At 46.9% G+C, this 72089-nt stretch overlaps 1 protein-coding gene across 2 annotated transcripts; it reads left to right on the top strand.

The window, feature by feature from the left end:
* The first annotated feature begins 13073 nt into the window (after positions 1 to 13073).
* thnsl2 (threonine synthase-like 2) lies at positions 13074 to 50837 on the top strand. 2 transcript variants are annotated; one of them, XM_078224062.1, is made up of 10 exons: positions 13074 to 13134; positions 20351 to 20583; positions 33921 to 34115; positions 35620 to 35772; positions 39043 to 39273; positions 41638 to 41786; positions 43116 to 43241; positions 45778 to 45929; positions 47646 to 48997; positions 50189 to 50837. In XM_078224062.1, the coding sequence occupies exons 2-9, from the start codon at positions 20361 to 20363 to the stop codon at positions 47848 to 47850; spliced, it is 1434 nt and encodes a 477-aa protein (XP_078080188.1). In that variant the 5' UTR covers positions 13074 to 13134; positions 20351 to 20360; the 3' UTR covers positions 47851 to 48997; positions 50189 to 50837. The 2 variants fall into 2 exon arrangements, with proteins under 2 accessions (XP_078080188.1, XP_078080198.1); XM_078224072.1 differs by having other exon boundaries at positions 13075 to 13134; positions 47646 to 47903; positions 50567 to 50837.
* The last annotated feature ends 21252 nt before the right edge of the window (positions 50838 to 72089 follow it).

Raw genomic sequence — 72089 nt, 5'->3', positions numbered from 1 at the left:
TTATATAAATGATTTGGATGAGAATATAAGATGCATGGTTAGTAAGTTAGACGGATGACAAAATGGGTGGTGTAGTGGAAAGTGAAGAATGTTATCTGAGACTACAACGGGATTTTGATCAAATGGGCTGATGTATGGCAGATGGAATTTAATTCAGATAAATGTGAGGTATTGCATTTTGCTAAGACAAACCAGGGCAGGACTTACACAGTTAATGGTCGGGGCCTGGGAGTTTTCTCGAATAGAAAGACCTAGGGGTGTAGGTACACAGTTCCTTGAAAGTGGCACAATAGGAAGACAGGGTGGTGAAGAAGGCATTTGGCACACTTGCCTTCATCAGTCAGAGCATTGAGTACAGGAGTTGGGATGTTATGTTACAACTGTATGAGACATTGGTAAGACCACATTTGGAATACTGCTTACAATTCTGGTCACTCAGTGATAGGAAGGATATTATTAAACTGGAAAGGGTGCAAAATAGATTTAGAATCATAGAATCCCTACAGTGCAGAAGGAGGCCATTCAGCCCATCAAGTCTGCACTGACCACAAACCCACCCAGGCCCCATCCCACAACCCCATGCATCCACCCAAGCTAGTCCCCCTGATACTAAGGGACAGTTTAGCATGGCCAATCCACCGAACCCGCACATCTATGGACTGTGGGAGGAAACCAGAGCACCTGGAGGAAACCCACGCAGACACGGGGAGAATGTGTAAACTCCAGACAGACAGTGACCCAAGCCAGGAATAGAACCCGGGTCCCTGGCGCTGTGAGGCAGCAGTGCTGACCACTGTGCCACCATGCCACCCCCCTCAAACTATTTATAAGGATGTTACCAGGACTGGAAGGTTTGAATTATGAGGAGAGGCTGGATAGGCTGGGATTTTCCCCCCTGGAACATAGGAGGATGCGGAGTGACCTTATAGAGGCTTATAAAATCATGAGGGGCATAGATAAGGTGAATAGCCAAGGTCTTTTCCAAGGGTAGGGGAGTCCAAAATCAGAGGGCATAGGTTTAAGGTGAGAGAGGAAAGATTTAAAAGGGACCTGAAAGATGTGGTGGACTACAGTTGCGCCTTTGTCCTGTCTGGACCACCGTTGTGTGTTTGTCATGCCTGGACACATCCCCTGCCGGCTCCTCCCCTTGTCACCGAGTATAAAGGTGGCTGTTTCCTCCCCCTTGTTCAGTTCGGGTCGGTTACCTGTTGGGATATGCTCCTAGTTCTGTAATGAATAAAAGCCTACAGTTGTATTGGCATACAAGTAGTCTTAGAAACATAGAAAAACTACAGCACAAACAGGCCCTTTGGCCCACAAGTTGTGCCGAACACATCCCTACCTTCTAGACCTACCTATAACCCTCTATCCTATTACGCTCCATGTACTCATCCAGGAGTCTCTTAAAAGACCCTATTGAGTTCGCCTCCACCACCACTGGTGGCAGCCGATTCCACTCGCCCACCACCCTCTGTGTGAAAAACTTACCCCTAACATCTCCCCTGTACCTACCCCCCAGCACCTTAAACCTGTGTCCTCTTGTAGCAGACATTTCCACCCTGGGAAAAAGCCTCTGAGAGTCCACCCGATCTATGCCTCTCAACATCTTATATACCATTTGCCTAGTCTTTTGCCTAATTGATAGCGCATCAGGGGCAACCTCTTCACACAGAGGGTGATGCGTGTATGGAATGAGCTGCCAGAGCAGGTGGTAGAAGTGGGCACAATTACAACATTTAAAAGACATTTGGACAGGTACATGGATAGGAAAGGTTTAGAGGGATATGGGCCAAACGCAGGCAAATGGAACTCGTTCAGTTTAGGAAACCTGGTCAGCATGGACAAGTTGGGCCGAAGGGCCTGTGTCGACGGGGGTTTCCTCTCGAAGTTATGTATTTGCTCAAACTTAAGCTAATACAAAACTCAGAATGCAGCGTACTGATTTTTAAGACGTGACTTTATTTAACCAAACGACTGAATGGGAGAATGATGTGAGGAAGCTCTGCACTCAAGGTAAGGAATGTGGGCAGCTGGATATCAGTCTGAAGAAAACACCCCTGTGAAAAATACATTCCCAAAATCATATGGCCCACCTTTCCGGTGGGCATAATCCAAGCATCATTAATACATATCAGTCAATAATCACCCTGTCATTAACTCCAGCCAATAACAATACACATCATGACCTAATGGGATTTTATTTGTTATTAATTACAGACAATACTATCCTCCTGTTGTCTCATAACATGAGACTCTGGACATGAAACGGGAGGACGATTCCCACCGGATTGAACACAGGTGACTCTCGTCCGACCCGGAGAAATTCTTCCTGTCTGCTCGCCACCTGCGTTATCTCTCGGAGTTGTCTGACCCTATTCATAAAGCCAGCATCGGCAGCCATCTTGTTCCCGACCACTGCTGACAGCTTTACTGCTTTCAGTGAACTTATTGTTCCTTCCCTCTCCCACCAGGGCCTGCTGTATTTTGTCACTGACTGAGGTTTCACAAAATGTAACCAGAAGCAAAACTCATCCATCTTGTTAATTCAAAATACATGTTTTAAATGAGAAATATTTATTCATCATACAGATCTGTCGTCTATAGCAACACCCCTGGCTGGCTTACATTCCCATAGTCCAAGAAAGTTAGTATCGTGTAATTGTTCCTAAATCTATGATTGTGTGTTTATTACCCTATTCTAGCCCCCTACATCAATTTCCCACCTCTTGGCCATTGGCCAAGGACCAAATAAGGCCAGTAAATGGATGTATCTAAAGTAACTAATCTTAGTCCTTACTAAGTGTTTTGACTTTCTGATTCTCTTCTTCCTTACCGTCACTGCCGTCACTGATGCTGCACTTCCTGTTGTCTTAACTAATTGGGCACAGCAGCATTTGAACATGTTCACGACTAGTGGCACAGTGGTTAGCACTGCTGCCTCACAGCGCCAGGGACCCGGCTTGGGTCACTGTCTGTGTGGAGTTTGCACGTTCTCCCCGTGTCTGCATGGGTTTCCTCCGGGTGCTCCGGTTTCCTCCCACATTCTGAAAGACGTGCTGGTTAGGTGCATTGACCCAAACAAGCGCCGGAGTGTGGCGACTGGGGGAATTTCACAGTAACTGCATTGCAGTGTTAATGTAAGCCTTACTTGTGACTAATAAATAAACTTATTACCACTATTACTGGAATCACAAAAACGAGTGTGACTCACTGCACGATAGCTAGCCCCAAGGAACCTAACCAGCCTGAGAACCAACCAACCAAGGTAAATGGTTGTGGATGCTTAATCTTCTCCACCTCCTTTCGAATGTGTGAGACCAAATTGGTTATGTTTTCCGAAATGTCAGGTATATAGGTGCAACACTTTGATCCAACCAGAGCACATGTCCCACCCTTAGCTGCTAAGATGAAGTCTAATGCCCTATGATTCTGTAGTGCAACAGTGCACATTGCAATCATCTCACCACTGATTGCAGAGAGGGCCATTGCTGTGTCATTGGCTACCGGTTCCAACATCGAGACAATAGTTCCAATCTCGATTATAACTCTTGAATATACATACGGGGGTACCATTGTACCAAAGAAGTGGCCACGTCCCACTAGAGCTCGTTGCCTTCTCTCAGTGGGGAGGCTGTAAGTATGATGGACATATGGGATCACATACCCAAGGTAACATGCCCCCTTCCATTCCTTCTGTAGCCATGGATACGTGCCATTAAGGGTTGGGTATGTGTGCTCTCCTTCAAAACAATACAGTTCTATCATTGTGAGGTGGACTCGTGCATATTTGGCTGGTTGTATTTACTGTACACTGACACCTGCTTGTGCCCCAGTACCTTCCAGACCCCTTTCTCTTCTTGACTCACAGTATCCCCTTTGGTTTTGAGTCTGCTTCCTGTAAAATAAAGCTAGGTGCTGTACTGGATGTATTAAAAACAGGGGAATGCCTGTTCATGTAACCTGGCGCACCTGTATGAGATCTGTTTTGGTAAAAATCTGCTCTGTCACAGTTTCCCTCTTGGGCCTGTGTGGAAATCCTCTTGTGAGCCTGTACTGCAGCTTCGAAAGGACTGTGAGCTGCCTGAAGTAAATTCCTGACTAGATGTTCATGCTGTATATGTCACCCGCTAGATGTTGCAAATCCCCTTCTTCCCCAAGCTGTCATGTGGAGATGGACCAGGCCAAAGACATATCGGCTGTCTGTGAACACACTTACTCGTTTTCCTTTACCCCTTTCTAAAGCGTAGCTCAAAGCAACTCTGCTACTTGTGCTGAATTACTCCCTGGGATTTGTTCTCCTGCAATCACTGTTCCTTCATCATTCACCACAGCCCATGCCGTGTGGGGTTGGCCATGTGTTTGTGAAAATCCGCTGGGCTATTGTGGAATCCCCATGACAGACGAGTCCAGGTATACGGCTGGTTCCCTACGGTAAATGCAAATTTATACAGATGTTCCTCAGCTACTGGGATTGACCAAAAAGCTATTAGCTATGTCTAACGCAGAAAATATCAGCTGCTTTATACAAATGGTGTTCAAAATGCTTGCCGGATTCACATCAATACAATCGCTCTCGAGTTGCATAACAATTTAAAGAGGTATAGTCTATAGATAACCTATAACTGCCATCAAGCTTCTTTACCGGCCAAATATTTTTTGATTTGATTTATTATTATCACGTGTATTCGTATACAGTGAAAAGTATTGTTTCTTGTGCGCTATACAGACAAAGCATACTGTTCATAGAGAAGGAAAGGAGAGAGTGCAGAATGTAGTGTTACAATCATAGCTAAGGTGTAGAGAAAGATCAACTTAATGCAAGGGAAGCCCATTCGAAAGTCTGACAGCAGCAGGGAAGAAGCTGTTCTTGAGTCGGTTGGTACGTGACCTCAGACTTTTGTATTGTTTTTCCGATGAAAGAAGGTGGAAGAGAGAATGTCCAGGATGCGTGGGGTCCTTAATTACGCTGGCTGCTTTGCCGAGGCTGCGGGAAGTGTAGACAGAGTCAATGGATGGGAGGCTGGTTTGCGTGATGGATCGGGCTACATTCACGACCTTTTGTAGTTCCTTGCGGTCTTGGGCAATAGGTGAATTTGTTTCCGAGGTTGTTTTAATCACTATCCACTGCTTTTCCAGTTCTGCAATAATGTTTTTAACTGCCTCCATTGCTTCCGGTAAATAGGATACTGCCTGTGAGGAGGATGAGTCTGTCCAGGAATTGTTTTTTAAATTTATTTGTGGGACATGGGCGTCGCTGGCTGGCCAGCATTTATTACCCATCCCTAATTGCCTGAGGGCAGTTGAAAGTCAACCACATTGCTGTGGCTCTGGAGTCACATGTGGGCCAGGTAAGGACGGCAGATTTCTTTCCCTAAAGGACATTAGTGAACCAGATGGGTTTTTCTGACAATCGACAATGGTTTCGATGGTCATCAGTATATTCTTAATTCCAGATATTTTTTATTAAATTCAAATTCCACCATCTGCTGTGGCGGGATTTGAACCTGGGTCCCCAGAGCATTAGCTGAGTTTCTGGATTAACTGTCTTGTGACAATACCACTAGGCCATCGCCTCCCCTTTATATTGGAGGAATGTCTAAATAACCACAATCTTGTTTGTGTACAGGGGGTTCACTGCCATCCTCCGCTGCTCCCCCCTCTGAGGAACTCTCTATATCTGCATCATCTTCATCTGACTCTCCTGGGAGTGGGGGATATAACCATTGTTTTAGTGTCCTCCCTACGGGTGTACTTTTGGTTTCTACCTGTGCTGTTTTTCCTGCGGCTATCTGCTTCTCACTAGCCTTTCCCTGGAGGTGATTTCTCATGAGGGATACGAATATAACAGCTGCCATCTCTGCCTTGTTATTTCGTCTGCCCTTTCCACCGTGCCTTCTGTTCTGTGTCAGATGCTGTTGGGTCATAACCCTTCTCAATCATTTTCTTTATTAACTTCCCATGGTCTGTTGCCACCACCTGTATCAAACTGCCCTCTGTTCCCCACTTCAAATCCTTCCCATCAAAATTGCCTGCTGCCATCGTTCAGCCTGTTTGACGAGCGGCTGCCTGTTTTGCTACAAGGGACCATAGGAGGGCGCTCTGACACTCCGACCCTGCAGCACCGCTCTTCTCACCAGAGGAGGGCGCACTAGCTCTCCCTCCACTGCAATACAGGTTTCTCAGTAAGAAGCCTCTCAACACCAGGTTAAAGTCCAACAGGTTTATTTGGTCGCACAAGCCACAAGCTTTCAGAGCACTGCTTCTTCATCAGGTGAGTGGGAGTTCTGTTCACAGACAGGGCATATACAGACACAAACTCAATTTACAAAATAATGGTTGGAATGTGAGTCTTTACAGGTAATCAAGTCTTAAAGGTACAGACAATGTGAGTGGAGAGAGCGTTAAGCACAGGTTAAAGAGATGTGTATTGTCTCCAGACAGGACAGTTGCTGAGATTTTGCAAGCCCAGGCAAGTCATGGGGGTTACAGATAGTGTGACATGAACCCAAGATCCTGGTTGAGGCCGTCTTCATGTGTGCGGAACTTGGCTATCAGTTTCTGCTCAGCGATTCTGCGCTGTCGTGTGTTGTGAAGGCCGCCTTGGAGAACGCTTACCCGAAGATCAGAGGCTGAATGCCTGTGACTGCTGAAGTGTTCTCCAACAGGGAGAGGACACTCCTGCCTGGTGATTGTCGAGTGGTGTTCATTCATCCGTTGTCGTAGCGTCTGCATGGTCTCCCCAATGTACCATGCCTCGGGACATCCTTTCCTGCAGCGTATCAGGTAGACAACGTTGGCCGAGTTGCAAGAGTATGTACCGTGTTCTCACGTGAGATGATGGCATCCGTGTCGATGATCCGGCACGTCTTGCAGAGGTTGTTGTGGCAGGGTTGTGTGGTATCGTGGTCACTGTTCTCCTGAAGGCTGGGTAGTTTGCAGTGGACAATGGTCGGTTTGAGGTTGTGTGGTTGTTTGAAGGCAAGAAGTGGACGTGTGGGTAACCGCACAACCTCAAAAAGACCATTGTCCGCAGCAAACTATCCAGCGTTCAGGAGAACAGTGACTATGACACCAAACAACCCTGCCACAGCAACATCTGTGTCACGGGCATTCAGCCTCTGATCTTCGGGTAAGCATTCTCCAAGGCGGCCTGAGTAGAAACTGATAGCCAAGTTCCGCACACATGAGGACGGCCTCAACTGGGATTTTGGGTTCATGTCACACTATCTGTAACCCCCACGACTTGCCTGGGCTTGCAAAATCTCACCAACTGTCCTGGTTGGAGACAATACACATCTCTTCAATCTGTGCTTAACCCTCTCTCCACTCACATTGTCTGTGCCTTTAAGACTTGATTACCTGTAAAGACTCGCATTCCAACCATTATTTTGTAAATTGAGTTTGTGTCTTTATATGCCCTGTTTGTGAACACAAGTCCTCACTCACCTGATGAAGGAGCAGCGCTCTGAAAGCTTGTGGCTTGTGCTACCAAATAAACCTGTTGGACTTTAACCCTGGTGTTGTGAGACTTCTTACTGTCCAACACCGGCATCTCCACATCATACAGGTTTCTCACCAGAGGAGGGCACTCTGACTCTCCTCTGTCCTCTCCACAGGCATGATGTGGAGATGCCGGCGTTGGACTGGGGTAAGCACAGTAAGAAATCTCACAACACCAGGTTAAAGTCCAACAGGTTTATTTGGTAGCATAATCTTTCGGAGCGCTGCTCCTTCTTCAGGTGAGGAGGAGTTCTGTTCACAAACAGGGCACATACAGACATAAACTCAATTACAAGATAATGGTTGGAATGCGAGTCTTTACAGGTAATCAAGTCTTAAAGGTACAGGCAATGTGAGTGGAGAGAGGGTTAAGCACAGGTTAAAGAGATGTGTATTGTCTCCAGACAGGACACTTAGTGAGATTTTGCAAGCCCAGGCAAGTCGTGGGGGTTACAGATAGTGTGACATGAACCCAAGATCCCAGTTGAAGCCATCCTCATGTGTGCGGAACTTGGCTATCAGTCTCTGCTCAGCGACTCTGCGCTGTCGTGTGTCGTGAAGGCCGCCTTGGAGAACGCTCACCCGAAGATCAGAGGCCGAATGCCCGTGACACAGAGGTTGCTGTGGCAGGGTTGTGTGGTGTCGTGGTCACCATTCTCCAGAAGGCTGGGTAGTTTGCTGCAGACAATGGTCTGTTTGAGGTTGTGCGATTGTTTGACGGCAAGAATTGAGGGTGTGGGGCTGGCCTTGACGAGATGTTCGTCTTCATCGATGACATGTTGAAGGCTCCAGAGAAGATGTCATAGCTTCTCCACTCCGGGGAAGTACTGGACGACGAAGGGTACTCTCTCTGCCGTGTCCTGTGTTTGTCTTCTGAGGAGGTCGGTGCAGTTTTTCGCTGTGGCGAGTCGGAACTGTCAATCGATGAGTCGAGCGCCATATCCTGTTCTTATGAGGGCGCCTTTCAGGGTCTGGAAGTGTCTGTTGTGATCCTCCTCATCTGTGCAGATCCTGTGTATACGGAGGGCTTGTCCGTAAGGCATGGCTTCTTTAACATGTTTAGGGTGGAAGCTGGAGAAGTGGAGCATTGTGAGGTTATCCGTGGGTTTGCGGTACAGTGAAGTGCTGAGGTGACCATCATTGATGGAGATGCGTGTGTCCAAGAATGCAACCGATTCCGTAGAGTAGCCCATGGGATGGAACTTGTTGACATCATCATATAGTTATTTCAGTGATTGTTCACCATGAGTCCAAAGGAAGAAAATGTCATCGATGTATCTAGTGTATAGCATCGATTGAAGGTCCTGTGCGGTGAAGAGGTCTTGTTCAAACCTGTGCATGAAGATGTTGGCATATTGAGGTGTGAATTTGGTCCCCATGGCTGTTCCATGTGTCTGGATGAGGAACTGGTTGTTGAAGGTGAAGACGTTGTGGTCCAGGATGAAGCGGATGAGATGTAAAATTGCATCTGGAGATTGGCAGTTGTCGGCGTTGAGTACTGAGGCAGTTGCCGTCGTCGTGGGGGATGCTGGTGTAGAGTGCCGAGACATCCATTGTGACAAGGAGTGCTCCTGGCTCAACTGCTCCATGTGTGCTGAGTTTCTGTAGGAAGTCCGTAGTGTCGTGACAGAAGCTGGGGGTTCTTTGTATGATGGGTTTCAGGATGCCCTCAATGTAGCCGGAGAGGTTCTCACATAGGGTCCCATTGCCCGATACGATGGGACGGCCGGGTGTGTTGGCCTTGTGTATCTTTGGGAGGCAGTAGAGATCTCCAAAGCGTGGAGTACATTGGATGAGAGCACGGAGGGTGCTCTGAACGTCCGGATCAAAGGTCTTGATCCATAGGCTGCCAGACCTCGCAGCCTGTTTAACTGTAAACTCTATCCCTCTCTCTCTCACTCTCTCTCTCGCTCTCTCTCCACATTAACCCCTTGAGTCCCGCTCTAAGCCCACCCAAACTCTCACTACTCTCTTGCCCCCCCAATTTGGGAAACTCTTGCTTTCTTCCTTATTTTTCAACACCGCTTAGCACAACCTCACCCTTGTGCCAACTTTTTGAGTCTCGTCACCTGCCAGTGCGGCTCTCTCTCTTTTTTGTGCCTCGTCACCTAATGGCGCTGCCTCCGGCGGGGTGGGGGTGGGGGGCTCTCTGACTCTGCTCCTAGACTTTTTCACCCCCGGTCCTCTGTATTAATCGCCTCAAACTCCTCACGTCTTCACCAACCCTTCAGTTAACCCTTCAGTAACACTGTGCCCCACAATCCCTCGCAGTGATTCAGGTAAGTCAACTTACTGTTCTGACAGTCTGACAGGGGCTCCACTAACTAATTGGGGTGGTCAATATAAAAACAAAACATACTCACCCCCACTTAGGAGTCTTGTCCTGCCGCCTGAAGCCAGTGACATCACCCTGCTCGCAGCGCCAAATTGTAGACGGAGGTTTCCTCTTGAGGCTATGTACTTGGTCAAACTTAAGCTAACATGAAGACTCAAAATGCAGTGTATTAATTTTTAAGACGTGACTTTATTTAACCAAACAATCGAATGGGAGAATGATATGAGGAAGCTCTGCACTCAAGGTATAGAATGCGGGCAGCCGGATATCAGTCTGAAAAACAATGCCCCTGTGAAGGCAATTATACATTTACCAAATCGTATGGTCCACCTTTCCGGTAGATATGATCCAATAATCATTGGTACAAATCATTAATAATAATCATCCTGTCATTAACTCCAGCCAATAACAATACACATCATGTCCTAATGGGATTTTATTTGTTATTAATTACAGACAATACCATCCTCCTGTTGTCTCATAACATGAGATGCTGGACATGAAACGGGAGGACGATTCTCACCGGATTGAACCCAGGTGACTCTTGTCCGACCCTGAGAAATTCTTCCTGTCTGCTCGCCACCTGCGTTTTCTCTCGGAGTTGTCTGACCCTATTCATAAAGCCAGCATCGGCAGCCATCTTGTTCCCGACCACTGCTGACAGCTTTACTGCTTTCAGTGAACCTATTGTTCCTTCCCTCACTCTGTATTTTGTCACTGACTGAAGTTTCACAAAATGTAACCAAAAGCAAAACACATCCAGCTTGTAAATACAAAATACATGTTTTCAATGAGAAATATTTATTAATCATACAGAGCTGTCTTCCATGGCAACAGCCCTGGCTGGCTTAGGTTCCCATAGTCCAAGATCATTCATTCGAAAGTTAGTATCTTGTTAGTGTTCTTAAATCTATGGTTGTGTGTTTTATTAACCTATTCTAACCCCCTACCTCCATCTGTTTCTGTGCTGTATATAGAAGCATAGAAACTAGAAGCGGGAGTAGGCCATTCGGCCCTTCGAGCCTGCTCTGCCATTCATTTTGATCATGGCTGATCATCCAGTTCAGTATCCTGATCCCCCCTTTCCTCCCATATCCCTTGATCCCTTTAGCCCCAAGAGCTATATCTAATTTCTTCTTGAAATCAGACAATGTTTTGGACTCAACTACATTCTGTGATAATAAATTCCACACAATCACCACCCTCTATGTAAAGAAATCACCTCAGTTCTAAAAGGTTTACCCCTTATCCTTAAACTATGACCCCTAGTTCTGGACTCCCCCACCATTGGGAACATTCTTTCTGAATCTACCCTGTCTAACCCTGTTAGAATTTTATAAATTTCTGTGAGATCCTCTCTCACTCTTCTAAACTCCAGTGAATATAATCCTAACTGACTTAGTCTCTTCTCATGTGACAGACCGGCCATCCGGAATCAGCCTGGTAAACCTTCGCTGTACTCCCTCTATAGCAAGGACATCCTTCCTCAGATAAGGACACCAAAACTGCACACAGACGTGGCCTCACCAAAGCCCTATACAATTGTAGCAAAACATCCCTATCCCGATACTCAAATCCTCTCGCTATGAAGGCCAACATACCATTTGCCTTCTTTACTGCCTGCTGTACCTGCACGCTTACTTTCAGCAACTGATGCACGAGGACTCCAAGGTCTCACTGAGTATCCACCTCTCTCAATTTGTGAAAATCTAAATAAACAACATCCACTGGTTCTCTTCAGTCAACTCTACTAGTTACACCCTGAAAGAATTCCAATGGATTCATCAGGCATGATTTCCCTTATGTAAATCCATGCTGACTTTGTCTGATTATACCACTGCCTTTCAAATGCCGAGTTATGACATCATTGATAATGGACTCTAGCAACTTCCCAGTACCGTTTAGGCTCACTGGTCTATAGTTTCCTGTTCTCTCTCTACCTCCCTTTTTGAATAGCGGGCTTACATTAGAACATAGAACATAGAACAGTACAGCACAGAACAGGCCCTTCGGCCCACGATGTTGTGCCGAGCTTTATCTGAAAGCTTTAGCTACCCTCCAATCTGTAGGAACCAGTCCAGAGTCCAAAGAGTTTTGGAAAATAACCACCAATGGATCCAGTGTTTCCAGAGCCACTTCCTCCACTCTCTATGACTCTATGACAAATGACGCTCTGCAACTGGCTGCCCTGTGATCTGAGTTTGTTGCAGGATCTGGTTTACAGTGGCAGGTTCGACCTGCTCTAAATATAGAGCGAAGGATTCAGGCAGTTTGTTCTGCTGTGATTGGCCAAACCTCCATCCTTTCTCCAAAATAAGAGACCTAAATTCATAAGATATAGGGAATCAAATCTGTCAGCCTTACCCGGGTTCAGATCCCACTTAAATGTATTCAGTTACATAGTTGATTAGTTCACTAAGTTTATAAGGTACAGGAGCAGAAGTAGGCCATTCGGCCCACTGAGTCTGCTCTGCCATTCGATCATGGCTGATATGCTCCTCATCCCCATTTTCCTGCCTTCTCCCCATAACCCTTCAACCCATTCCCAATTAAAAATCTGTCTAACTCCTCCTTAAATTTACTCATTGTGCCAGCATCCACCGCACATTGGGGTAGCGAATTCCACAGATTTACAACCCTTTGGGAGAAGTAGTTTCTCTTCAACTCTGTTTTAAATTTGTTAACCCTTATCCTAAGACTATGACCTCTCGTCCTAGAATGCCCCACAAGAGGAAGCATCCGCTCTACGTCCACTTTGTCCATACCTTTTATCATCTTGTATACCTCAATTTGATCTCCCAAATGATAAACCTGCACCAAATCCCTTTCAACGAATTCGCCTTCAGCCCAACGACCTAATGCAGGCGGCAGTGGAAAATGTGCGTGGTTGTTGCTGAAGGGCACAGCCAAGGTTTGGGAGAGTTGCATCGCAACCTTACCGAGTGTGATTCGAGTGTGATCCGGTTTCCTCCCACAGTCCAAAGATGCGCGGGTTAGGTTGATTGGCCATGCTAAAAATTGCCCTTAGTGTCCTGAGATGTGTAGGTTAGAGGGATTAGTGGGTAAATATGTAGGGATACGGGGGTAGGGCCTGGGTGGGATTGTGGTCGGTGCAGACTCGATGGGCTGAATGGCCTCTTTCTGTACTGTAGGGTTTCTATGATTCTATGAGTGAGGCTTTCCTGTGTAGAGGGTGCTGTGTGGGGAGTTTAAAGTGTCAATACAGCTCAGTGCTCTTGCTTCCAGCTGTCACTATAAGCAGTGCAGGACGAAGTCTGCAGAGTGCCAGTCTGCTGAAAGTAAGTATAGAAGGAGTTATAAAGGAAAGGTTAAAGCCAGCGGTCAAACAAGGGGAGTGAATTGAGAGCTCGGCTGGGGATCGCCAGCCCTTCCATTATTATCACTCAAGCGGAACAATCTGTGCGTGTTACAGGGTCAGTCTGGCCAGTACCAAATGTCTGTGCTGCCTGTGTGACACATTCATGTATTTATACAGGGCTGTCAGTCCTGGAGGTGACATTGACAGCAAGCTGCCACTGTCATCGCGATGGCCTGACGTCCGTACTTTGCTGAGGGTGGGCACTGACCCTCACTGAAAGCTATCTATCATTGGAAAGTTGACACACGGCTGTCCGGGGGGTGTCAGCGCTGAGACTGAAAGTCAGGGGTGGAGTTCACCCACTTCTCTCACACTGGTAACCTGAGCCTCCAACCGGGCAGATTTAACATTATTCCGGACTTTGGAACAAACTTGTGGAGGGGGTGGATAGGGGCCATAATGATAAGCTAGTTGCGAATAATTCTGAAAGGAATTCAGGATGAAATTATTTACGGTAGAGAGTGGTTAACATGTGGAATTTGCTGCTGAATGTATTAGTTAAGGTGAAATGCATTGATTCATTAAACTGAAATTAGTTAAACGCTTGAGACAGAAAAGAATAGAAGGATAAACTGATAGGGTGAGAAACATAGAAACTAGAAGCAGGAGTAGGCCATTCAGCCCTTTGAGCCTGCTCCTACATTCATTTTGTTTAAGTTTACTTTATTACTGTCGCAGGTAGGCTTATGTTAATACTGCAATGAAGTTACTGTGAACACTCTGGCGCCTGTTCGGGTACACTGAGGGAGAATTTAGCATGGCCAATGCACCTAACCCGCACATCTTTCAGATTGTGTGAGGAAACCGGAGCACCCGGAGGAAACCCACGCAGACAAGGGGAGAATGTGCAGACTCCGCACAGACAGTGACCCAGGCCGGGAATCGAACCCGAGTTCCTGGCGCTGTGAGGCAGCAGTGCTAACCACTGTGCCGTGATCATGGCTGATCATCAAATTTAATACTCAATGAATGGTAGGACACTGGGAAGTTCTGTGGAACAAAGGGACCTTGGCATCTTTGTCTACAGATCTCTGAAGGCGGAAGGGCATGTTGGTAGGATGGTGAAAAAGGCATGTGGGACACTTGTCTTTATCAATCGAGGCATAGATTACAAAAGCAGGGAAGGCTTGGTGGAGTTGTATAGAACTTTGGTGAGGCCACAGCTAGAGTACTGTGTGCAGTTCTAGTCGCCACATTATCGGAAGGATATGATTGCACTGGAGGGAGTGCAGAGGAGATTCACCAGGGGGGCATAGGTACAAGGTGAGGGGCAGGAGGTATAGGGGGGATGTGAGGAAAAGCCGTTTTACCCAGAGGGTGTTGATGGTCTGGAATGCGCGTCCTGGGAGGATGATAGAAGCGGGATGCCTCACATCCTTTGAAAAGTATCTGGATGAGTACTTGGCAGGTCACAACATTCGGGCTATGGGCCAAGTGCTGGCAGATGGGATTAGGTGAGAGTTCAGGTGTTTCTAATGTGTCGGTCCGGACTCGACGGGCTGAAGGACCTCTTCTGCGTTATATGGTTCTATGATTCTATGAATATCCGGATCCCCACTTACCCCCACATCCCTTGATCCCTTTAGCCCCAAGAGTGATATTGAATTCCTTGTTGAAATCGCATATTGCTTTGGCCTCAACTACTTTCTGTGGTAGTGAATTCCACAGATTCACCACTCAAAGAGAGCGGGCATTGAATCGATAAGACGAATGGTCTTCTGCAACAGAGCGCAAAGAGGAGGGAAAAGAAGAGAATTACATTCCTTTCCTTTCTCATCAACCTCCTTTCTAGCGGTACAGGAGCAGTGTCATTACATAGAAATATAGAAACTAGAAGCAGGAGTAGGCCATTCGGCCCTTCGAGCCCGCACCGCCATTCATTCTGATCATGGCCAGTCATTGAATTCAATATCCTGATCCTCCCTTCCCCCCGTATCCCTTGATCCCTTTAGCCCCAACAGCTATATCTAATTTCTTCTTGAAATCACACAATGTTTTGGCCTCAACTACAATCTGTGGTAGTGAATTCCACACATTCACCACTCTCTGGGTGAAGAAATTTCCCCTCACCTCAGTTCTAAAAGGTTTGAAAGGAATGGAAAATGGAAATGAAATGGAAATGAAAGGAAACAAAGGAATGAAAGGAATGAGCCCGGCCAGGTGGTCGATGTTTCAGTAGGGGAGCAGTTAGGGAACAGTGACCACAATTCAGTAAGCTTTAAGGTACTGATGGATAAAGATAAGTGTAGTCCTCAAGTTAAGGTGCTAAATTTGGGGAAGGCTAATTACAACAATATTAGGCAGGAACTGAAGAATGTAGATTGGGGGCAGATGTTTGAGGGCAAATCAACATCTGGCATGTGGGAGGCTTTCAAGTGTAAGTTGATAGGGATTCAGGACCAGCACATTCCTGCAAGGGTGAAGGATAAGTATGGCAAGTTTTGGGAACCTTGGATAACGAGAGATATTGTGAGCTTAGTTAAAGAGAAAAAGGAAGCATTTGTCAAAGCTAGGAGGCTGGGAATACACAAAGCAAGTGTGGAATACAAAGAAAGTAGAAAGAAACTTAAGCAAGGAGTAAAGAGGGCTAAAAGAGGTCATGAAAAACCATTGGCCAGCAGGATTAAGGAAAACGCCAAGGCTTTTTATACATATATAAAGAGCAAGAGGGTAGCCAGGGAGAGGGTTGGTCCACTCAAGGACAGGGGAGGGAATCTATACGTGGAGTCAGAGGAAATGGTGGGGTATTACATGAGTACTTTTCATCAGTATTCACCAAAGAGAAGGACTTGGTGGATAATGAGTCTGGAAAAGGGTGTGTAGATAGTTTGAGTCAAGTTGAGATCAAAAAGGAGGAGGTATTGGGGTTCTTGAGAAACATTAAGATAGCCAAGTCCCCAGGGCCTGATGGAATATACCCCAAAATACTGAGAGAGGCAAGGGAGGAAATTGCTGGGGCCTTGAGAGAAATCTTTGTATCCTCACTGGCTACAGGGGAGGTCCCAGAGGATTGGAGAATAGCCAATGTTGTTCCTTTGTTTAAGAAGGGTAGCAAGGATCACCCAGGTAATCACAAGCCGGTGAGCCTTACATCAGTGGTAGGGAAATTATTGGAGAGGATTCTTTGAGACAGGATTTATTCCCACTTGGAAATAAGAGGACCGATTAGTGAGAGGCAACATGGTTTTGTGAAGCGGAAGTCATGTCTCACTAACTTGATCGGGTTTTTCGAGGAAATTATGAATATGATTGATGAGGGTAGGACAGTGGATGTTGTCTACATGGACTTCAGTAAGGTCTTTGACAAGACCCTCATGGCAGACTGGTGCAGAAGGTGAAGTTGCATAGGATCAGAGGTGAGCTGGCAAGGTGGATACAGAAGACAGAGGGTAGCAGTGGAAGGGTGTGTTTCTGAATGGAGGGCTGTGACAAGTGATGTTCCTCAGGGATCAGTGCTGGGACCTTTGCTGTTTGTAATATATATAAATGATTTGGAGGAAAATGTAACTGGTTTGATTAGTAAGTTTGCGGATGACACAAAGGTTGGTGGATTTGCGGATAGCGATGAGGACTGTCAGAGGATACAGCAGGATATAGATCGGTTGGAGACTTGGGCAGAGAGGTGGCAGATGGAGTTTAATCCAGACAAATATGAGGTAATGCATTTTGGAAGGTCTAATACAGATAGGAAATATACAGTAAATGGCAGATCCCCTAAGAATATTGATAGGCAGAGGGCTATGGGTGTACAGGTATAAAAGTCACTGAAAGTGGCAATGCAGGTGGAGAAAATAGTCAAGATGGCATATAGCATGCTTGCCTTCATCGGCTGGGGCATTGAGTTTAAAAATTGATCAAGTCATGTTGCAGCTTTATAGAACCTTAGTTAGGCCGCACTTGGAATATAGTGTTCAATTCTGGTTGCTACCACTACCTTTCCACATCCTTCTGGTTACACTACCAGAAGGATGTGGAGGCTTTGGAGAGGGTACAGAAAAGATTTACCAGGATGTTGACTGATATGGAGGGCATTAGCTATGAGGAGAGGTTGGAGAAACTTGGTTTGTTCTCGCTGGAATGACGGAGGTTGAGGGGCGACCTGATTGAAGTCTGCAAGATTATGAGGGACATAGACAGAATGGATAATCAAAAGCTTTTTCCCAAGGTGGAAGAGTCAATTACTAGGGGACATAGGTTTAAAGTGCAAGGGGCAAGGTTTGAAGGAGATGTACGAGGCAAGTTTTTTACACAGAGGGTGCCTGGAACTCACTGCTGGGGGAAGTAGTGGAAGCAGATACGATAGTGACTTTTAAGGGGCGTCTTGACAAATACATGAAGGGGATGGGAGTAGAGGGAAATGGTCCCCAGAAGGGTAGAGGGTTTTAGTTAAGTTGGGCAGCATCGTCAGGGCAGGCTTGGAGGGCCGAAGGGCCTGTTCCTGTGCTGTAATTTTCTTTGTGCTTTGTTCTTTGTTCACTCCCTATTCTACGACCCCTAGTTCTGGACTCCTCCATCATCGGGAACATTCTAACCTGTCTAACCCTGTTAGAATTTTATAAGTTTCTATGAGATCTCCTCTCACTCTTATAAACTCCAATGAATACAATCCCAACCGACTTAGTGTCTCCTCATATGACAGACCTGCCATCCCAGGAATCAGTCTGGTAAATCTTTGCTGTACTCCCTCTATAGCAAGGACATCCTTCCTCAGATAAGGACACCAAAACTGCACACAACGAAGTGCACACAATACTCCAGGGGCGGAATTTTCCTGTCCCGCCCACCACGTGAATCGTTGCGGGAGGGGGCGTGGGGCGGGGGGGGGGGGGGGGGCGGGGGACACCATGCAAAGGTCCACTGATCTCGGGCAGGATTTTCTGGTCTTGGGGTGAGCATGGCCGTAAAATCCAACCCCAAGTGTAAGAGGAAGCTTTTGTAAAGGATAAACCTAACCTGCACATCGTTGGGATGTGGGAGGAAACCGGAGCACCCGGAGGAAACCCACGCAGACACGGGGAGAACGTGCAAACTCCACACAGACAGTGACCGAGGCCGGAATTGAACCCGGGTCCCTGGCGCTGTGAGGCAGCAGTGCTAACCACTGTGCCACTGTGCCGCCCTAAAACCAGCCTCACTAATGTCCTTTAGGGAAGGAAATCTGCCGTCCTTACCTTGTCTGGCCAACATGTGACTCCAGATCTATAGCAATGTGGTTGACTCTTCAATATCCTCTAAAATGGAGGGCAGTTAGGGAGGGACAATAAATGCTGGTCAGGGATGCCCACATCCCCATGAATGAGTTGTTTTTTAAAAGTGACGGACTGGGGATCACAATGGCAGCAACCGTAGTGAAGTTGGAAAGAGTTACCATGGGAGGTTACGTGGAGTCCCGGTATTTGCCACAGTACCACTCAATGCTACACATTTGAGGGCCAGAGAATAGGAACAGTAGTGGCAATATTATTGGACTAATGATCCAGAGATCACGATGAATGCCCCAGAGACATGAGTTCAAATCCCACCACAGCAGATGCAATCTTAAATCAATGAAGAAATCTGGAATTAAAAGCAATTCTTGGTAATGATAAGAATGAGGTCATCCAGAAAACCCATCCGGTTCACTCCTGTCCTTCAAGACATCTCTTTGGGGAAGGAATTCTGCCATCTTACCCAGTCTGGCCACTCTAGGCCACCAATGGGGTTGATTCTTAACTTTTATTTTCATTCATTCATTCATGGGACATGGGCATCGCTGGCTGGCCAGCATTTACTGTCCATCCCTAGTTGTCCTTGTTCAGAGCGCAGTTGAAAGTAACTACATTGCTGTGGGTCTGGAGTCACATGTAGGCCAGACCAGATAAAGATGCCAGATTTCCTTCCCTAAAGGACATCAGTGAACCAACTGGGTTTTTCCAACAATCGAAAATGGTTTCATGGTCATCAGTAGATTCTTAATTCTGGATTTTTTTTTATTGAATTCAAATTCCATCACCTGCCGTGGCGGGATTCGAACCCGGATTCCCAGAATATTAGCTGAGTTTCTGGATTAATAGTTTAGCGATAATACCACTAGGCCATCACCTCCCCTCTGAAAAGGGCTAGCAACTGTATTAAACTGCTACAGAAGAAGTGAGAAAGATTACAACTGGACGGACCACCCAGCATCGACCTAACCATGAGAAATAACAATGGCACACGCACTGCCCAGGATTAACTGATCCTACAAAGACCCGTTCACCAACATCTAGGGTCTTGTACCACAATTGGGAGAGCTTTCGGGCAATAAAGGCTGGCCTTGCCAATGATGCTCATATCCCCATGAATGACCATGGAGAACAACCAAAGCCTACCAAATCTTCCCTGAATGGACTGTAGTCCACACATCCACCATCTTTCCCTTACCCGCTATGTTGTGCAAAAGTGCTTGAATTTCCCTTCATCTGGGTCGCACATTGCAATCACTTGAGCCTTCAATTAGTGTACTTACATCTTACCACAGCCTTACATCTGCTCATCTCATTCATAACATAACATGGAATATAAGTATCTGGAATTAAGAATCTATTGATGACCATTGTCGATTGTCGGAAAAACCCATCTGGTTCACTAATGTCCTTTAGGGAAAGGAAATCGCCCATCTTTACCTGGTCTGGCCTACATGTGACTCTGGAGCCACAGCGATGTTGACTCTCAACTGCGCTCGGGCAATCAGGGATGGGCAATAAATGCTGGCCAGCCAGCGACGCCCATGTCCCACAAATGAATTTTAAAAATATATACTTTGCATTCCCATTGTTGGGAATTGATGAAGAGGCAAAAGCCAGTCCCCTGCACTGTCGTGATGTCCCAGAGACCTGGTATTTTCTCACGGGGCAGTACCTGGCAGCATTAGTCTGCTGCAGCTCCAGTGTACCGACCTCAATGCAGCTATGAAATTTCACACAGTCAGGGAAGGGAACTTCCTCGTGCCACACTCGCTTTTCTATCCACTTTGTTCTGCTTACACCCGATCTGATATCACACATTTCAAACTGTTCTTTCGTGAAGACAGAAGTAGGTTTTTCTGAATGATGCCAAGTGCCTTCCGCCTGCACAAGTGGGTTCTGACTTTTCACTTTTTAACTCTTGTCACACAGGTTGGGCAAAATGAAATACGCAAGTACACGGGGTGAACTAACCGATGTGAGCTTCGGGGAGGTCCTCTTCTCTGGCTATGCCCCGGATGGTGGCCTTTTTATGCCTGAAGATATCCCAAGCCTCGACTTGACCACATTGCAGACTTGGAGCACTTACAGTTACCCGCAGCTGGTAGAGGAGATTTGTTCACTCTTCATTTCCAGAGAGGACTTACCAAGGGAAGATTTAAGTGGTAAGCTTCTCTTTGTCTAATTTTTACAGTCGCTCCCTCCGGTGGGGCAGCACAGTGGTTAGCACTGCTGCCTCACAGTGCCAGGGACCCGGGTTCAATTCCGACTTTGTGTCACTGTGCGGAGTCTGCATGTTCTCCTCGTGTTTGCGTGGGTTTCCTCCGGGTACTTTGGTTTCCTCCCACAGTCCAAAAGGCGTGCTGGTTAGGTGCATTGGCCATGCTAAATTCTCCCTCAGTGTACCCGAACAGGCGCTGGAGTGTGGCGACTAGGGGATTTTCACAGTAACTTCATTGCAGTGTTAATGTAAGCCTATTTGTAACGCTGATAAATAAACTTTAAACTTTTGGGTTTCGTCTGAGTGCTCCAGTTTCTTCCTATTGTCCCAAAATATACAGGTTAGGTGAATCGGCTGTGCTAAATGCAAAAAGTTATGGAGATAGGGCAGAGGGGAGGGTCTGGGCGGAGTTCTCTTTCGGAGAGTTGGTGCAGACCCGATGGGCTGAATCGCCTCTTTCTGCATGATAGGGATTCGATGGTTCTTCTCGTTGGGTCATGATGAGGCGCAGGTTCATCGCTGCCAGGCAGTCTGAAGTGTCTTGCCCAAATAACCACACTTCCCAAGTCAAAAATGCAGAGGTTGGTAGATTCGTAGAATAGAACAACACAAAAGCATTTAAAAAGCATTTGGATAAGTACATGGATGGGAAAGGATTGGAGGGATATGGGCCAAACGCGGGCAATTGGGACTAGCTGGGAAGGCACAATGATTGGCATGGACCGATTGGGCCGAAGGGCCTGTTGCCGTGCTGAATTGCTCTGTTTCTATGACTCTAAAAAGAGGCCATTTGGCCCATTGCACATGCTCTTTTGAAGAACAATCAGGCTAGTTCCACTCCCCAACTCTTTCCCTATAGCCCGACAATTTTCTCTCCTTTAATATTTTTCCAATTCCCTTTAAAAGGCTCTGTGTCTATGACCCTTTCAAGCAGTGCATTCCAAATCGTAACCGTATGTTGAATTTTTAAAAATTCCCAGGTTCTTTCATCTTAAATCTGTGACTTTTAACCCTTCCACAACTGGAAAACATTTCTCATTATTTACTCTGTCTAAACCCCTCATAATTTTAAACCCCTCCATCAAATTTCCTCTCAGCTTCTCCATGTATCTGTACCTCCTTCAATCCTGGAACCATTACCTGCACCCATTCCATAGCTTCACATCCTTTCTAAGGTGTTTTGCATTGCATTGAACACAATATTCCAGCTGGGATCAAACTCATAAAGGTTTCGCATAATTTGCTGATTTATGCGCGCTGGTAGCCAGATTAGCCAGATTAGTCTGTGGAAAGTGCTATGACCATAGCAGACATTAATTGCTAAGCAAAACCAATCACAGAGGGAAACTTGACTAAGGGGCCATACCCTTTTTTTTCATATTCTGAAAACGAGAATAAAATGTACCGAACTCTGCAGTGAGAGATCCAGTAACATTCTGAGGATTTTAAAAATTAAAAGTAAAATGTTAGTTACAAGAAGAAAAGGAATCTTAAGAAGCCAAGATTACAGTTACAAAGTTTGATTTGATTTATTATTGTCACATGTATTAGCATACAGTAAAAAGTATTGTTTCTTGAGTGCTATACCGACAAAGCATACCGTTCATAGGGAAAGAAGGAGAGAGTGCAGAATGTAATGTTATAGTCATAGCTAGGGTATAGAGAAGGGTCAACTTAATATGAAGGAGGTCCATTCAAAAGTCTAATGGCAGCAGCGAAGAAGTTGTTTTTGAGTCAGTTAGTATGTGATCCCAGACTTTTGTATCTTTTTCCTGATGGAAGAAGACGGAAGAGAGAATGTCCGGGGTGCATGGGATCCTTAATTATGCTGGCTGCTTTTCCGAGGCAGTGGGAAGTGTAGACAGAGTCAGTGGATGAGAGGCTGGTTTGAGTGATGGATTGGGCTACGTTCACGACCCTTTGTAGTTTCTTGTGGTTTTGGACAGAGCAGGAGCCAGACCAAGCTGTGATACAACCAGAAATTAATCTCACAAAATAAAAATTAGCCTCACAAAACATTCTCCCCTAAAGACTCTCTACTTGGCCAGACTCCAACATCATCCAGGTCATACTCCCTTTGGCACAATGTTTAGCACTGCTGCCTCACAGTGCCAGGAACCTGGGTTCAATTCCTGGTTTGAGTCACAGTCTGTGTGGAGTTTGCACATTCGCCCCATGTGTTTCCTCCGGGTGCTCCGATTTCCTCCCACAGTCCAAAGATGTGTGGGTTAGGTGCATTGGCCATGCTAAATTCTCCCTCAGTGTACCTGAACAGGTGCCGGAGTGTGGCGACGAAGGAATTTTCACAGTAACTTCATTGCAGTGTTAATGTAAGCCTACTTGTGACTAATAAATAAACTTTACTTTATATGTTTAATTGTAGTAATCCAGTAATATTACCTAAAAAAACTGCTGTTGCTTTAACGAGGCCACATGACCTCTAAGATTTGCTTCCACTCTGTTATGGAAATCTCAGAAACTCCAGACCAAGACTACTTATTGCAGCACCAAACTTTTCTGCCTTGACTGGATGGTTGATTCAAACTTCACCTTCTCCTAGATCAGAGCTTCTTCCAAGTGGTCTTCACCACATAGCCAACACTAAATCAGCTCAACGTCTCCCCTTACATACCCTTTCCTTCCTTTTCATCTTCAATTCCATTGCTTTCAGCATTTCTGTGAACTTAACTTTTCCAAAGTATAGAAATATTTTGTCCCTTTCCTATTGCTCCTAGTTTTGGCATCAAATAAAATTTTATAAGTTTCCCTCAAAGAACAAACAAAGAAAATTACGGCACAGGAACAGACCCTTCTGCCCTCCAAGCCTGCACCAACCATGCTTCCCGTCTGAATTAAAACCCCCTACCTTTCCAGGGACCATATCCTGCTATTCCCATCCTATTCATGTATTTGTCAAGACGCTCTTTAAAACTCACTATCGTATCTGCTTCCGCTATCTCTCCCGGCAGCGAATTCTAGGCACCCACCACCCTCTGTATAAAAAACTTGCCTCGTACATCTCCTTCACTTACGAAACCTTTGCAAGCTGTAAAAGCCTATATGCCCCTTTGAAATTTAACAGCTGAATAAACAGTCCATCTCTATCTCCTAATGCAAATTTCTAAAACTTTGTGCCTTTACTTATAAAACCACTTGACTGTAGCTTCATTACAAATACATGTTTTAAATCCTTCACTCCTTTTACCCTTCAACTCTTCCAGATAAATGGTCTCCATTAACATTCCCCAGCTTAATTAAACAATTTACACACACACAGATAGACACACAGCCTTCTTTACAGAATAATGCAACATTCCCCAAAAATATTTTACAAAATAACATCCATCCTCACAAAGGGAAAAGAACAAGAACAAAGAACAAAGAACAATACAGCACAGAAACAGGCCCTTCGGCCCTCCAAGCCCACGCCACTCCCTGGTTCAAACTAGATCATTCTTTTGTATTCCTCCATTCCCACTTGGGTCTTGGGTCTGTCAGCATTACCATTGGGGGATAATTGTCCAAAATGTTGGCCGCGATCTTAACTTCTCGCCCCGCCAGCCTATGGGCGAGGCGAGCCAGTAAGATCATGAGAGAGAGCCGAAAAATTGGGTTTGCACCTGATTTCCTGCCTCCCGCGCTCTTACCAGCACCAGATATCCGGTGGGACGGGGGATTTGTAATTTTCCCAGTTGAGGGAGTTTGTGATTATCCTGGGCTCTCGATTGGCTGTGGAACGCTGCGGTAGCGGGGAGGGTGCTGGGCCAGAAGGGTAGCTGAGAGCAGCAGAGGCAGTGACAAGTTTCTGCTGCTCTCAGAGCACAGAAACCTGCACATGCACACTGGTACCTTCTGCTACGATCAGCCGGCTTTTCGGGGATTTAGGTCCCGCCCACTGACCCGACTGGTGCATTTCAAGTTTGTCAAGTTATTTTTGCCAGGTAAGGTTCAACTTCTATGTTGCCCAAAAAAGCTGTGATTTTCTTCTGCTTTCATGCTCGTTTGGCACTTTGAACTTTTTTGGTAAAATTGTCCCAGTTGCCTTTGTTTGCTGCATAGTTGTTCCATACGGTTTCAGAAATAGCTTCCATTGTTGTAGAGAGCCTCATTAGCTCCCCAGTGAATTATATTGAATATTAGTCACTGATGCTATCTTGACAAAATTAGAACAATTGCTTATTTATGTAAGTCTCACAACACCAGGTTAAAATCCAACAGGTTTAATTGGAATCATGATCTTTCAGAGATGTTAGGTCAGATAACCAAAAGTTTGGTCAAAGAGGCAGATGAGAAGAATTGTGTTAAAGGTGGAAAATTGAGATAGAAGGGTGGAGAGGGGTAGGAAGGAGATTGCGAGCTCAGGACCTAGGCACGGTCACCAACGATGGAGCAATTATAATTCGGAATGCACGTGAGGCCAGAATTGGAGGATTGCAGATATCTCAGAGGGTTATGGGTTTGGAGGAAGACACAGAGATAGGGACGGGAAAGGTGCTAGAGGGAATTTAAAACAAGGATGAGAATTTTTAAATTAAGATGCTGGCTGACCGGGTGGTCAAATGTAGGTCAGTAAGCAGAGGACAACAAGACTTGATGCCAGTTAAGGCAAAGGCAGCAGAATTTTGGATAGCCTCAATTTTTTGGAGGATGGAACGTGGAAGACCAGCCAGGAGTGCATTGGAATAGTCACATCTATTAGACTTGAGGCTGGTGGTGGCCTGGAATGTACTGCCAAGTGAGGTGGTTGAGACAGATACGTTAGCCACATTTAAGACTTATCTGGATAGACACATTAACAGACGGGGAATAGAGGGATACAGGCAGTTGGTCTAGATAGGACAACATGATCACCGCAGGCTTGGAGGGCCGAAGGGCCTGTTCCTGTGCTGTACTGTTCTTTGTTCTTTGTTCTATAGGTAACAAAGGAAGGAGATGAAGGTTTTCAGCAACAGATAAGCTGAGACAAAGGTCAAGTTGAGAAATATTATGGGGGATTGTGAAATAGGAGGTCTTAGAGATGACAAGAATATGAGGTTGGAAGATAACGCTATACTTTATAAGCATTGCAGTGTCAGCCTAGATTGCATGCTCAAAATTAGGCTTCAACTTACAAACATCGAACACAGCAACATAAACACTACCTTTGACCCAAGCTTGCACAGGGATCAAATATAAGAGTGGATCTTCTCAGACTTTGAACCATATGGCCTCATAGAATCATAGAATCAAAGACTATTTCCTCAGGTGGATGGAGCTATTACAAGGGGGCATAACTATAGGGTTCGTGGTGGGAGATATAGGAAGGATATCAGAGGTAGGTTCTTTACGCAGAGAGTGGTTGGGGTGTGGAATGGACTGCCTGCAGTGATAGTGGAGTCAGACACTTTAGGAACATTTAAGCGGTTATTGGATAGGCACATGGAGCACACCAGGATGATAGGGAGTGGGATAGCTTGATCTTGGTTTCAGATAAAGCTCGGCACAACATCGTGGGCCGAAGTGTTCTATGTTCTATAATCACAGAAACCCTACAGTGCAGAAGGAGGCCATTCGGCCCATCGAGTCTGCACCGACCACAATCCCACCCAGGCCCTACCCCCATATCCCTACATATTTACCCGCTAATCCCTCTAACCTACGCATCTCAGGACTCTAAGGGGCAATTTTTAGCATGGCCAGTCAACCTCTCAAAGTTTACTCTGTACATTTTAAATCTATGTTCCCATTATTTCTCGAGTTGTTGATATTAGTACATCTTGGTGTTGTGAGTTAGAATTTATCCACTAAAAAAGCAGCAGCATTTTCTAGCTCTGTGGGCCTACGGTGCTTGGTTGTTTGTAAAGCCTCAAGGTGAGGAATATGTTGCTGAAGGAGTTTTTCCCAGGGTGGAAGAATCAATTACTCAGAGGCATAGGTTTAAGGTGTGAGGGGCAAGGTTTAAAGGAGATGTACGAGGCACGGTTTTTACACAGGGGTGGTGGGTGCCTGGAACTCGCTGCCGGGGGAGTCGTGGAAGCAGATGCGATAGTGAATTTTAAGGGGCATCTTGACAAATGCATGAATAGGATGGGAATAGAGGGATACGGTCGCTGGAAGGGTAGGGAGCTTAGTACAGTTGGGCAGGATGGTCGGTGCAGGTTTGGGGGGGCCGAAGGGCCTGTTTCTGTGCTGTAATTTTCTTTGTTCTTTGTTCTCTTTGTTCTTTGAGTTTAGTAGCAAAGCGAAGTGAGCATGAGCATCAGGGGTTAAGGTAAAACACTAAAAATATTGTCAACATGAGCATTGTCTCACAGTGAGTGAATAAATAATAAAAGTATTTGTACAGAGTGGGTCTAGTTGCATTATTTAAAACTAATAGTTTCAGCAAGGCATGAGTAGATTTTAAAAGAGGAAGTCGAGATTTCTTTGATCATGAATGGGCATCTGTTCCTTGCAATTCCTGCTTCATTTGGGAATCCTGGACATTTCAGGGGGAGTTTTATGGACGCAACTGGTGCCTGGAGACTCAGTGAGAGACACTGTTTAGAACCAAATCAGAAACTGCAAGGTATTTTATGATTTTTAAAATTCCTCCCTGGCCACGGGGGAGGTGCCAGAGGATGGGAGAACAGCTAATGTGGTCCCACTAATTAAGAAATGATGTAGAAACAAGCCAGGGAACTACAGACCAGTGAGTCTCACAACTGTGGTTGGGAATCTATTGGAGAAGATTCTGAAGGAGAGAATCTATCTCCATTTGGAGAGGCAAGGTTTGATCAGGGATAGTCAGCATGGTTTTGTCAGTGGTAGGTCAGGCCTAACAAATTTGATTAATATTTTGTGCATGTAACGAAGTGTGTGGATAAGGGTAATGCGGTTGATGTAGTTTACATGGATTTCAACAAAGCCTTTGACAAAGTCCCACATGGGAGGCTTATTAAGAAGCAAATGTGCATGGGATACAGGGTGATCTGACAAAGTGGATTCAGAATTGGCTTTGCGGTAGGAGACAGTGGGTGGTGACAGACGGCTGCTTTAGTGACTGGAGGCCAGTGACCAGTGGCGTACCACAGGGATCTGCGCTGGGCCCCCTATTGTTCATCATTTATATAAATGACTTGGATGATTATGTGGGGCGTAGGATCAGTAAGTTTGCTGATGATACAAAGATTGGCTGGGTGATTAACAGTGAGGTTGAGTGTCTTGGGTTACAGGAAGATATAGACGAGATGGTCAAATGGGCGGATAAGTGGCAGATGGAATTTAACCCTGAAAACTGTGAGGTGATGCACTTTGGAAGGAGTAATTTGACAAGGAAGTATACTATGAAAGGTCTGACACTGGGAAGTTCCAAAGAACAAAGGGAGCTTGGCGTGTTTATCCATAGACCTTTGAAGGCAGAAAAGCAGGTTAATAGGGCGGTGAAAAAGGCATATGGCACACTCGCCTTTATTAATCGGGGTGTAGATTACAAAAGCAGAGAGGTCATGATGGAGTTGTGTCGAACTTTGGTGAGGCCACAGCTGGCGTACTGTGTGCATTTCTGGTCGCCACATTATGGGAAGGACGTGAACGCACTGGAGGGGGTGCAGAGGAGATTCACCAGGATGCTGCCTGGGATGGAACATTTAAGTTATGAACAGAGGTTGGATAGGCTTGGGTTGTTTTCGTTGGAGCAGAGAAATCTGAGGGGCGACCTGATCAAGGTGTTCAAGATTATGGGGAACATGGACAGGGTGGATAGGGAGCTGCTGTTCCCCTTAGTTGAAGGGTCAGTTACGAAGGGGACACAAGTTAAAAGTGAGGGGTGGGAGGTTTAGGGGGGATTTGAGGAAAAACCTTTTTACCCAGAGGGTGGTGACAGTTTGGAATGCACTGCCTGGGAGGGTGGTGGAGACGGATGCCTCACATCCTTTAAAAAGAGCCTGGATGAGTGCTTGGCACGCCATAACATTCAAGGCTATGGGCCAAGTGCTGGCAAGTGGGATGAGGTGAGCAAGTCAGGGCATTTCATGCATCAGTGCAGACTCGATGGGCTGAAGGGTCTCTTCTGCACTGTAATATTCTGTGATTCTGTGAAGTTAGCCTGGATCGTAACTTTTACGTTTGACTTTGGCATCAGAGTGAGCATGAGGTGTTTCACTCCAGGTATGATTCAAGTGACCCACTAGCTTTTATTAAAACAAACTTTATTTAATAACACAGTCAGAATATATCAAAAATTAGCACAACTTTTAACAATTAAAATATTTAAACCTGACAAAGTATAATTCTTAACAGCTCGCTATCTCTATTGTTGTTCCAATTCAGCAGTATCCCCCACAGACATGATCCATTCTTTAGAACCAGTTAGCACAAAACCAAAGATGTTTGACACTTTTGGAGAGTGATCCAAGCAGACACCTGTCTTTCTTCTGCTTAAACAAAGGAGACTACAAAGTGATGAGGGAAGCATTGACTAAGGTAGACTGGGAGCAAAAGCTTTATGGTGGGACAATTGAGGAACAGTGGAGGACTTTCAAAGTGATCTTTCACAGTGCTCAGCAAAAGTATATACCAGTGATAAGGAAGGACTGTAGAAAAAGAGATAATCCGCCATGGATATCTAATGAAATAAAGGCGGGTATCAAATTGAAAGAAAATACATACAAAGTGGTAAAGATTAGTGGGAACCTAGAGGATTGGGAAATCTTTAAAGGTCAACAGAAAGCCACGAAAAAAGCTATAAAGAAAAGTAAGATGGATTATGAGAGTAAACTAGCTCAGAATATACAAATTGTAGCAAAAGTTTCTACAAATATCTAAAACGAAAAAGAGTGGCTAAAGTAAACATTGGTCCTTTAGAGGACGAGAAAGGGGATGTAATAACTGGAAATGAGAAAATGGCTGAGGCATTGAACAGGTATTTTGTGTCAGTCTTCACAGTGGAAGACACAAATAACATGCCAAAAATTGATGACAGGAAAGCTATGGCAGGTGAGGACGTGGAAACTATCATTATCACGAAAGAGGTAGTGTTGGGCAAGCTAATGGGGCTAAAGGTAGACAAGTCTCCTGGTCCTGATGGAATGCATCCCAGGGTACTAAAAGAGATGGCGGGAGAAATAGCAAATGCACTCGTGGTAATTTACCAAAATTCGCTGGACTCTGGGGTGGTTCCCGCAGATTGGAAAACAGCAAATGTGATGCCACTGTTTAACAAAGGAGATAGACAAAAGGCGGGTAACTAAAGGCCAGTTAGCTTAACTTCTGTAGTAGGGAAAATGCTCGAATCTATCATCAAGGAAGAAATAGCGAGGCATCTGGATGTAAATTGTCCCATTGGTAAGACGCAGCATGGGTTCATGAAGGGCAGGTCATGTTTGACTAATTTGGTGGAATTCTTTGAGAACATTACATGTGCAGTGGACAATGGGGAACCTGTGGATGTGGTGTATCTGGATTTCCAGAAGGCATTTGACAAGGTGCCGCACCAAAGCTGCTGCATAAGATAAAGGTGCACGGTGTTACGGGTAATGTATTAGCATGGATAGAAGATTGGTTAGCTAACAGAAAGCAAAGAGTGGGGCTAAATGGGTGTTTTTCTGGTAAGCAATCAGTAACTAGTGGTGTGCCTCAGGGATCAGTGTTGGGACTATGATTGTTTACGATTTACGTAGATGATTTGGAGTTGGGGACCAAGTGTAGTGTGTCAAAACTCACAGATGATACTAAGATGAGTGGCAGAGCAAAGTGTGCAGAGAACGCTGAAAGTCTGCAAAGGGATATAGATAGTCTAAGTGAGTGGGCGAGGGTCTGGCAGATGGAGTACAATGTTGGTAAATGGGAGGTCATCCATTTTGGTAGGAATAACAGCAAAATGAACTATTATTTAAATGGTAAAATATTGCAGCATGCTGCTGTGCAGAGGGACCTGGGAGTCCTTGTGCAAGAATCACAAGGAGTTGGTTTGCAGGTGCAGCAGGTAATTAGGAAGGCAAATGTAATTTTGTCCTTCATTGCCAGAGGGATGGAGTTATAAAAACAGTGAGGTTATGTTGCAGCTGTATAGGGTGCTGGTGAGGCCACACCTGGAGTACTGTGTACAGTTTTGGTCTCCTTACTTGAGAAAGGATATACTGGCACTGGAGAGGGTGCAGAGGAAATTCACTAGGTTGATTCCGGAGTTGAGAGAGTTGGCTTATGAGGAGAGACTGAGTAGACTAGGGCTATACTCATTGGAATTCAGAAGAATGAGGGGAGATCTTATAGAAACATATAAGATTAAGAAGGGAATAGATAGAAGCAGGGCTGTTGTTTCCACCGGCAGGCGAAACTAGAACGAGGGGGCATGGCCTCAAAATAAGGGGAAGCAGATTTAGGACTGAGTTGAGGAGAAACTTCTTCACACAAAGTGTTGTGAATCTGTGGAATTCCCTGCCCAGTGAAGCAGTTGAGGCTACCTCATTGAATGTTTTTAAGGCAAGGATAGATACATTTTTGAACAGTAAAGGAATTAAGGATTATAGTGAGCGGGTGGGTAAGTGGAGCTGAGTCCACGAAAAGATCAACCATGAACTTATTGAATGGCGGAGTAGGCTCGAGGGGCCAGATGGCCTGCTCCTGCTCCTAGTTCTTATGTTCTTATGTTCTTACGCTCTTATGTTCTAATTCTCATGTAGCAACGTCCAGAGAAAGTTCTGCCCCCCAAACAGTAAAATCTCAGAAAGAAAGGCTTATTTCGTGGCAGATTCCGGTTTTCATTTCAGACTGAGCAAGACGTACAGATAAAGGAATCTCTCTCTAAAAATCCCAAAAGCAGACTGCTTTGGGTTCTCTGTGGAAGTCTAGCTGTACCCAGTCATATGACCTTACCTGTCAATCTACTTAATCAAGCCCTACTCTGCAATCCCAGGGGAAAACACAAAATAACAGAACCCTGCATTAATTCAGATCAAAACAAACACTGCATCAATTAAGATCGCTTATGTTGCTGCAGTAATAATAGTGCTTCTGGATTCAGACAGAATTGCTCCGATAAGATGGAAGGGACGAGGAAACATATTCAGCACATAAACATGAGGGTGGCACAGTGGTACGTGGTTAGCACTGCTGCCTCACAGTGTCACGAACCTGGGTTCGATTCCCGGCTTGGGCCACCATCCGTATGGAGTTTTCATGTTCTCCCCGTGTGTGTGTGTGGGTTTCCTCCGGATGCTCCGGTTTCCTTCCACAGTCCAGAGATGTGCAGGTTAGCTGGATTGGCCATGCTAAATTGCCCTTTAGTGTCAGGGGGACTAACTAGGGTAAATGCATGGGGTTATGGGGATAGGGCCTGGGTGGGATTGTGATCAGTGCAGACTTGATTGGCAGAATGGCCTTAGATTCTATGATTCTAAAAACCTTTCTTAAAGGCACAGTAGCATCACAACAACCCCCGCTGGAAAAGCTTTTACTGTAGAACTGGTTCTGATGAAAGATAATCTCGACCTGAAACATTGGGCCATAACTTCAGACTAGCATCAGAAAATAATGGCCTGCAGGGATTAGAAGGCTTTGATGCGCACTTAACCTGGTCTTGAAAACTATACTAAAAGTTGTGATGGCCGGAGCAACTTGGGGCCTGCATCGAAAGAATCCCTGCAGACCCCCGTGGAGTTCAGCTCCGGCGGATACCAGGAGACTCCGCCCCTCTTTTTTTTAACCGTACTAGCTGCCATAAAGCAGGCAAGCTTCATAGAATCATAGAATCCCTGCAGTACAGAAGGAGGCCATTCAGCCCATCGAGTCTGTACCCAGCACAATCCCACTCAGGGCCTATTCCCGCAACGCTCATTTACCCTGCTAATCCCCCTGACACTGGGGTCAATTTATCATGGCCAATCAACCTAACCTGCACGTCGTTGGAGTGTGGAAGGAAACCGGAGCACCTAGAGGAAACCCACGCAGACACAGGGAGAACGTGCAAACTCCACATAGACAGTGACTCGAGGCTGGAATTGAACCTGGGTCCCTGGTGTTGTGAGGCAGTAGTGCTAACCACTGCGCCACTGTGCCACCCATTGAAATTGACAGGCCAGGGAGGAGGTAGGGGGATGAGGATGTCGGAGGTCAAGGGTAGGGTGGGGGCTCTGAAGTCTGATATGGGGCACCAGAGATCGGGGTGGGGGTGGAGAGTGGAGATGGTGGGGAGTGGAGGGACTTGTGGGGGTTGGTTCAGATGTCATGGGTGGGGTCCAGGTGTTGGGGTAGGGTCAGGGGGTCAGGATGGTGGGGGAAATCAGGGGGGTTTATTAGACAAGGGTGTGGGGAAGTGTCCTGAGGGGTCAGGGGTGTGGAAGGAGTTCTCAGGTGGAATCAGTCTACATGTTTACAATAGATATCCAGAAGTGCGAAGAGGTTTTAATTTTTTTAACCTTGTTGGAATAATTATTAGTGTAACTGTGTTGGAACCATCAGGGTCAGTGATTTAAATTACATTTTTTGAAGGTTCCCAGCACAGTGCAATTGCCCAGAGGAACTTTCTGTTTCTGAGCAACTGCTACACAAACCTTACCTGTGAAGTTCTGAGAGGGATTCACCAGTGCGTCTTTGGGGAATCCCGCTAAATCCCATGCTCGGAAATTATGATTCAAAAGATGGCATCTGACCTGCTGAGCATTTCTATATATAGAATCATAGAATCTTACAGTGCAGAAGGAGGCTATTCAGCCCAGCCTGCACTGACCACAATCCCATCATAACCCCATTCACTTACCCTAACCTGTCCCTCTGACACTAAGGGGCAATTTAGCATGGCCAATCCACCTAATCCGCACATCTTTGGACTGTGGGAGGAAACAGGAGCACCCGGAGGAAACCCACGCAGACACGGGGAGAATGTACAGACTCCGCACAGCGACCCAAGCCAGGAATCGAACCCAGGTTCCTGGTGCTGTGAGACAGCATCGCTAACCACTGTGCCACTACGCCGCCCAGCAGTTCCAGCATTGTTTTTAATACCAGGCTGGTTTTAGGGCGGCACAGTGGCACAGTGGTTAGCACTGCTGTCTCATAGTGTCAGGGACCTGGGTTCGATTCCCGACTTGGGTCACTGTCTATATGGGGCTTGCACGTTCTCCCCGTGTCTGTGTGGGTTTCCCCCGGTTGCCCCGGTTTCCTCCAACAGCCCAAAGACATGCTGGTTAGGTGAATTGGCCATGGTAAATTCTCCTGCAGTGTACCTGAACAGGCGCTGTGCAGGATTTTCACAGTAACTTCATTGCAGTGTTAATGTATGCCTACTTGTGACTAATAAATAAAGTTTTACTTTACAATTTTCAGAGTTGATCAGCCAGGCATTCCGGAGATTTCGACATGAAGACATTGTGGAATTAGCCAGACTGGAAGGAGGGTTGAACGTTCTAGAGCTATGGCACGGCGTGACTTACGCCTTTAAGGACCTTGCGATGTCATGTGTCGGACAGTTGCTCCAGTACTTCCTGAAGAAGAGGAAAAGACACGTCACTATTGTAGTAGGTAAGTGAAGAGGAGCGATTCTTCTGCCTGAAAACCTTACAGGTTGGTTTATTTTCTATGACTCTTGTCAAATCTCTTGGTCAATCATTGTTTGGGTCTCAGCTGGAGTATTGTGTCCAATTCTGGGAAATTTAGGAAGGATATCAAGGCATTAGAGAAGGTACAGGGAAGATATATTTTGAATCTTATCAGCAATTCAGGGAGTGAAGGGTTATGGGGGCACAGATGGCAAAGCAGTGTTGACCACAACCAGATCAGCCGTGATGGTATTGAATGGCAGGGCAGGCTCTTTCTATATTCATTTGTGGGACACGGGCGTCGCTGGCTGGCCAGCATTTATTGCCCATCCATGGTTGCCCTTGAAGGGCAGAGTACCCCGCGCAGAGTACCACATTGCTGTTGTTCTGGAGGCACACGTAGGCCAGACCAGGTAAGGACGGCAGATTTCCTTCCCGAAAGGACATTAGTGAACCAGATGGGATTTTCCGACAATCGACAATGGTTTCATGGTCATCAGTAGATTCCTAATTTCAGATTTTTAAAATTGAATTCAAATTCCACCACCTGCCACTCCAGTGGTGCACAGAGTACCCCATGCACAGTACCCGCACAGAGTACCCCGGGCAGAGTACCCGCACAGAGTACCCCGGGCAGAGTACCCGCACAGAGTACCCCGGGCAGAGTACCCGCACAGAGTACCCCACGCAGAGTACCCGCACAGAGTACCCCACGCAGAGTACCCCATGCAGAGTACCCCATGCAGAGTACCCTGCACAGCGTACCCCGTGCAGAGCACCCCATGCAGAGTGCCCCGCGCAGAGCACCCCATGCAGAGTGCCCCGCGCAGAGCACCCCATGCAGAGTACCCCGCGCAGAGTACCCCGCGCAGAGTACCCCGTGCAGAGTACCCCGCGCAGAGTACCCCACGCAGAGTACCCCGCGCAGAGTACCCCGCGCAGAGCACCCCATGCAGAGTGCCCCGCACAGAGTACCCCGCGCAGAGCACCCCATGCAGAGTGCCCCGCACAGAGTACCCCGTGCAGAGTACCCCGTGCAGAGTACCCCGCGCAGAGTAACCCGCGCAGAGTACCCCATGCAGAGTACCCCACGCAGAGTACCCCACGCAGAGTACCCCACGCAGAGCACCCCATGCAGAGTACCCCACGCAGAGTACCCCACACAGAGTACCCCACGCAGAGTACCCCACGCAGAGTACCCCGCGCAGAGTACCCCGCGCAGAGTACCCCACGCAGAGTACCTCATGCAGAGTACCCCACGCAGAGTACCTCATGCAGAGTACCCCGCGCAGAGTACCTCATGCAGAGTACCCCGCGCAGAGTACCCCGCACAGAGTACCCCACGCAGTGCACAGAGGTTTTGAAGCATAATCATGGTCCATGATATACTATGTTTTCTTTCTATTGTGATTCCTGCCTGGATTCTCTGGAACTTGATCCATTAACTCCAATAAGGCAAAAAGTCATCAATTTCATCTCAACCACAGGAACATCAGGAGACACTGGCAGCTCTGCTATCGAAAGTATCCGGGGCATGAACAACGTGAATATCATCGTCTTGCTGCCACATGGTCGCTGTAGTCTAATTCAAGAGTTGCAGATGACGACTGTCATTGAAGATAACGTCCACGTGTTTGCAGGTTTGTGAGTGTTTCCCATTCCTGACATCAACGTTGTCAGGTGATTTTTTTGAGGTCCTTTCACGTCGCCAGGAGTTTGCACAGAGTCAAAATAACTTAGATAATGGTGAGCTGCCCATTGAGAGATCGGCACATTGGAAAATCAGTGGCATGCACATCTGGATTTTCCAATGTTCCTTGGCTATGTGTGAGGTCCTGCTAATGGCATGGGGCTACATTACTGACGTACAGAGGAATCTCATTAATGTATAGAGGGATCTGGGCATGCAGGCCCACAGTTCCCTGAAAGTGGCAACACAAGTGGGTGAGGTAGTCAAGAAGGCATATGACGTGCTTGCCTTCATCGGTAGAGTATAAAAATTGGCAAGTCATGTTGCAGCTGTATAGCACTTCAGCTAGACCACATTTGGAATATTACGTACAGTTTTGGTCACTACACTACCAGAAGGATGTGGAGGCTTTGGAGAGAGTACAGAAAAGGTTTACCAGGATGTTGTCTGGTTTGGATGCCATTAGCTACGAGGAGAGATTGGACAAACTTGGTTTGTTTTCACTTGAATGTCGGAGGCTGAGGGGTGACCTGGTAGAAGTTTACAAAATTATGAGAAGCATGGATAGAATGGATAGTTGGAGTTTTCCCAGGGTAGAAATGTCAATTATTAGGTTTAAGGTAAAAGGGGGAAAGTTTAAAGGAGATGTGAGAGGCACGTTTTTCACGCAGAGGGTAGTAAATGCCTGGAATGCGCTGCCAGAGGAGGTGGTAGAAGCAGATACAATAGCAACATTTAAGAGAGATCTTGACAGATACATGAATAGGCAGCGAATAGAGAGGTACAGACCACGCTAATGAAAGGCCTTTAGTTTAGAAAGGCAACATGTGTTGGCGCAGGCTTTGTGGGCCGATGGGCCTCTTTCTGTGCTGTACTGTTCTTTGTTCCTTATATGTCCAATATTGTTATCGAACATATAAAGAAGAAAGAAGGAACTATCGTTTACATAGATTGAGCAAACTCACAGCCCTCCCCCACCCCCTCAAAGCACTTTACAAAGAATTTGAAACATTTGCATTTCTATGGGAGAAAGGGCTGGGACTAATTTCAGTAAGAAGTCTCACAACACCAGGTTAAAGTCCAACAGGTTTATTTGGTAGCAAATACCAAATAAACCTGTTGGACTTTAACCTGGTGTTGTGAGACTTCTTACTGTGCTTACCCCAGTCCAACGCCGGCATCTCCACATCATGACTAATTTCAGACCCAGAGTCAATGGGCCAAAGGGCCTCCTTCCATGCTGCATAATTCTATGGGATAAAATTGGTCTGTGCCACCAATGCCAAAAGGTTTCCTAGCGGATTGACAGCTCATTAAGCATTGTGCCAGTGTTTATTTTCCATTGACTTGGAAAATATTATCAAGATTTTTAATTTGAAATCCTGATTGTGAGACTCATAAACAAAAATCCAAGAAGAGTATACAGAATATACATTAAATGGCAGAACCCTTAAGTGTATTGATAGGCAAAGGGACCTGGGTGTACAGATACACAGGTCACTGAAAGTTGCAATGCAGGTGGAGAAGGTAGTCAAGAAGGCATACGGCATGCTTGCCTTCATCGGCCGGGGCATTGAGTTTAAAAATTGGCAAGTCATGTTGCAGCTTTATAGAACCTTAGTTAGGCCGCACTTGGACTATAGCGTTCAATTCTGGTCGCCACAGAAGGATGTGGAGGCTTTGGAGAGGGTACAGCAAAGATTTACCAGGATGTTGCTTGATATGGAGGGCATTAGCTATGAGGAGAGGTTGGAGAAACTTGGTTTGTTCTCACAGGAACAACGGAGGTTGAGGGGCGACCTGATAGAATTCTACAAGATTATGAGATCTCCCCAGGGCAGCTGAGACTAGAATATCAAGCTAGTCTCAGTAATAGTGACCATGAAACGATCATTATTGGTTGTAGAAACTCATCTAATGGATACCCACACCCTGGGAGTGAAACAAAAGAGTGGTTAGAATATGGAACTTGCTGCCATAAGCAATAACTGAGGTAACTAGCATTGAGGCATTTAAGGCATTTAAACAGAAGCTAGATCAGTGCATGTGTGAGAAAGGAATAGAAGGATAGGTTGATGGGGTTCAATGAAGGAAGGTGAGAGGATGTAAGGATCAGGTGGGCGGAATATGTATTCAAGAGACAGCTGGATATAGCACTTGTGGTGAATGGGATCAAAGGTTATGGGGAAAAGGCAGGATTAAGCTACTGAGTTGGATGATCAGCCATAATCGTAATAAATGGCGGAGCAGGCTCGAAGGGCCAAATGTCCTCCTCCTGCTCCTATCTTCTTTGTTTCTATAAAATAGCCTGCTTTTGAAGTGTAAATTCCACGTGATGATACGTTCTGCAATGGGTGAAAAGCAAAGCTGTGGTTGAACTTCATTTTTAACTTTTTTTTAACAGTGAGCAACTTAGCCTCATATTTCCTTGGGTGAAACACAATGTCGGAAAAGAGCTGACTTTCTAACTCTGGGTTCCCTGCTCCATGCCATTCAGTATAATACCTAAGCTGTGATAGTTCTATCTGTTTATTCGCTGATAATTTGATAATAATGGCGTAGGGTGTGACTCTGATTGTGAATATGTCAGTCAATGCAAACTGTTTACCTCGAGTAAGTGACTGTGGTGATTCTCCCTTTTGAAGATTTATGTGAATGGGATGGATTTATGTGAAGCCAGGAGACACAGTGGCACAGTGCTGCCTCACAGCACCAGGGATCCGGTTCAATTCGGGCCTCGGGTGGCTATATGTGTGGAGTTTGCACATTCTCCCTGTGTTTGCGTGTGTTTCCTCTGGGTGCTCTGGTTTCCTCCCACAGTCCAAAGATGTGTGGGTTAGGTGGATTGGCCATGCTAATTTGCCCCTCAGGGTCAGGGGGATTAGAGAGTAAATACGAAGGGTTATGGGGATAGGGCCTGGTTGGGATTGTTGTTGGTGCAGACTCGATGGGCCAAATGGGCCTCTTTCTGCACTGTCTATGATTAAAGCTGCTTGCTCTCTGGTTTGTGTTGTCTTCTCCACATTTTTCTGTGTTCTGAGTCTGTCCTATGTTTCTTATATGCCTTTATGTCTTATATGTCTTTATATGCCCTGTTTGTGAACACGAGTCCTCACTCACCTGAAGAACGGGCTTGGGGCTCCGAAAGCTAGTGCTGCCAAATAAGCCTGTTGGACTTTAACCTGGTGTTGTGAGACTTCTTACTGTGTTTCTTACCCAGTCGACGGTACAAGTGATGAACTTGACGAGCCAATCCGGAACGTGTTTACTGACACTACGTTTGTGAAGAGACACAACGTGATGAGTTTAAACTCCATCAACTGGGCCCGTGTCATGGTGCAGATTGCACACCATTTCTATGCGTACTTCCACTGTAGCCTTTCAATGAAGGAGACGCCCCTTCCTGTGGTGGAGATTGTTGTACCGACAGGAGCAGCGGGCAACATCACCGGTAAGAGCGATACGGCATACCCTGGCTCACACAGCAGCTCTGGTTAACTGTACAGTGATAGAGTTTTACCTGACACTCGTCTTTTTGCTTCCAGTTGCCTGTGAGGGCAGAGGATGGCTCGGTTTAATATCCCAGAGGAAAGGGGGACCCCCGGCACTGTGCTGGGAGCGTCGGCCTGTGTGTACACGGGCGGAATCACCTGCTCCCGTTGGGGTGGAGGTGGGAAGGGCATCTAATTAGATGGGATGGTGGAACCCCACCTCCTGCAGAGTTATATTCTGGGCAGGAATGCCCATGGACGACGTTCCCACTCCATCACTGCCCAAGGTGAAGGGGGGGAGGTTTAACACAGATATCAGAAGGACATATTTTACACAGAGGGTGGTGGGGGCCTGGAATGCGCTGCCAGGCAAGGTGGTGGAGGCGGACACACTGGGAACATTTAAGACTTATCCAGACAGCCATATGAACGGACTGGGAATGGAGGGATACAAAAGAATGGTCTAGTTTGGACCAGAGAGTGGCGCGGGCTTGGAGGGCCGAAGGGCCTGTTCCTGTGCTGTATTGTTCTTTGTTCAAAGCCCTGAGGTGGCCAATAAACAACCACTATAGGGCCTTGCCTTGCCGGTGCTGTTGGTAACCTAGTTGCAGGTTGATAGGCCATGCTAAACTTGGCGCCATGTGGAGAACCACTGCAAAACCATGTTGCCAGCTTGCCACCATGGGGAGAGAGGGAAGCGGGGAGGCGGGGGGAGGGGAGAGGGAGAGGAGGGAGGGGAGAGGGAGGGTCCCTCGATCAAAAGCACTCTTTGATTTGATTTAATTTGATTTATTATTGTCACATGTATTAATATACAGTGAAAACTATTGTCCCTTGCACGCTATACAGACAAAGCATACTGTTCACAGAGAAGGAAAGGAGAGAGTGCAGAATGTAATGTTGCAGTCATAGCTAGGGTGTAGAGAAAGATCAACTTAATGCGAGGTAGGTCCATTCAAAAGTCAGCGTCAGATTGAGAGATTGGATATCAAATAGCGGCAGGGCTTGCTAATAGCCACCCCACTGTCCATGCTGCCAACCCTGCCCATCCCTCTTCCTGCAACGCCCCTCATCCCATGAACCACAACATCGCTCCCCCACCCCTGTAATCCCCCGACCCTGCACATTAATTACCTATGGCCTGGTCGCTCCGTGATCATAGAATCCCTACAGTACTGACATTCGGCCGATCAAGTCTGCACTGACCACAATCCCACCCAGGTCCTATTCCTATAACCCCACATATTTACCCTGCTAATCCCCCTGACACTAAGGGGCAATTTAGCTTGGCCTATCAACCTAACCCGCACATCTTTGGACTGTGGGAGGAAACTGGAGCACCCGGAGGAAACCCACGCAGACACGGGGAGAACATGCAAATTCCGCACAGACAGTGACCCAAGGCCGGAATTGAACCTGGATCCCTGGTGCTGTGAGGCAGCAGTGCTAGCTACTGTGCCACTGTGCCGCCCATGATCCTGGGACAGGCAACAGCCACCACCTCTCCTGTGGCACTGTTTAGTCTAAGGGCTGCTGCCAGTCTCTGGCTGGGTGGTAGCTTTCGATAGGTGAGACTTCTGCACCTCCCCGCCCCCCCGCCCCATACCTGCGCCGCCCCTCCCCCACCCCCCCACCCCACCTCAACCCCCCCCCACCTCCCAAACGTCCTGCAGGGGTCTTGATTCCAGGGGAAGGCCTACCTGTGGCCCCACCACTGCCTGACCGGCTTGTGGTTCAGTGGGCCTTCCTGAAAAGAGGCAGCTTGGCTCTTCACCTGCTAGGTGAGACCCCGATAGCTCAACAAGGTTGCGCCCAAGTCTCTGGAGTGGAACATGAACGCACAGCCTTCCAATCCAGTACTGTTTATGTAACCATAGTGGGATAACATTGGGATTGCTGTCGTGATCAGCTACCATAAACCCAATAGGCCAAATGGACTCTTTCTTCTAAAATCTATGGCTGTGTGGAGCTAGCCGATAAATGTCGTGCTCCCAGCATTCCATCGGGTATACAAGGTTAATAATTTGCTGAGGTTGCCATCCAAGTTCTAAGCTCCTTTTAGATATTGTTATGTATGTTGGGGCATAGCCCCTTTAAGGGAATGGGTCATGTGACCTGGGGTGTGGAGTGAGTTGGTTGGGATTCACCCAAGGAGGACAGTCAACGTTTGGAGTGTGGAATGAGTAGACTGAATAAAGATCTGTGTTCCCTGACGTCTTACTGTGGAGTAATTCTTGAGGAGACACCTCAGTACTCGAGATTTAACAGATATCAGGATTGGGTTTTTTTGGTATCTCTTTCATCTCCATCCCTCTTTTTCCCAGCTGGATATATCGCTCAGATGATGGGTCTCCCAATCCGATTAGTCGCGGCTGTCAATGAAAATGACATAATTCACAGAACTGTTCAGAACGGTGACTTCTCATTGGCTGATTCAGTTAAACCTTCCTTGGCACCGTCCATTGACATCCAGGTAATGTTGAGGTTAATTCCTGGGCTCTGGATTGATTCTTGATGGCAGCGTCAAGCGCGTGTGTGAACAGTCTTGAGAATTAAGCCTGCTTAATGGAGGCCGTCAGCGACTCAAGAACAGAAAGGAATCTCCCATCTCTGTCCCAGTGCAGGAGTAGAGAGGTTCCTGAACACCTCCTGCTCACCCAGGCAAGTGACAAAGGAAAGCAAGGCTTGCATTTATATGGAGCTTTTGCAAAGTCGCAGACAATAAATTTGATTTTTGATTTGATTTATTATAGTCACATGTTTTAGTATACAGTGAAAAGTATTGTTTTTTGCACGCTGTACAGACAAAGCATACCGTTCACAGAGAAGGAAAGGAGAGAATGCAGAATGTAGTGTTACAGTCATAGCTAAGGTGTAGAGAAAGATCAATTTAATTAATGCAAGTTAGGTCCATTCAAAAGTCTGATGGCAGCAGGGAGGAAGCTGTTCTTGAGTCGGTTGGTACGTGACCTCAGACTTTTGTATATTTCACCTGACAGAAGAAGGTGGAAGAGAGAATGTCCGGGGTGCTTGGAGTCCTTAATTATGCTGGTTATTAATTACTTTTGAACTCTAGGCACTGTTGCAATCTGGGAAATTTGGCAGCCAATTGGCACACAGCAAGCTCACACTCTCACCAATTTGATAATGAACAGGTTAGCTGCATTTGTGCTGCTGATTGGGCGGCACGGTGGTTAGCATTGCTGCCTCACAACGCCAGGGAATTGGGTTCAATTCTGGCCTTGTGTCACTTTCTGCGTGGAGTTTGTACGTTCTCCCCATGTCTGCATGGGTTTCCTCCGGGTGCTCCAGTTTCCTCCCACAGTCCAAAGATGTGCGGGTCAGGTAGACTGGCCGTGCTAAATTAACCCTTAGAGCCCCAAGATATGTAGGTTAGGAGGATTAGTTGGGGTAAAGGCGTAGAATTGGGGGATAGGACGGAGGGGAGGGCCTCGCTCTGATATTCTGTCAGAGGGTCGGTGCAGACTCGATGGACCAAATGGCCTCCTTCTGCACTGTAGGGATTCTATGATTCAGTGGCTCACGCATAAATATTGGCCAGGACACAGTGATTACTTTTTTGTCTTCATCATAGGATCCTTTATGTCCACTTGAGAGGGCATGTGGGGCCCCTGTTTAACTTCTCATTTGAAAGACAGCACCTCTGGCAGTGCAGCACCCTCTCAATACTGCATTGGAGTGATTTTTATACTCAGGTTCTGTAGTGCCACTTGAATCCCCGACCCTCTGACTCAGAGGTGAGACTGCTCCTAGCTGACACCAACTATTCTTACTCCTGCAGGAACCGTACAACATGGAGAGAATATTTTGGCTGTTGTCGGGGAAGGATAGCACCTTGATAAAAACGATGATGGGAGAATTCCAGAAACTGGGCAAAGCCAATGTCCCAGAAGCCTTGTCCACAAAGGTCTGTACTTGGCTTTTTTTGATCATTGATTAGGTGTGAACTTTGCACTCTGTGGTCAAGGAACGGTGTTGATCACTCACCTCACCTACAACTGACCACAGGATATACATGATGTGGAGATGCCGGCGTTGGACTGGGGTAAACACAGTAAGAAGTCTAACAACACCAGGTTATACGTCAGTGGAGATTTCCATTTTTCCTATGCGGTGCCTTCTTGAATCGGTGGGTGGCATCTATGAACAGGGCAAGCAGCAGTGTCACAATGTCATGGGTGGCAAGGTGGCACGGTGGTTAGCACTGCTGCCTCACAGCGCCAGGGACCCGGGTTCAGTTCCAGCCTCGGGTCACTGTCTGTGCAGAGTCCGCACGTTCTCCCCGTGTTTGTGTGGATCATCACAACACCGTGTTCAGGCAGCTCACCTGTCCAAGGGCAATTGATATGCCATTGATGTCTACAGGAATAAAGCATGGTGGCACAGTGGTGAGCACTGCTGCCTCACAGCGCCAGGGACCCGGGTTTGATTCCCAGCTCGGGTCACTGTCTGTGAGGAGTCTACACGTTCTCCCCGTGTCTGCGTGGGTTTCCTCCGGGTGCTCCGGTTTCCTCCCACAGTCCAAAGATGTGCAGGTTAAGTGCATTGGCCTTGCTAAATTCTCCCTCAGTGTACCCGAAGAGGCACCGGAGTGTGACGACTAGGGGATTTTCACAGTAACTTAATTGCAGTGTTAATGTAAGCCTACTTGTGACACTAATAAATAAACTTAAACTTAAAAGCTTATCTCATTGAAGTATCCTCACTGAAGAACAGAAAACCCAAACTACGAAATACGCAGCACGGAAAATAAATTGGACTGCAGTGATGTAGAAAGATCAAACAAATATTGAGAAATATAGGGAGGATTATGGGAGGGAGAAAAGAGACAAACAAAAAAAAACTAGAATTTCTGAAAAAAAAAGACATGCTGTCAAAGCTTTTCATCTTGCACTCATCAGGGCAGTTTGCGAGAAAACCAATAGTGAATGGAACAACAATTTATACTGCATGGTAAGAGAGTGCTGACTGGTTGGTAATTGGACTCTGATTGGTAGAGGTTGCAGAATGCACCAAAGAACAGTTAACTACCAAGCTTTTGCTCAAATTAAAACCAGGCTGGTCAGCTCTGATTGGTCAAGACATTGCCATGGGGAATGAACCATGGGATGGGCAGAGTGATTAGGAAGCATCTGTTCCCGTTGGTTGAGGAATCAATCACGAGGGGGCATAGTTTTAGGATGAGGGGCAGGAGATTCAGAGGGGATTTGAGGAAACATGTTTTCACTCAGAGGGTGGTGGGAATCTGGAATCCACTGCCTGGGAAGGTAGTGGAGGCTCTAAACCCTACAACCTTTAAAAAGTATTTGGATGAGCCCATCATGGACGGGATTTTATGGCCTCGCTCATCCCGAAACTGTAAAATCACTCCCGAGGTCAACGAACATCTCCATTGTCCGCCCCCCACCTGCTCCGATCTCTTGGCTGGCTGGGCGGTAAACTTCCGGCCCATAACATTCAAGGATGTGGGACAAGTGCTGGAAAATGGGATTAGTGCAACTTTATTGGTAGTATTGTTGTTGCAGATTTGATGGGCTGAAGGGCCTTTCTGCGCTCTATGACTCTATGACTCTATGGCAGTTCTCTCAGCCAGAATCTAATTAGATCAGCTATGATCTTATTGAATGATGAGGCAGGTGCGATGGGCTGAATGGACTACTCTTAATTTGTATACTTGCGTCAGGACTCCATTATAATGCTGCTGTGACCAGAGAAGCTGCCAGATTATACATTGTCCAGACTCACATCTGGGGAATGGCTAATTCAGTGAGTTAGCACCAGGGCAGGCAGGTAGGGAAATGGGGTCCGAGTGAAAGTGAAAGGCTTCTGCGTCCAAAGAGTTTTGTAAGCAGGGGTCTCATTCCTCCCAGCTCTTAAACGTGGTGGTGGTCTTCCAAGCATGCCAGGCACCTGGCTGAACCGTCAACTACCACTACCCCTCACCAACACCACACCCCCACCGTGACCGCAACCACCACCTCCGACCACCACCCCTCCTCCTTCCGCACCACCCAAAAAAGTAAACAGTGAGGAAGGTCTTTATGGAACAAGGCTGAGCTGAGGGAGGCTCGATGTTGCTTTGAGACAAGGGTGGCACGGTGGCACAGTGGTTAGCGCTGCTGCCTCACAGCGCTAGGGACCCGGGTTCGATTCCCGACTTGGGTCACTGTCTGTGGAATTTGCACGTTCTCCCTGTATCTGCGTGGGTTTCCTGCGGGTGCTCCAGTTTCCTCCCACATTCCAAAGATGTGCGGGTTAAGTGGATTGGCCATGCTAAATTGCTCCTTAGTGTCAGGGTAAATACATGGGGTTACGGGGATAGGGCCTGGGTGGGATTGTTGTTGGTGCAGACTCCTCCTGCACTGTAGGGATTTTATGATTCTATGCATTGCTGGGTCACTGAGATGACCTCTAACCTGCCACCTTTATTGCTTATCGTGCAGCTCTCACAAGCTTTCAGTTCATCCAGAGTGAATGATGAGAATGTGATTGGAACTATGCTCCGTTGTTGGAAGGAGAATCAGTATCTGCTGTGTCCTCACTCTGCCGTTGCTGTCTCCTACCATTATCAGCAAGCAGACCTGGGCACCAACAGGTAATAGTCAAACATTCACTCACTGAACTGTTAAACTTTAAACTGGTGCACCCAACACACACGAGCTGTTCAGACTGCGAAGCAAAGTGTTGTATTTTTAAAAAATCATTTGTGTGACATGGGCGTCGCTGGCTGGCCAGCATTTATTGCCCATCCCGAGTTGTCCTTGGAGGGCAGTTGAGAGTCAACCACATTGCTGTGGCTCTGGAGTCGCATGTAGGCCAGACCAGGTAAGGACGGCAGATTTCCTTCCCCAAAGGACGTTAGTGAACCAGATGGGTTTTTCCAACAATCGACAATGGTTTTTGGGTCATCAGTAGATTTTTAATTCTAGATATTTTTTATTGAATTAAAATTCCACCATCTGCTGTGGTGGGATTCGAACCCGGGTCCCCAGAGCATTATCTGAGTTTCTGGGTTAATAGTCCAGTGATAACACCACTGGGCCATCGCCTCCCCTCAAATACCCATTTATTTGCAGGAAAATAACTTCCAATTTAGGGGTCCCTGTTAGCTGGCTAGTACTGCTGATGTGCATTGAGGAACAGCCAATAGCCAGCAGTGAAGACTCCCTGTTGTTCTTGCAATAGTGACAGGCCTAACAAGCAGATTTGGGACTTTGTTTAATGTCATCTCCAAACTATGAAGGATGTAAAGGTGGGAGGGTGGCATTATGAGGAGGGTGTTGGACATTTGTAGGCATGGTGCACAGAAGAATGAAGCAATCCCAAAGAGCTGATTTCCTTGGAGCAAAGGAGAAGAAGCGATGATTTGACATTGTAAAAAAGCACTTAAGGAAAGTGTGATGACTTCAATCAGGTCATTGGCCTATTGGAGTATGAACTCCCTGATTAAGGATCGAACCTGCTCCTGGGCCTAGCAAGGTGTGCCATCTACAGGTCCAAGCAGCGGGCGATCGAGGGGGTCATCCAACCCAACTGTCTGCCTCTCTACCGCAGCTATATTCGCGGCCGGATGTCCCTGGAAAGGGAGCATGCGGTGTCTGAGGGCACAATTGATGCCTTCCGTGCCCGCTGGGCGCCGCAGGGATTGGGGTGTATTATTGACCCCTTTAAGCACATTTTAATTTGATGTTGTAAGTTTCCTTTCCGCTTTGTCTTTTGTTTCGGGCGGTTCCCCACCTTTTAGGGAGCTGCCCCTTTTGAGTTGTTCCTAAGTTACTTTGATTTTGTTTATTTGGTTGGACACAAAAAGATGTCACTGAATAAGGATCCAATTAATGGGCCAGTCAGGGAGTCTTTGCCTTGTACTTAACGGGGAGTGTCAGTTCCTCTGACACCCCTGGAGATGGAGTGCTAACTACTAGCACTCTGTGAACTGCTATTAGAGTTTGTAAATCAAGGGATTTTGGTGAAGGGTTTTGGTGCCTCCGCAGACTTATTACAGAAAGGCAAATGTTGTTGTCTCTTTTTTTACTTCATTGTGACTACCCAGAAATAATTAAATGAAACAAACGACTTCTTTCCAAAATTCAAAGACGTGCAGGTTAGGTGGATTGACCATGCTAATTTGTCCCTTAGTGTAGGTTAGGTGGATTGACCATTGGAAAATGTGTGGGGTTACGGGGATATAGTTGGGGAGAGGGCCTGAGTAAGAGAGAGTCGGTGCAGACTCGATGGGCTGAATGACCTTTTCTGCACTGTAGGGATTTTATGATTCTCTGATTCCTGACCCCTAATTCTCTTCATCAATTAGCGTCCCTAGATGTTGTCTAGCAACAGCTGCTGCGGCCAAGTTTCCGGAGGCTGTGCTGAAGGCCGGACTAACTCCAGAGATTCCACCTGAGATCCGTGATTTGGAGACGATGGATACACGCTGTGTGGCCATGAAGAGAGGAGAAGACTGGGAAAAGATTCTCTACCATAAAATCGAGGAAATTAGTGCACGCAGAAAAACGTGAAAACCTTCCTAGAATCAAACATTCACCGTGTTGGCCTTTTTACCTGGATCATTGCAAGCCAAACTCTCTGATTCTGCATGTGTGTGTGCATGCGTGTGTGTGTGTGCTTATAGTCAACTGCCCACATCCCAGGGGCATCTCTGCCTCCAATAGACCTGCTCTTGATTTGTTATTCGATTCAGATGAACTAATTTATTGGGGAGAATTTTACTGTCCCGCCCGCCAGGGGAATCGGAACGGGTGAGGGGCAGACCATGGAAAGGTCCGTTGACCTCGGGGGATTTTCCGGTTTTGGGGCGAGCGCGGCTGGAAAATCCCGCACATTTCACTCATTACATCAGTCTCTTCCCTTGGCCCTTTGTTCCGAATGGTGCTGGACTCCATGATTCTGTATGCATGCTCCCATGGGATCAGCTAATGTAGAACAGATACTGACTAACATTGAGGTTACCAGTCACAGAAAACTCCCTGTACCGGGATAGACTTACACTCTGATAAATCTCTGAGTACTGAGGTGTCTCCTCAAGAACTACTTCATAGTCAGGATTCAGGGAACACAGCTCTTTATTCAGCCTACTCGCTCCACACTCCCAACGTTGACTGCCCACTGAGGGCGGATCCCAACCAGCTCACCTCCCCATACCTGGTCACATAATCCGTTCCCTTAAAGGGGCTACGCCCCAGCATTCATAACACACTTCATTTCAGGAGTGCTCCCCCTGGCTGCACGTGCCTGGTGTAAAGGATGCCCTCAATGTGGGCTTGCCCCTCTCCAACTTACTTCCTTCACGCCAACCCATTTTCACAATAACTTCATTGCGGTGTTAATGTAAGCCTACTTGTTGCAATAATAAATAAACTTAAACTTAAACCAAGGTTTTACTCTGTGGGCTGTGTCTGGCTCAGAGCTGAGTTTTGGACAGGTTCCCTCATGCCCTGAGCTGTTAGCCATGTTCGTTTTATTTTGTAGTTCTCTAGTTTTGCACCTTTCAGCACTCCTTGATTTTCCTACTCTCCTGCTGGGACCTCAGACTTGACTCTCTCTTAGATAAGTCCACAGCTTGCCTCTGACCCTCACTTGGCCACCTGTTGTGGGCTCCTTACCAGCAACACAGTCCCAACTTCTCCTGGGCGGCACGGTAGCACAGTGGTTAGCACTGCTGCTTCACAGCTCTAGGGACTTGGGTTCGATTCCCGGCTCGGGTCACTGTCTGTGTGGAGTTTGCACATTCTCCTCGTGTCTGCGTGGGTTTCCTCCGGGTGCTCCGGTTTCCTCCCACAGTCCAAAGATGTGCGGGTTAGGTTGATTGGCCATGCTAAAAATTGCCCCTTAGAGTCGTGAGATGTGGAGGTTAGAGGGATTAGCGGGTAAATATGTAGGGATATGAGGGTAGGGCCTGGGTGGGATTGTGGTCAGTGCAGACTCGATGGGCCAAATGGTCTCTTTCTGCACTGTAGGTTTCTATGATTCCACTCTGCCCCAGGCAACTTACATCAAACCCCAGCTATCCTGTGCCAGTGCTGTCTCGTGGACAGTGGCCCAGCTATCACTGCTCCTCTCCACAATGTCCCTGAACTCGGAAGTAAAGTCCTTGCCACATTGAACTTATTGCGGACAATTGCTTTGACGCCATGACCTCAAGTGAAACCTGGCTGATGGATCTTTTCCATTTTCACACTCTGCAACTTGTCCTTCACAGACACCATGGTGTCTGGATTGTTCTTAGTGCCAAACCAAACCTTACTCCATCCATTTACACCTCTGGCATTTTCTCTCCCTTTGAGTTTCCCACCTTGTTCCACCCTACCCTATCTCTGATATCTCCTCCAACCCCACAACACACTGTGACATTACACTCCTTCAGTTCTGTCCTCCTGTGCATCCCCCATTTTCATCTCTCCCACACTGGTGCCCGAGCCTTCAGCTGTGAAGACCCTAAGGTCTGGCCTTCCCTAAGCCTCTCCAGCTCACTCTCTAACTGACCGACTTTTTTGGCTATCTGCTGTGTGGTTTGGTGTTAAATTTGATTTGAAGTCTATTTATTAGTGTCACAAGTAAGCTTACATTAACACTGCAATGAAGTTACTGTGAAAATCCCCTAGTCACCACACTCTGGCGCATGTTCACCGTCACCCCCACAGATTTACCCCGTTAATCCCCCTGGCACTAAGGGGCAATTTACCATTACCAGCCTACCTAACCCCTATGTCTTTGGATTGTGGAAAGACAGCGGAGCACCCAGAGGAAACCCATGCAGACACGGAATGTGCAAACCCCACACCGACAGTCACCCGAGGCCAGAATTGAACTCGGGTCCCAGGCATTGTGAAGCAGCAGTGCTAACCACCGTGCCCCCTTGCTGTGCCACTGTGCCAGCCATCCAAGCGCAACTCAGATAGATTCCTATTAAAAAATACCAGAAGGGATACAGTGTAGGTGTAATTTTACACATAATGTCTGCTAAGTATAGCGAGCTTGGAAGGAAATTGGACCTGTGGCCCCTAATGCTCTCCACCACAGGGGCTTTCCTCATCTAAGGCCTGGTTCTGATGCAGATGAATTCACAGAGACCAATCGCTATCGTTAGTCAACAACTCCTTTGTCATTGTACCATGGAACTAACAAGATGGCAACAGGCGAATGAGATAAACTCTGGTGCTCTGATGGAAGGTCACCTCGACCCGGAAACATTCACTCTTGTTTCTCTCTCCACAGATATCGCCTGACCTGTACAGTATTCCCAGCACTTTGTGTTTCTATTCCCGATTTCCAGCATCCGCAGTTTTTATTTGCTCTTTTAGACCGATCTTATTTTAGACTAGGAATTCCTATTTTCTATGTTAAATCCCTGATGCTGGAAAATTTGAGTTCAAATAGCACAATGACAACATTTACAGCAGCAGCCAAAATGTCTTTAGATTGCATTGTGCGAACATTACTGTGTGAACATTCAATAATCTTTATATTAAATTCAACCTGAAGTTTCCTGAATGTTTTATTTTTGACTCAGAAATGCATGGAACGGCTCACAACTGATTTTTCTCAAATGTTTGGGAATATTTCAGGAAAATATTATACCCCAAAAGATAGAAAATTATGTATCAGTATTCAAAGGCCTCAATAATAATTGTTACCTTTGGGGGCAGTTTGACTGCCTCTCCCGCTGGCGGGATTCTCCAGACTCAACTGAAGTCATGGCCCACTGCATTCTCCAGCCCTGCCCCCACTCTGATGGAGCTATAACATTCCACCCCTTGTTTTCAAATCCCTCCACGGATTCACACCGCCTCAACTCTATAATCTCCTCCCAGCCCTACAACCGCCTGAGATCTCTCATGGCGGCACAGTGGTTAGCACTGATGCCTCGCAGCGCCAGGGACCCGGGTTCAAATCCGGCCTTGGGTCATTGTTTGTGTGGAGTTTGCATGTTCTCCCCGTGTCTGCGTGGGTTTCCTCCGGTTTCCTCCCACAGTCTAAAGATGTGCAGGTTGGGTTGCTTGGCCATGCTAAATTGCCCCTACTGTGAGGGGGATTAGCAGGGTAAATACGTAGGGTTACGGGAATAGGCCTGTGTGGGATTGTGGTCGGCGCAGACTCAATGGGCCGAATGGTCTCCTTCTGCGCCGTAGAGATTCTAAGCAACCTGATTCTAAGCAACCTGATAAAATCAGAAGGGCATAAGAAATAGGAGAGGGAGTAGGCCACTTGGCCATTCGGGCGGGCTCCAACATTTGATAAAATCATAGCAGATTTGATTGTAGCCTTAACATCACTTTCTTACACATCCTCCCCTCCCCCCAATGATACTTGACTTCCTTTTTAATCTTTTTAACTCAATGACCCAGCCTTCGCTGCTCCATGTGGGATAGAATTCCAAAACGAATGACCCTCCGAGAGAAGAATTCCTCCTCATCTTTGTCTTAAATAGGAAACTCCATATTTAGAAATGGTGCCCCAAGTTGTAGATTCCCCCGTGAGGGGAAACATTCTCTCAGCATCCCCGCTATCAAACCCCCTCAGAATTGGAAATGTGTCAGTCAGATCACCTCCCATTCTCTCAACTCCAATGAGTAACGGACAAGAATGCTTAACCTTTCCTCATGATAGTCACTTCATTCCAGGAATGAACTTCTTCCGATAGACGTATATTATCCCTTAAGTAAGGAAATCAAAACTGTCCCTAGTGCTCCAGGTTTGGTGTCGCCAATGCCCTTCTCAATTGTAACAAGATTTCCCTACTCTTATATTCCCGACCCAAAAGTGTCCAGAGGGGCAAATTTTTCACACAGAGGGTGGTGAGTGTCTGGAACAAGCTGCCAGAGGTAGTAGTAGAGGCGGGTACAATTTTGTCTTTTAAAAAGCATTTAGATAGTTAAGAAACATAGAAACATAGAAAACTACAGCACAAAACAGGCCCTTCAGCCCCACAAGTTGTGCCGAACATATCCCTACCTTTTAGGCCTACCTATAACCCTCCATCCTATTAAGTCCCATGTACTCATCCAGGAGTCTCTTAAAAGACCCTATTGAGTTTGCCTCCACCACCACTGACGGCAACCAATTCCACTCGCCCACCACCCTCTGTGTGAAAAACTTCCCCCTAACATTTCCCCTGTACCTACCCCCCAGCACCTTAAACCTGTGTCCTCTCGTAGCAGCCATTTCCACCCTGGGTAAAAGCCTCTGAGAGTCCACCCGATCTATGCCTCTCAACATCTTATATACCTCTATTAGGTCTCCTCTCATCCTACATCTCTCCAAGGAGAAAAGACCGAGCTCCCTCAGCCTATCCTCATAAGGCATGCCACTCAATCCAGGCAACATCCTTGTAAATCTCCTCTGCACCCTTTCAATCTTTTCCACATCCTTCCTGTAATGAGGCGACCAGAACTGAGCACAGTACTCCAAGTGGGGTCTGACGAGGGTCTTATATAGCTGCATCATTATCCCCGGACTCCTAAACTCAATCCCTCGATTGATAAAGGCCAGCACACCATACGCCTTCTTAACCACCTCCTCCACCTGCAGGGCTGATTTTAGAGTCCGATGGACCCGGACCCCAAGGTCCTTCTGATCCTCTACCGTACTGAGAGTCTTTCCCTTTATATTGTACTCCTTCATCCCATTTGACCTGCCAAAATGGACCACTACGCATTTATCTGGGTTGAAGTCCATCTGCCACTTCTCCGCCCAGTCTTGCATCCTATCTATGTCCCTCTGTAACTTCTGACATCCCTCCAGACTATCCACAACCCCACCAACCTTCGTGTCGTCGGCAAACTTACCAACCCATCCCTCCACTTCCTCATCCAGGTCATTAATGAAAATGACAAACAGCAAGGGTCCCAGAACAGATCCCTGGGGCACACCACTGGTGACCGACCTCCAATTAGAAAAAGATCCATCTATACCCACTCTCTGCCTCCTTTGGACAAGCCAGTTCTGGATCCACAGGGCAGCAGCCCCTAATAGTTACATGGGTAAGATGGCTATCGAGGGATAAGGGCCAAATGCGGGCAATTGGGACTAGCATAGGGGTTTTAAAAAAAGGGCAGCATGGACAAGTTGGGCCAAAGGGCCTGTTTCCATGCTACAAAACTCTATGACTCTATGACTCTACCCCTTGCAAAGAAGGCTAAAATATGTTACACAGTTAGTTTAAGTTTATTTATTCGTGTCACAAGTAGGCTTACATTAACACTGCAATGAAGTAACTATGAAAATCCCCTATTCGCCGCACTCCAGCAACAGTTCAGATACACTGAGGGAGAATTTAGCATGGCCAATGCACCTAACCAGCACGTCTTTGGACTGCTGGATGAAACTGGAGCACCCGGAGGAAACCCACGGAGACACGGGGAGAATGTGCAGACAGTCACCCAAGCCGGGATCGAACCCGGGTCCCTGGCACTGCGAGGCAGCAGTGCTAACCACTGTGCCGCCATGCCGGTGGCCACACTCACTTCTTGAGTGTTGTTGGAGCTGCACTCATCCAGGTAAGTGGAGAATGTTCCACCACACCCCTGCTAGTGTATTGTACATTTGGTGGTAAGTCTTTGGCAAACTCAAATCACTCAGCACAGAACACCCAGCTTCTGTCCTGTACTTACAGGGGGAATTTTCCGCTCAAGTTTTCGGGGGGGGGGGGGGGGGGTGGCGGGGGGGTTCGTTTGGGATCAACGTCGGGGATGGAAAATCTCACAGGAGTCCCAGAACGCGTTTTATGCTGGCAGGATTTGTCATTGCAATTATCGCCGCCCCCATCAATGACACAACAGGGATCCTGACATTCAATATCGGGGTCCCTGTTTGATTATATTTAAATATAATTATTAGGGCTTTATGCCTGATATCCCCCCTCAGGTTAAATTGTCCATTCACACCTACATGAATCATGGCAGGTGCCCCATGATGTCTTGTGGATGAGCTGAACCCACAGGTCAATCCATGCACTGGGCGGGAGAGGATCATGCCCAGACTGTACCCTGGCACTGCCTCTTGTCACTGCTCCGGCAATGCCAGGGATATCCCAAGGGGGAAGAGTTGCATGACTGGTTGTTCTGTGCGGTGGGAAGGGGAGGCCTCTATGGATGGGTGTTCCGTTGGCGGGGTGGGGGTGGCCTCCATGAGTGTGGGTGTTGCATTGGGGGGGCTCCATATTGAGGGGCTCCATATTGGGGGGCTCTGTGGGGGAGGGTCTATTTTTATTTGTTTACATTGGGGCACCCTTTAAAAACAATTCCCCGATCTTTCAAAAACCTCAGTTTCTAGCGGGATGGCCCAATCAGAGCATGGCCTGCCATCGTGGCGCAGTGGGACTCACTCTTTAACTTTTTTTCTACTGACAGCCTAAAAATACAATGGAGGACTTTGGGACCGGTAGCTTCCAACCCGTTTCCCACGCCCGGATGCGGTGCTCTGTCCATGGCTGGTCCAGTTAACTTTCTGGTCAATGGTAACTCTCAGGTGGTGGATTATGTCATTAATTTTCAAGGGGAGGGTGGCTAAACTCACTTGTTGAAGGTGGTCATTGCCTGGCATTTGTGTGTCGTGGATGTTACTGTTAATTAGTCTAAGCCTGGGTGTTGTCCAGTTCTTGGTGCATGTGGCTATGGAGTGCTTCATTACTAACGGATTTGCAAATGGAGTTGTGCAATGTGCAATCATCAACAAAGATTCCCATTTCTGACCTTATGATGGAAGGAATGTCATTGAAAAAGTAGCTGAAGATGGTTGGGTCTCGGACACTACCCGGAGGAACTCCTGCAGTAATGTCCTGGAGTTGAAACGATTCTTCCTCAGTAAATGCAGAGACCTTTCTTTGTGCTCGGTATAACCACAGCCAGTGGACAGTTCTCTCCCTGATTCCCATAGATGTCAATTTTCCGAAGAAAGGCCACACAGACTCGAAACGTTAACTCTATTTTCTCTCTCCTCTGATGCTGCCAGGCCTGCTGAGTTTTTCCAGCATTTTCTGTTCTTGTTTTTTCTGTAGCTCCTGCCTTGATATCTTTTAAAGCATTGTTCGAGATCTTTGGTTGATGAGAATATTAATCGCAAGGTAAGATGAAGCATAAAAAAAGAAATAATTGGGATTTGTCAGAAAGGCATGAAGATAATTATGGGAGATTTTGACCTACATTTTTTTATTCATTCATGGGACATGGGCGTCGCTGGCTGGCCAGCATTTATTGCCCATCCCTAGTTGTCCTTGGTGGGCAGTTGAGAGTCAACAACAATGCTGTGGCTCTGGAGTCACATGTAGGCCAGACCAGGTAAGGACGGCAGATTTGAAGATGTACCTAGTTGAGTTAACAAGAGCTATATTTGGACTTTCAGAAAGCGTGCAAGATTAAAGAGCATAGGATTGGGGGAAATGTATTGAGATGGATAGAAAACTGGTTGGCAGAGAGGAAACAAAGAGTGGGAATTAATGGGTCCTTTTTAAATTTGCAGACAGTATCTGGTGGGGTGCCATAGAAGTCGGTGCAGGGACCTCAGCTATTCACAATATATATTAATGATTTGGATGAGGGAACAAAATGTAACATCTCAAAGTTTGCAGATGATACCAAGTTGGGCAGGAGGGTGAACTGTGACGAGGATGCAGAGATCCTTCAGAGTGATCTGGACAGGTTGGGTGAATGGGCAAATCAATGGCAGATGCAGTATAATTTGGATAAATGTGAGGGTATTCACTTTGGAAGCAAAAACACGAAGGCAGATTACTATCTGAATGGCTTTAAATTGGGAGAGGGGAGTGTGCAGCGGGACCTGTGCACCCTTGTGCACCAGTCACTGAAGGTAAGCATGCAGGTGCAGCAGGCGGTAAAGAAGGCAAATGGCATGTTGGCCTTCATTGTGAGAGATTTTGAGTACAGGAGCAGGGATGTGTTGTTGCAATTATACAGGGCCTTGGTGAGGCCACACCTAGAGTATTGTGCGCAGTTTTGATCTCCTTTTCTGAGGAAGGATGTTCTTGCTCTCGAGGGAGGGCAGCGTAGGTTTACCAGGCTGATTCCGGGGATGGCAAGGCTGATGTACGAGGAGAGATTGACTAGGTTAGGATTGTTTTTGCTGGAGTTCAGACAAATGAGGGGGGATCTCATACAGACTTACAAAATTCTAACAGGACTAGACAGGGTAGATGCAGGGAGGATGTTCCCGATGGTGGGGGAGTCCAGAACCAGGGGTCACAGTCTGAGGATTCAGGATAGACCATTTAGGTGAGGAGACATTTCTTCACCCAAAGACTGATGAGCCTGTGGAATTAGTTGATGCCAAAATATTGAATGTATTCAAGAGGTGGCTGGATATTGGGGCGAATGGGATAAAGGCTATGGGGAGAAAGCAGGATTCAGCTATTGAGTTGGGCGATCACCCATGGCCGTGGTAAATGGCGGAGCAGGCTCGAAGGGCCAAATGGCCTCCTCCTGCTCTGATCTTTTATATTTCTATGTTTCTATATTTTCTTTCCTAAATGGCGTTGGTGAACCGGTTTTTTCCGACAAGCGACAATGATAACACGGTTATCAGTAGATTCTTAATTCCAGATATTTTATATTGAATTCAAATTTGAACCCAGGATCCCAGAACATTAGTTGAGTTTCTGGATTAATAGAAAAATAGACCGGAAAAGTCAGATGGGCAGAGATAGTCTCGAACATTTTTGGGATAGTTTCTTAGAACAGCACATTCTGGAGTCAACCAGAGAGCCGGTTATAGCAGACCTGGGATTGTGCAATGAGATGGAATTCATTAATAATCTCACAGTGAAGGCAGCCCTGGGTTAGGAGTCCAAAGAGGAATTTTACTCCAGCCTTGAACAACACTTGACCCAAATCCAAACGGGTGACAAGCTGATCCTCCATGGCGACTTCAATGCCAGAGTTAGAAAGGACACAGAACTCTGAGGAGGTGTAATCGGCAGAGAGGGGGTAGGGAAATCCAACATAAATGTAGCTTGTTGCTAGCAAAATGCCTAGATCATGACCTTGTCATTACCTACACCTCCTTTTGTCGGAGAGACAAGTACAAGATTATTGCTCCAAGCACTGGCACCTACTCAGCTGCTTCTTCATCCGAGGGAGGGATTGCAGGGATGAGTGTATCACTCGCACCAAGACAGGAGCCGGCGACTGCTGGGCAGATCACCATCTAACCCACTCTGTGATCAACATCAATGTGGCCCCAAAACAGTGACAGCAACAGGGACAATGCCACAGGAAAATAAATGCTCAGGCTCTTGAAGACCCTGATAAGGGGAGGCGTGTTATTGCGAGGCTATTGTTAATGGTGTTATTGTTAGACTATTAATCCAGAAACTCAGCTAATGTTCTGGGGATCCATAATCCCGTCACGGCAGCTGGTGGAATTTCAATTCAATAAAAAATATCTGCAATTAAGAATCTACTGATGACCATGAAACCATTGTCGATTGTCGGAAAAACCCATCTGATTCACTAATGTCCTTTAGGGAAGGAAATCTGCCGTCCTTACCTGGTCTGGCCTACATGTGACTCCAGAGCCACGGCAATGTGGTTGACTCTCAACTGCCCTCGGGCGACTACGGATGGGCAATAAATGCTGGCCAGCCAGTGATGCCCATGTCCCACAAATTAATATAAAAAAGAGTCCTATTCAGCCGACACCTCACTGCCAACCTGACTACCCCCGATGACGCAGAGACGCAGAGTGTCTACAGCATCTTGACTGCCCTCAAGGCCTCCATAATCAGACCCTGCAAAGAGACACTTAGTCACTCGACCAGGAAATACCATGGCTGGTTTGAAGAGAATGACAGGGGATCCAGGAGCTGATAAACAGCAAGTGCAAGGCTTTTCCGAAGCTAAAACAGCCACCCTACTCCAGAGTAAGAAAGTAGCTCTACAGATAGCTCAGCAAAACACCCGCGAGCTAAAGAACAGATGGTGGGTGGAGAAAACAAGGGAGATTCAGCAGCTAGCCCACAACCACAACTGCGAGCTTTCTTTAGCACAGTCAAGATCACCTACGGCTCAAGCATACAAGGCCTCACCCCATTGCTGACCAAGAACAGGGAGATATTCATCAAGAATAGAGAGGTAGTTAGCGCCCACTGGAAGGAGCACTTCAAAGGCCTTCCTAACAGAGGTTCTGTCTGCAATGTGAGTGCCCTCGATTCCATCCCGCAGCATTGCACCCGCCACCATCTCAGCACAACCCCAACCTGTGGAACGTTGGAACCCCCAACCCCAACAAGGTGGAAAATGCCGTCCCAGAGCTAAAGGACAACCAGGAATCTGGAGCAGATGCAATCCCAACCAAAACACTAAAACATGTCGGAGAAGCACTATTGGTGCAAATGCATGTCCTCATTTCCCTTATCTGGAAGGAGGGGAAGATGCCAGGAGATCTCAGAGATTCTGTATCGTGATCATCTTCAAGAAAGGTGCAAGTCCGACTGCAGTAATTACAGAGGAGTTACCCTGCTGTCAGCCGCAGGGGAGGTCATCGCAAGAGTCTTCCTAAATTGTCTTCTCCCTGTGGCTGAAGAGTTCCTCCCAGAGTCGCAATGCAGATTCCATCCACTAAGGGGCACAACGGACATGATCTTCACTGCACCACAGCTGCAAAAGAAATGCAGGGAACTGCACCAACCCTTGTCCATGGCCTCCTTTGACTTCACAAAGGCATTCAACACTGTCAAACATGAGGGATTATGAAGCATCCCCCTCTGTTTCAGCTGCCCTCAGAAGTTTGTCACCATCCTCCGTCTGCTCCATGAAGACATACAAGCCGTGACCTGACCAATGGATCCTCCACAGAGCCAATTCACATTCGGACTGGGGTAAAGCAAGGCTGATTCATCATACCGACACTCTTCCGATGTTCCTTGCTGCAATTCTCTGTGTCACCCTCAGCAAGTTCCTCGCTGGAATGGAATCTGTTCAACCTCCGCCACCTGCAGGCCAGATCCAAGTTTACTCCGTCTCTGTCATTAAACGACGGTGTGCTTGCGTCAATGCACACTCGGAGGCCGAGCTTCAGACCATTGTTAACATCTTCACCAAGGCATACGAGAGCATGGGCCTCACACTAAACACCCATAAGACACAGGTCCTCTCCTAACATACCTCTGCCACATAGCAGGGTGGCACAGTGCTTAGCACTGCTGCCTCATAGCGCCAGGGACCCAGGTTCAATTCTCGTCTTGGGTGACTGTGTGGAGTCCGCACATTCTCCCCGTGTCTGCGTGGGTTTCCTCCAGGTGCTCCGGTTTCCTCCCACAGTCCGAAAGATGTGCTGGTTCGGTGCTTTGGCCAAGCTAAATTCTCCATCAGTGTACCCGAGCCAGAGTGTGGCGACAAGGGGATTTTCACAGTAACTTTATTGCAGTGTTAATGTAAGCCGACTTGTGACACTAATAAAAAGTAAATAGACCAAACCCTAGTCATCTTCTTGTTTCTACAGACCCCGGCCTGTTTACTCTTTGTGCTTTGACCCAGTTTGTGCCGTTGAAGGATGAACTGACTGTGAGATACTGTGAGCACTCCCATTTTGGTCAGGATGACGCAGGAATAATTAATAAACTTCAATGTGATAGGTTATAGAGGAGAGATCTATGCCCTGGTTCATCAATAACGCAACCAGCTCCCACCTCAATTCGGGCATGTGGTCCTTGGGTGACGGATGACACCAATCTTGGCGCTGAGGGGTCCTACCTATCATCTAACCGCACGTAGCGTCTCACTGCCTGAACCCACTCGCGTTGATGCCAACTGGCAAACAATGAAAAAAGCCATCGCCCACAGGTGAAATTGGATCCAAAGTAAAACAAAGCAATAATGCTGTCTGCATAACACTCCAATGAGTGCAGGAAAAGGCACGAGCTCCCTAAACCTTAACTGATCTAATCACCTTTCTTGTGTGTGTGTGTAAAGATATAATAGGAGTACTTTATTTCTTAATGGCAACGAGGCACATTCCACATGAGCTGCACCTGACAGCTGTGCTGTTTGACAAACTTGGACTCCCTCCACCGTTCCATATGAAACAAAAGCAGAGGGAAAGGCTTGCGGACAGACCACCCAAAGGTTCGAGGCGACGGCAGTGGCACCTGTACATCTTCTTGCTCCTTCAGGATCTGCTCCAACACATCCATATCCTCGGCAACACTCTGGATAACATTTTTGCCTTGAGGCGGCACAGTGACACAGTGGTTAGCACTGCTGCCTCACAACGCCAGAGACCCGGGTTTGATTCCCGGCTTGGGTCACTACCTGTATGGGGTTTGCACGTTCTCCCCGTGTCTGCGTGGGTTTCCTCCAGTTTTCCCCCACACTCTAAAAATGTGCGGGTCAGATTGATTGGCCAGGCTAAATTGCCACTTTGTGTCAGTGGGACTAGCAGAGTAAATACGTAGGGCTACGGGGATAGGGGCTGGGTGGGATTGTGGACGGTGCAGACTCGATGGGCCGAATGGCCTCTTTTGATTTGATTTGATTTATTTTTGTCACATGTATTAACATACAGTGAAAAGTATTGTTTCTTGCGCGCTATACAGACAAAGCATACCGTTCATAGAGAAGGAAACAAGAGAGTGAAGACTGTAGTGTTACAGTCATAGCCAGGGTGTAGAGAAAGATCAACTTAATGCAAGGTAAGTCCATTCAAAAGTCTGACAGCAGCAGGGAAGAAGCTGTTCTTGAGTCGGTTGGTACGTGACCTCAGACTTTTGCATCTTTTTCCCGAAGGAAGAAGGTGGAAGAAAGAATGTCTGGGGTGCGTGGGGTCCTTAATTATGCTGGCTGCTTTGCCGAGGCAGTGGGAAGTGTAGACAGAATCAATGGATGGGAGGCTGGTTTGGGTGATGGATTGGGCTACATTCACGACCTTTTGTAGTTCCTTGCAGTCTTGGGCAGAGAAGGAGCCAGACCAAGCTGTGATACAACCAGAAAGAATGCATTCTATGGCGCATCTGTAAAAGTTGGTGAGAGTCGTAGCTGACATGCAAAAATTTCCTCAGTCTTCTGAGAAAGTAGAGGTGTTGGTGGGCTTTCTTAACTATAGTGTCGGCATGGGGGAACCAGGACGGGTTGTTGGTGACCTGGACACTTAAAAACTTGAAACTCTCAACCCTTTCTACTTCGTCCCCATTGATGTCGACTCCTCTATACTTCCTGAAGTCAATGACAACCTCCTTCATTTTGTTGACATTGAGGGAGAGGCGTTCTATAGGTATGTCAAGAACAGAAGGTTGGTTAGGGCAAGTTTAGGGCCAGTTATAGATGGCAGAGGGAAGTTATGTGTGGAACCGGAGGAGATTGGTGAAGCATTGAACCAATATTTCTCTTCGGTGTTCACGCAAGGGGACATGAATATAGCTGAGGAGGACACTGGGTTGCAAGGGAGTAGAATAGACAGTATTACAGTTGATAAGGAGGATGTGCAGGATATTCTGGAGGGTCTGAAAATAGATAAATCCCCTGGTCCGGATGGGATTTATCCAAGGATTCTCTGGGAGGCAAGAGAAGTGATTGCAGAGCCTCTGGCTCTGATCTTCAGGTCGTCGTTGGCCTCTGGTATAGTACCAGAAGATTGGAGGTTAGCGAATGTTGTCCCATTGTTTAAGAAGGGGAACAGAGACTTCCCCGGGAATTATAGACCGGTGAGTCTCACTTCTGTTGTCGGCAAGATGTTGGAAAAAATTATAAGGGATAGGATTTATAGTTATTTGGAGAGTAATGAATTGATAGGTGATAGTCAGCATGGTTTTGTGGCAGGTAGGTCGTGCCTTACTAACCTTATTGAGTTTTTTGAGAAAGTGACCAAGGAGGTGGATGGGGGCAAGGCAGTGGACGTGGTATATATGGATTTTAGTAAGGCGTTTGATAAGGTTCACCATGGTAGGCTTCTGCAGAAAATGCAGATGTATGGGATTGGGGGTGATCTAGGAAATTGGATCAGGAATTGGCTAGCGGATAGGAAACAGAGGGTGGTGGTTGATAGTAAATATTCATCATGGAGTGCGGTTACAAGTGGTGTACCTCAGGGATCTGTTTTGGGGCCACTGCTGTTTGTAATATTTATTAATGATCTGGATGAGGGTATAGTTGGGTGGATTAGCAAATTTGCTGATGACACCAAAGTCGGTGGTGTGGTAGACAGTGAGGAAGGGTGTCGTAGTTTGCAGGAAGACTTAGACAGGTTGCAAAGTTGGGCCGAGAGGTGGCGGATGGAGTTTAATGCGGAGAAGTGTGAGGTAATTCACTTTGGTAGGAATAACAGATGTGTTGAGTATAGGGCTAACGGGAGGACTTTGAATAGTGTGGAGGAGCAGAGGGATCTAGGTGTATGTGTGCATAGATCCCTGAAAGTTGGGAATCAAGTAGATAAGGTTGTTAAGAAGGCATATGGTGTCTTGGCGTTTATTGGTAGGGGGATTGAATTTAGGAGTCGTAGCGTTATGTTGCAACTGTACACAACTCTGGTGCGGCCGCACTTGGAGTACTGTGTGCAGTTCTGGTCCCCACATTACAGGAAGGATGTGGAGGCTTTGGAGAGGGTGCAGAGGAGGTTTACCAGGATGTTGCCTGGTATGGAGGGGAGATCCTATGAGGAGAGGCTGAGGGATTTGGGATTGTTTTCGCTGGAAAGGCGGCGGCTAAGAGGGGATCTTATTGAAACATATAAGATGATTAGAGGTTTAGATAGGGTGGATAGTGATAGCCTTTTTCCTCTGATGGAGAAATCCAGCACGAGGGGGCATGGCTTTAAATTGAGGGGGGGTAGTTATAGAACCGATGTCAGGGGTAGGTTCTTTACCCAGAGGGTGGTGAGGGATTGGAATGCCCTGCCAGCATCAGTAGTAAATGCGCCTAGTTTGGGGGCGTTTAAGAGATCCGTAGATAGGTTCATGGACGAAAAGAAATTGGTTTAGGTTGGAGGGTCACAGTTTTTTTTTTAACTGGTCGGTGCAACATCGTGGGCCGAAGGGCCTGTTCTGCGCTGTAATGTTCTATGTTCTATGTTCTATTGTTGCCGCACCAGTTCACCAGATTCTCTATCTCATTTCTGCACTCTGTCTCGTCATTGTTTGAGATCCAACCCACTACGGTGGTGTTGTCAGCAAACCTGGAAATCGAATTGGAGGGGAATTTGGCCGCACAGTCATAGGTGTGTACAGTGTGTTTCTAGACTGTAGAGATTCTATGGATTCTACGGCTTTCAATGTAGGTAATGATTTAGCTCTCGGCCAAGAGTGCTGTGTCCGATTCGAGACCTTGCTTCAGGAAGGATGTCAAGACCCCTGGGGAGGGTACGGGGGAGGTTTACCTGAATGCTCTCAGGAATGAGGGAGTCCAGTTACATGGAGAGATTGGGGAGGTTGGAGTCGTTCTCCTTGGAGCAGATGGTGCTGAGCTTGGGTCATCCAGACTCGAAACCTTGGCTCTATTCTCTCTCCACGGATGCTGTCAGACCTGCTGAGATTTTCCAGCATTTCCTGTTTTTGTTTCAGATTCCAGCATCCGCAGTATTTTGCTTCTATTTTCGTGCCGAGCTTGTGCCTGTTTCAGGCAAGTGAAGCGGAACTGGTAGGATTCCCTATGATAATGCTGCCCGGCGCTGAATGAGGCCACTCAGGTCATCGTAACTGTGCCAACTCTTTGAAAGGTCTATCCAATTAATGCCACCCTCTCTCCACAGCCCTGCAAGTGTGTCCCTCTCAAGTATCCACCCAATTTCCTTTTGGAAATTACTGTTGGATTTGTTCTCACAATCCTTTCCGTCAGTGTATTCTGACTGCATAATCTCCACTAACACTCCACTGCAGTAATGAGGGAGTTTGTTATTGGCAGAGGCACTATCTTTATGATTAGATGATAACGTTTGTTCCATTCAGGTCAACATTAAAGGTTTTTTAATTAAGAACAGATTAATCTCTCCATATCCTCATAGAGTTCCTGCAGTGCGGAAGGAGGCCATTTGGCCCTGCATTGACAACAGTCCCACCCAGGCCCTATCCCCGTAGCCCCACCTATTTACCCTGTTAATCCCCCTGACACTAAGGGGCAATTTAGCATGGCCAATCCACCTAACCCGCACATCTTTGGACTGTGGGAGGAAACCGGAGCACCCGGAGGAAACCCACGCAGACACGGGGAGAACGTGCAAACTCCACACAGACAGTGACTCAAATCAGGAATCGAACCCGGGTCCCCAGCGCTGTGAGGCAGCAGTGCTAACCACTGTGCCACCGTGCCGGCCCCTGATCAATCCTCATCAATATTTGTTGCAAAAACATATCATACCTCACTGCATCTGGTGGTGGCACGGTGGCACAGTGGTTACCACTGCTGCCTCACAGCCCCAGGGGACCTGCGTTCGATTCCCGGCTTGGGTCACTGTCTGTGCGGAGTCTGCACATTCAGGTGCATTGGCCATGCTAAATTCTCCCTCGGTGCACCCGAACAGGCGTCGGAGTGTGGCAACACGGGGATTTTCATGGTAACTTTATTGTAGTGTTAATGTAGGCCTACTCGTGACACCAATAAATAAACTTTAACTTTATTGACAGGCCCCCATGCAGCCCCCATGCGCTTGTTCCACTTTAAGTGGAAGCAGTGTTGCTGATGTTGGTAACACAAGTTTTTAAAATACCAGCGAAGGAGGTTCGCAGCAGAGGAGAAAGCCAGGAGTGTTAAGAAATCCAAACGGTGGCACAGTGGTTAGCACTGCTGCCTCACAGAGCCAGGGACCTGGGTTCAATTCCTGGCTTGGGTCTCTGTCTGTGTGGGTACACTGGTTTCCTCCGGGTGCTCCGGTTTCCTCCCACAGTCTGAAAGACGTGCTGGTTAGCTGCAGAGGTATGGCATTCGGTCCATCAAGTCCGACCACCCTTATTCCCACATGTCACCCCACATAGTTACCCTGCTAATCCCCTGACACTGGGATCAATTTAGCATGGCCAATCAACCTAACCAGCATGACTTTTGGACTGTGGGAGGGAACCGGAGCGCCCGGAGGAAACCAGTGTACCCAAACAGGCGCCGGAGTGTGGTGACTGGCGGATTTTCACAGTAACTTCATTCTAGTGTTAATGTCAGACTGCTTGTGACACTAATAAATAAATAAATAATGCTGGCAATGGGTCATAGAAATCTACAGCACAGAAAAGGGCCCTTCAGCCCATCGCATCTACGCAGGTCAAAGACAAACCACCTATTTTAACCTCCATTTTCCAGCACTTGGCCCAAAGCCTAGTCTGCCTTGGCATCCATGATGTGGAGCTGCCGTCGTTGGACTGGGGTGGGCACAGGAAGAAGTCTCTCAACACCAGGTTAAAGCTCAACAGGTTTATTTGGAATCACAAGCTTTCGGAGCGCTGCTCCACTCACCTGATGAAGGAGCAGCGTTCCGAAAGCTTGTGATTCCAAATAAACCTGTTGGACTTTAACCTGGTGTTGTGAGACTCCTTACTGTGCCTTGGCATCGCAATTGCATGTCTAAACACTTCTTAAATGTTGTATGGCGACAGGCTGGCCAGACCCAATTGACAGCAAAGTTTTACTGAAATGCAAAGATTCCTCACTAGAGGGCAGTGTTACGTTTCCCTTTCAGTGTAAAATCTGTGTGAAAATTAACTGGTTCAGACACACTGGTTGGTGTCTGACACCAAAACATGAAGAAGAAACTTTCAACAGCTTCAAGCCTGTTCCTGAGACGAATATTTGACTCGAACCTTATCCTCCTCTGCTTCATGCCATGTCACTGGCTTCGAGACAGAAATCCGGCAAACCTACAGATGAAAAGTTTATGATTGATCTGGAGAAGGAATCGCCACTTTCCAAAGGACTATTTTCAAAACCTGGAATTGGAGAAGAAAGCGGTGGCAGCAATCCACATAATGTGTGGCAGCATAGAGGTCACAGTCTGGGCCTCTGAACCCCAGACTGGGCTCAGGGTCCAGAAGAGGTTAAATCCTACCCGTGACAGCGAGGAAATTTATATTCAGCTTATAAAATAAGTCTGGGATACTTTGTTTTTAAAGCTACTGCCAATAATGGTGAAACTGCTGATTGTTTAAAAGTCTGTCTGGTTCACCAGTCTTCTTTGTGGTCGGAAATATGATGTGGAGATGCTGGCATTGGACAGCGTTGGGCACAGTAAGAAGTCTCACAACACCAGGTTAAAGTCCAACAGGTTTATTTGGTATCACGAGCTTTTGGAGCGCTGCTCCTTCCTCAGGTGAGGTAGGAAATAGTTTGCGGATGCCTGTATGTGACTCCAGACCCACAGTGGCCAACATGTAACTACCCTCCAAAATGGCATACATGCTAAACCACTCAGTTGCACTCACCCACTGCCCTCTCAAGAGCAATAATTGGGCATTCAATGGGGTGGCACGGTGGCACAGTGGTTAGCACTGCTGCCTCACAGCTCCAGGGACCCAGGTTCGATTCCAGCCTCGGGTCACTGTCTATGCGAGCAGCAGTCCATGTTTTAAGTGCTATAAGATTGGAGGAGAGCAGACATGAAGTTCTTCACCTCTGACGGCTGAAATCTGAACTGGCCGGCAGGAAATCATTGGCATCGCAGATTGACCGAAATGTGGCCCGGTGAATTTGCCACAAGAAACAATTGCAGGGGGCTCTGTGCACTTAGTTCCTGGCATGTTGCTGCAACGTCTCCTCCGGCCACTGCAGCGCTGTGCCTGGATGAGCTGGAGAACTGCTGGCCAATCAGTCTGGCTGGCAGCTTGTCAAGGCAGCACATCTGCCCAAATAAGCATAGGAATCCTGCCTTGTGCCAATCAATGCTTGTCTGAGCGTGAAATGGCAACGGGTCTGTCGGAGTCAGCGCTCAGAGCAGTGTTCAGGCCTAGGTGAATTGTTCCTTCGGAGAGCCAGTACGGCACAATGGGCTGAATGGCCTCCTTCTGTGCCACAACTAATCTGTGGGCAGCACGGTGGCACAGTGGTTAGCATTGCTGCCTCACAGTGCCAGGAGCCTGGGTTCGATTCCCGGCTTGGGTCACTCTCTGTGTGGAGTCTGCACTATCTCCCTGTGTCTACGTGGGTTTCATCCGGGTGCTCTGGTTTCCTCCCACAGTCCGAAAATGTGCTGGTTAGGTGCATTGGTCATGCTAAATTCTCCCTCAGTGATACCCAAACAGTGTGGCAACTAGTGGATTTTCACAGTAACTTCATTGCAGTGTTAATGTAAGTCTACGTAATAAATAACCTTCAACTAAATTAATCTGCGGCTCTGTGAAATCTCAGTCTAGATCTTGTGGTCAAGTCTCTGGAGTGTGTTTCGATCCCACGTTCATCTGGCTCTGAGGTGAGGGAATTTCCAAGTGCAACAGCTCAGACATGGAACAAGTTCAGCCAAGACCTTCAAAACTGATCTGGCCAACTTTATTTACTGTGTTTTCATTTTCAAACCAAATCCTCATCTTTCTGTGCGGTTCCCAATCTGACTCTTATCTCTCCTTCCTAATGATGACACTTTAAGTAGAAATTCGGTGCATTAGTATAGGGCTGATGGGGAGTCGAGTACTTTGATATGAGTCTTCATTCAAAACTAAATGAGCAGCGAGAATCCTTTGATGTAAGTGCTCCTGTGCTAGCACCGTATGCTACTTCTCCAAGTGTCAATTCTTCAGGCTAAATTGCACTTGAATGAAGCAATCATTGCTCCTATTTACTGGAGACGGCTGTTTATTTAGCTACCTGCAATTACAAAGGCTGAACAGGTAACGTCCCTGCTTATTATGTCAAGCTGTGTTGAGTAGGTTCATTGTATTGGGCCACCTATACCTGGAGGGATCTGATATTGAGTTCTTTTCAACATCCACTGATGCAGCATCTCTAAGCCATGATGCTGAGAGGCTGTTTCCCCTGGTTGGAGGGTCCAGAACCAAGTCAATGTGCTGGATTAAATGCTGGGAGTGGGTTCCCCGCAGCACAGTATACATGTCAGGGGTAAGCCTGACTGGGGAGGCAATGGCCCAGTGGTATTATCACTGGACTATTAATCTAGAAACTTCAGCTAACGTTCTGGGGACTCGGGTTCGAATCCCGCCACGGCAGATGGTGGAATTTGAATTCAATAAAAAAAACACCTGGAATGAAAAATCTACTGATGACCATGAAACCATTGTTGATTGGGAATTTCACAGTAACTTCATTTGCACTGTTAATATAAGCCTTACTTGTGCCGAATAAATAATAAATAAACTTTAAAAGATTGTCGTAAAAAAAACTCCATCTGGTTCACTTTAGGGAAGGAAATCTGCCACCCTTACCTGGTCTGGCCTACAGAATCTCAGCAACGTGGTTGACTCTCAACTACCCTCGAGCACTAGAGATAGGCAATAAATGCTGGCCAGCCAGCGACACCCATGTCCTGCGAATGAATAATGAAATACTATGCTTGTCTGGTTCATCCTACAGAAACTCAACACACGTGGGCAGCACGGTAGCACAGTGGTTAGCACTGCTGCTTCACAGCTCCAGGGTCCTGGGTTCGATTCCCGGCTTGGGTCACTGTCAGTGTGGAGTTTGCACATTCTTCCTGTGTCTGCGTGGGTTTCCTCCGGGTGCTCCGGTTTCCTCCCACAGTCCAAAGATGTGTGGGTGAGGTTAATTGGCCAAGCTAAAATTGCCCCTTAGTGTCCCGGGATGTGTAGGTTAGAGGGATCAGCGGATAAAATATATGGGGATAGGGGCTGGGTGGGATTGTGGTTGGTGCAGACTCGATGGGCCGAATGGCCTCTTTCTGCACTGTAGAGTTTCTATGATTCTATGAATTTTTTGATCGACGGGTCTTTGATTTTATGTGCGTTGCGACGCTCGCCGCTCTCCAGAAAGCTGGAAGGTTTGAATTGTAAGGAGAGGCTGAGACTTTTTTCCCCCGGAGTGCAGGAGGATGAGGGGTGACTTTATAGAGGTTTATAAAATCATGAGGGGCACAGATAAGGTGAATAGCTAAGGTCTTTTCCCCAGGGTAGAGGAGTCCAAAACCAGATGGTGTAGGTTTAAGGTGAGAGAGGAAAGATTTAAAAGGAACAATAGGGGCATCTTTTTCACGCAGAGGGTGGTGCGTATATGGAATGAGCTGTCAGAGGAGGTGGCAGAGGTGGGTACAATTACGATATCTAAAAGACCTTGGGACAGAGAAAGGTTTGGAGGGATTTGGGCCAAACTCAGGCAAATGGGACCAGTTCAGTTTAGGAAACCTGGTCAGCATGGACGAGTTGGGCCGAAAGGCCTGTTTCCGAGCTCTATATCTCTATGACTCTATGAGTCTAATTTCCCACCTCGGAGAGCTGCTGGCCAATCAGGGGGCTGGCAGCACTGCAACACCTGGATTCCTAAGAAAACAGCTATGACCAGTGATGCGCGATAAATCACACGGGAGGCAGGATGTACCCGGGAAATAAAGGCTTTTATTGCCAACAATAACGGAGCTACTATATACAATATACAATCCCAGACTAAAGGGTCACCAGGCAGAGCAGTGACCTTTATACCTCTCCCAGAAGGCGGAGCCAACTGGGGCGTACCTTAGGACTATATTAACAGGTAGAACAGCCCAACCCTAACCCCAACAGTAACATATCTACAGACTCATAGTACTGGCCAAACCATGGCTCAGCACTACCTGGTGGGAACCAACAATGGTTCACCGCAACCAGGGTCTCACCAAGGGCAAACTGGCCTGCCTGGCAAGGGGGCCAGTGAAGCCCACATCATTTGAGTGACTAAAAATGAATTCCTTTCATTTATGAATTTAATGCATTTATTGTTTCACGAATCTTAACTCTGTGACTGAAGTCTTTCAGATTAGTGGAGTATCCAAGAATTGGCTAAATGGGTTTTCCAAAAATACTTTGAACAATTTCGCAGGCTGGAGGATGATGCACCATCAATTATGCAAAGAATCGTTGTTGCAAAATAACAGGCTTTTATTTACAAAAGAATTGGAGCACAACCGAACCGATAGCTAATCCGAACTGAGGCAAAAGGGGCGGAGAGCAGTCGCCTTTATATCCAGAGAAGGGCGGAGTCCCGGATTGAGGCAGCAGGGGCATGTCCAGGCATATCACCCAAACAGACAATACTACAGTGGTTCACCACAGAGGATTTAACAAAATATCATTTGTTGACAGTTTTTTGTTGAATGGATATTTCATATGTACGAGCTTTGACAAAAGGTCATCTGGACTCGAAACGTCAGCTCTCTCTCCTTACAGATGCTGTCAGACCTGCTGAGATTTTCCAGCATTTTCTCTTTTGGTTCCAGATTCCAACATCCACAACAATTTGCTTTTATCTTTCATACGTACATGTTGGAAGCTCGCGCTTTCAATGGTGTGTTTGAACAACAATCCGTTGCATTGATAAAGTGTCTTTAATGTGCAGTAAAATGTCCCAGCACGTTCATAGAATCCCTACAATGCAGAAGGAAGCCATTGGGCCCATCGGGTCTGCACCGACCACAATCCCACCCAGGCCCTATCCCCATAATCCCATGCATTTACCCTAGCTAGTCACTCTGAAACTAAGGGGCAATTTAGCACGGCCAATGCACCTAACCAGCACGCCTTTCAGATTGTGGGAGGGAACCGGAGCATCTGGAGGAAACCCGTGCAGACACGGGGAGAACATGCAGACTCCACACACACAGTGATCCAAGCTGGGAATCGAACCCGGGATCCTGGCGCTGTGAGGCAGCAGTGCTGACCACTGTGCCACCGAGCTGCCCTCAGAGAGGTTTTAAAGTTCATCTGAAAGGGGAAGAGGGATTGACGGGGAGATTTAGGGAGGGAATTCCAGAATTTAGGACACAGGCAGCTTTTAGCATGGACCTCGCTGTTGGGGGTGAAAGAAATCAGGGATACACGAGTGACCAGATTTTGCAAAAAACCATGTTATTTAACTGTGGACAGGAAGATGTCTTTTTGCAAAAATATTCTTTATTCATTAAATATTCTGAAAGAACATGACAAACATTTCAAAATTACCATCACACAAATTGCAATAATATTCAGGTTTTCTACATATATCAAGTTGAACTCTTGAGATGCTTCAGTCCAGTTCAGTTCCAGACATTTCATAATGGTCGTTAGAAAGGGTGCAAAGGTACTTAAGCAGGTATTTAAGGTATTTAAATGAATTTAGATCAATTTGCACTCAGAGGTGTTTCCAAACAATTGTAATACATGTAATATTCATTGCATACATTCAATGTGAGTCATACAACCCATGGGGTATTCTGTCCAATTCTTCTCCCTTCAGTTCACTATGGCTCCAAGTTCTTAGACAGCGACCTTCCCCAAAAAGCAGTGGACACCTTTCAGCAGTATCCATCCGTCAAGGGTGTGCTGTCCATTTGAGGAAACCTCAAGGGAGATGTTGATGGATCTTAACAAAGCCCTGCTGAGGGTCCCATTGTGGAGCCCCACAAAGCATGTCTGACCATAAACAAACTGACCGGACATTAGGACTGTGTACCTATCCCCCCTGACTCCCCTAACAACCCCCCACACCACACCCCGCCACCACCCCTTCCCCCCACGCCCTACCCAGCATCACCTTAGGCGACAGTAGTGCTGGGACTCATGTTAAAAACTCCAATTGGATTCCCACAGGCATCTAATATTCTGAGGGGACATTCTTCCATTGGTTCCATTGCTGTACACAGACACATGTTAACATTTCAGTGGGGTGAGGGGGACAGAGAGGGAGAG

Source organism: Mustelus asterias, chromosome 1 (genome assembly GCF_964213995.1).
Source record: "Mustelus asterias chromosome 1, sMusAst1.hap1.1, whole genome shotgun sequence".
NCBI classification, from domain to species: domain Eukaryota; kingdom Metazoa; phylum Chordata; class Chondrichthyes; order Carcharhiniformes; family Triakidae; genus Mustelus; species Mustelus asterias.
The sequence above is the reverse complement of the archived record's forward strand: the minus strand, read 5'-3'. Positions and strand labels throughout refer to the sequence as shown.

Bases quoted from the DNA above. Each gene is read 5' to 3' on its own strand.
- thnsl2 (XM_078224062.1), top strand. From the start codon at position 20,361: ATGAAATACGCAAGTACACGGGGTGAACTAACCGATGTGAGCTTCGGG. The intron at 35,773-39,042 runs GTTTGTGAGTGT...TTTCTTACCCAG, and splicing joins TAACGTCCACGTGTTTGCAG to TCGACGGTACAAGTGATGAA. The intron at 41,787-43,115 runs GTAATGTTGAGG...TTACTCCTGCAG, and splicing joins CACCGTCCATTGACATCCAG to GAACCGTACAACATGGAGAG.